Source organism: Pogonomyrmex barbatus, unplaced genomic scaffold, assembly GCF_055798465.1.
Source record: "Pogonomyrmex barbatus isolate J1 unplaced genomic scaffold, ASM5579846v1 scaffold20, whole genome shotgun sequence".
Lineage (NCBI taxonomy): Eukaryota > Metazoa > Arthropoda > Insecta > Hymenoptera > Formicidae > Pogonomyrmex > Pogonomyrmex barbatus.
Window position 1 is genome coordinate 58,515 of NW_028297117.1, and position 72,089 is coordinate 130,603.

Consider the following 72,089-nt stretch of genomic DNA (forward strand, 5'->3'; position numbering starts at 1 on the left):
CTCGGCGATAACGAAGAGCACTAGTCGACACGTGCGAAGCACCTCCGACTGTACCGCTGACGTAATTTAAACATCAAAATTTCGCGACGCCGCGAGGGAATGACTCGCGAAGAGATAAGCAACTGATGGCCGCAATTGTCGAATCTGCAACTCGCGCGAACGTGAGATATGTGCGAATACGGCGAAGCGTAAAAAAACCGCGAACGCGACAAGGCGAATTCGATCCTTCGCTCGGATAACTTGATCAGTTCTGCAGGATCGCGCCGATACATAAGAGCAATATGAGTGCGCCCCTTATCTACGAATACTGGCTGATAACGCGGTACAATCTTGTTGGAAAACGCTTGTTTGAACGGTTGCTTTGTATTTTGCATACAAAGCAAAAACAAGAAAGAGCAAAAGAGAAGAGTTCGAAAAAAAAAATGTGCACATTCCGAGCGTTAGATAAAATATAGAATTTTCTCTATTTTTAGGAGAGAATAACACGATTGCATTATTATTTTGAAATAAGATCGCGAGATTAATTCTTTGGAAATGTGTTTTGCACGTACGCCGTCGATTACGCGAATTCATACGAAGATTGCGGCAGATACAGGATGAAAAAATATCACGCGTCTGATCTGTTATCCATATCGATTGTTAATCAAAGGTGATGTTAAATAATTTTGTATCAGTTGGTACCAGTTTTATTAGCTTTTCCTGTGATTTATATATCGACTTGTGCTACCTATATGAAGTTGCACGTTCATTTTTTTACGGAACTCGTATGACTAATTACGTGGCGCAAAAATTATACATTAAACAACATTGTATATATATATATATATATTCGCTTAATTATGCATTCTGCATATATACTAATGCAATTTACATATCGCTTCCAGTATAGAATCGAAGCGTCATTTATTACAAATTATATGAACGGTGCGTGTTTAGAACTTAACTTTCGTAAAATCATCTCTATCTACAGATTAATGCCTCGTTATTACATCGTGTGAGTCTTGTTTAATTTATGCTGCACGTGGAAGATAGTTTTTATACATAGTGCACATATGTAGTACACTGAATGTGAAACGTGACGTAACGTGCTATAAACATAGCAATTGAGATAAAAAGTATATTAGTATTTGCTTTACTTGTGTGCTTAACAGTAACATTTTTTTATCTTATTAACATTTTATTTACAAGATTGTTATATTTGATAAATAAAAAATTCGGATAAACAGAATAGAATTTTATATAAATATAATTTATATTTAATTATAAGTTTTTCATATAAAGTTGATAAAAAGTTTGGATAAAAAGACTTCAATTTGATGTAAATTTGATATACACTTGATAAACGTACATTTTTTTTTATATTATAATATACATTTGAGAATTTTTATCTGCCTTAAACTATTTAACATAGTCCAAAGTGAATTGTGAGAACCATGAACTGCGATTAGATGTCACGGGACAAAAAACAAGTTGATCTAATTGCAGAGTGAATCCCGAGGAAGTGGACATCGCGTGGACAGAACTGACATTCGGTTGGATCGTAACGAAGCGTTTTCTGCACGGACTGTACGTTGCTAAGTCCGTCCGACTCCTACCAAGATTAAGGTAATGCTCGGCTGATATGATACAATAGTTATGTAGTCTTTTCAGTGCTCTATGGTGCTTCCACTGGATGGCCGCGACATTCACGAAGCTTTAGAATATTTCGCAGAGAAAGAAAGGTACGAGCCTATCATCTCTTGTCACATGATTCGCATGTGCTTAACATTACTCATTCAGATGAAGATTAGATTAAATATGTCATCTCCGAAAAAGTCAGATAGAAATGATGAAACTTAACATTTGTAACAATCAGAAATCTTAAGGAGCATAACTCGCTTTTGCATTAATCTATTTTTCCCAACAATTTCGTGTAGAAATTTTGCATAAAAAAATCTTAGGAAATTGAATTCATAAAAATTCTTTTACTATAATTGTAAAAGAACTAAGAAATTACTACATAATTTTTACAAAATAAATCCAACTCAAAACTCTCACCGTAGCGTAGGATGAAGTTTTTGGTTTCCACTATGGGAAACCACCACAATCATCAATGGAAAAAGTCAGGCACGGACTGAAATCATAAAAAAGTATATAATTAGTGTGTGAATGAAATTTTACAAAACTACATCTACTGATTTCAAACTCAAACTGATATTTGACCATGAGTTAAATTCCAATTAGATACACAATTCTTATATATGTATCATTCTTCATGTTTACATCATTTATTATTTATAAAATAGATAGCTATCTTTCATTCTTATATACGTCTTAATCTCTATTTGGCAAAAATCTCTTTGTTCAGATATACTTTTCTTTTCTATGAGAAACACTGTCAAAAGTGTCAAAAGTAAGAAAGAATTTTTGCAATGACAGAATCAATGTTACATAAATGATGACCAAATAGAAAATATACATAGTCATCGAATGATGTGTACGGTATAGAAATCCTGGAGAAAAAATAAAGCGAAGCGTAAAGCGGCAGAGAGGCGAAGAAGGGAGGGGAGAAAAGGGGAAGCTCGCGAAACGAAGGCTGCGACAGGCTGGAGTTTATCTCTTTTTTTAGGTTATAAGGATGTTATATCTCGAAGAGATACTCGGTGCAAAGTACAAGGTACGCGCGATTACAACCAGATACTTTAATTTCCCCGGGTACACCTGTACGCCCCTCCTCTCGCGGTTTATTACAGGCGGGTGCCACGGTAAAGCTTGCGAGCGATTCGGGCGATGATCAAAGGATTAGATCAGCTGTTGACGTCGCGAATCAACGACGCGCGTGCATCGGATCGTGATGCGACATGTCGCGGATGCGTGAACGACGAAGCGGAAAGCGTTTTCGCGCGAGCGAACGCTCGACGGGAGCCGCGCGAGTGCTCCTTTAGTGTATCGATTGAATATTCCCGCAGTAACCACAGGCGAGCTCGTACGGAATTAGGTTAAAGGACGGCGTTACGTCGCCGAGGACGGGACGGCGGATTCGATCGCTTACCGTGCGTCTGGCGCACATTCTCGCTCGGGAAAGAAATGCAGGGAGACACACGCAATCCCCGTGACACGTTCACGTTCACGTCACTGACATTTCTCCGTGAGGCACCGGGACACGACACGACACGACACCGCACCGCACCACACCGCACCGCACCGCACTTCCGCGCGTCGCGTTTCGCGAACAGGACCGTGGCGATCGACGTGAAGCGAGTCACGAGACGAACGGGATACGCGGGGGATACGCGCGCGGTCGAACGGACGAACGAACGAGCGAGCGAACAGACGGATGGGCAAACGAAACGAGCCGACAAACGCGAGGCCGTGGTCGTGTCACGGTGGACCGGAGTCGAAAGCACCACGTTAAATATAGGATACAAAATTGTGCGATCGACGGGATTCGCGAGCGCCTCGCGGGATGCGCACACGACCGAGCGGTACACTCGGCGCCGTTTATCGCCTCTCGCCTGAAGTTAGGCGCGTTGCGTTCGCGACGTGTCGAACCTAGCTACTCCGTACATCGTGACTCAAAGTACGCCGTCTCTCATAACTTTGATCTAACGGAGGCGTGCGAGTGCGAAAAGTCAAACGTAGAGAGATTCCAAGAGATTAATGATAATGTTAAATAAATAAACATATAAGAGGATAGTTTTAGGTTTCTTTTTTCAGCCATGATACACCATATATATAAATATATAAAAAATGCGTTCGACTCAGTAACTGCCTTACTTCAGACGTGAAAACGTAAATGAGGTGCGAATATCAACGTTTTATCATCGGGTATTAATTTTCACGGTGACCGCAATCGTGATATTCTTTTGGTTAACTTCACGCCGAACAATCATCACGCTCGAACAGATTGACGATCCTTTCTAACAAAATTTCCAACATAATTTTTTTCAGGATTCCTGGATTGTTATAACATATATATATAATCTATAATCAATAATCACATTTATATATATATATATTATATATATTATATATATTATATATATATATATATATATATATATATATATATAAATTATTTAAAATTGTTGAGTACACTATAATTGCACACTGCACAACAATTCGTCCTTTGTTTTCGATTTCACAATCTTACTCTGTATCAAAGTGATATTTTATAGGATATTATACTTCATTTGTTTTTATTATTATTCACCTTTGAATAAACACAGTCTAATCATATTAATCGAAAAAATAAATTACTGATAATACTACGAAATATGCTGATTAATTATGATTTTTATCTTTTAACGAAGTTTCAGCTATTTCAAGTTTATTATCCGATCAAATGTCTACATGCTTACTAATTTTTTTTAACAATTTTACTTTCTACTTAACTTTCACGAAATATATCAAGTGCTCGCTGATGCGCGCTCAACTTTCATAAATTTGTAAATATCCTTACACAAGTCTAACTTAATAGGCAAATATATATATATAAAACACTAGAAATTATTTATTTTGAATATTAAAAGCACTTTACTCAAAATAAACAATTAATCACTCAAAATAAACAATTAATTATTTTTTGGTATTAAATTTCTATAATAATAATATATATGCTTTTGACGATAAAAAAGATAAACACTATTTTTTTTAGCCGATGAAAGCGCTAATATTTTCTTTCTCTTGTCTCTCGATTATTGTTTTCGATTAAGTATCTGCCCGATATGCAATTCGCGTCGCATCAATCATTATATTCGATAACGAGCTTTTGTTTCCGCAACAGGGCGGCCATATTTTCCTATTGCACATATACCTGCAAATGGACATTCGTAATTACGCAACACGCATGCACGTGTGTACTCGCAGCGGGATCGAAGCAGCATTGTGTTGCATGTAGCTTATTATTTCCGAAAATTCGATACCCGTTTCGTCTCCACCATCAGTTTCGACAGCCGGCGCGAGGGCGCGCGCCGTTGACGGCGCATGCGCCGTTCAGCTTAAACGTTTAGCTCCAATATCTAGGAACAATTCGTTTCGAAGATGATGTAGTTTGCCGCTTGTGAATTTGAAACAAATATTAACATCGATACAATTTTTGATATAAATTTAATTTTTGATGCGTAACAAGAAAAGAAGCTGTTTCTGTTTCAGGTTTTTTGTGCAAAAAATCACTTTTGTTTAAACAACATTTTTCATCGAAATTATTTTTACTCTATCTTTATGTTTTCCAATCAAATATAAATTATTCGCGGCGCTATTTAACGGCAACTCATTCTAAAACATACTTCACTATTCGAATAAGTTTTAATCACATTTAAAAATGAGAGATTTTAAGAATTCGTTTAGTATACAATATTCTACATGAATCGCGTTCCATTTGATAACACTTGTAATCTGTAAACTTTCGCACTTCTTCGTAAGTATTCGAAAATTTCAGAAATCTAAATTGAGAAAAAGTTCAAAAAATTTAAACTTATTAAAACTTGTCAAATTTTATAAAAAAAAGTTTCACTCGAAACCATGCACAAGCCACGATTTTTCGCACGAGACATGATTTTTTTCACGAACGCGGATGTGGAATTCGTTTATGTAATAATAATCGCGAGTACCGAATCGTGCCGTTCGCTCGCGCTTTTCGCGAGGCGCGACTGCCGTTTGCCGCCTAGAGAATTTTTCTGCCCAACAGCTGGCAACCTGGATATCGATTGTCATTATTTATATCGTACGTTTCCTCTTCAGTCATCGATTCACTTTTTACATTTTACATTTTTACAGTAATGAGAGAGTTAAGTTTTTCCCACGGGCGTATGGTACTCTAAGTTAGCCCCCACATGTGTGATCATAGGTGTTGTTGAAGGGGAGTCGAGTGTGTGAAGAGAATGACGGATAGCCAGCAGCAGTTTTGCTTGCGGTGGAATAACTTTCAGGCGAACATCACGAGCCAGTTCGAGGCGCTGCGAGATGACGAGGACTTCGTCGACGTTACCTTCGCGTGCGACGGCAGGCGACTCCAGGCGCACAAGGTCGTCCTTTCCGCGTGCAGCCCTTACTTCAAGGAGTTGTTCAAGGTTAGAAAACCATTTTCTTTCCGCTCCCCACCTTAGACGTATCCCGCCCCTCTACCCCCGCCGCCCCACCCCCTCCTGCCTCTCCGTATCCCGTCATCCTTCTTCCCCCTTTCGTCCTCCGATGGCGGCGGTCGTTTCCCCTCGCTCTCCCCCATTTTGCCCCTCCCACCCTCCGTCCCGCCTGGCGTCTCATTGCCCCTCTCCATCTCCCGCTCCCTCCGCCTTTCCATCAAACAGGCGCTCATGTGCGTGTGTGTACGCGCGCGCGCGCGTGTGTGCAATATGTGCGAATGCGCGCACGTAACATGCATTTCCTTCGTCTCTCATCTCGCGATGAATAATTCCAAAATTACACAATACCTATTTACGTGACGACCTCTTACGCGTCTTATCTTTTTTGTCGAGCCTCGGGCTCATTTCGCAGCGAGGCGTATCCGTGCGTGTGGGTTACGTCACGACCGTGCATGTATTTTTCGCCCTCTGTCTCCCCCATCCCCTCCCGATCTTCCTCACCCGTCTCTGCCGCGGCCTTTTTCGCGACCGCGCCGAACAAAATTTATAATTGCTGTCCGGCAATTAACGCGCCGGTGAGGGGAGTCGATAAACGGCCGACGGCTCCGCTACGTACGTTTGTTCAATGAAGCAATATTGGCGCTTTCGGAGATAAAATTATGCAACTGTAATCCATTATTTTATCTCTTGTATATATATATATATATATAATTTTTTTTTTTTAAGATGACTGTAATTACTTAAATGACAGTAGAATGGAATTATAAAGGAGAAAATTGTAGAGATTATAGAATATATTTCAATGATATGTGCTAATCACAGATAATAAATATCTGGTGATTTAAGTTGCAAAAATTTCATTTAGAAATATATGGAATATGGAATGAAATATATGGATATATGGAATTTAATCAAGGATTCAACAATGCTAACGTTTTCCCTAAATTTTCTCCAATTTTACAATCATTTATGAAAAATATAATTACAAAGCTAATTTATGAACATTATATGAACATTATATAATAGTATGAACTTGGTATTTGGAAGAAAAGAAAGTAATGAGTTTTTCATGATTTACTTCTTATTTTATCAATTTTTTTTTCTTCTTTTTTGATAAAAATGTTTAACACATACAAGATTATTATAATATGATTAATAAGTGCATTGGATTTATTTTGCAGACAAATCCTTGTAAGCACCCAATAATTTTTATGCGGGATGTTGAATTTGAACATCTACAATCACTACTAGAATTTATGTACGCTGGAGAAGTAAATATCTCGCAGGCAGAGTTACCTACATTTTTACGTACTGCTGAATCTCTTCAAATTCGTGGCCTCACCGACTCCCAAAGTAATCAGCACAACAACGAAAAGGTGTGTTTAACATAAATTTGCACATTTGTGCCAGGATGTAATGTGTATCGTAATGTATAACTTTTTTTTTAATAATTTGCAGCATTTGAAGACAAATAACATCCATGCATCAAATGGCCGTGGCCTGATCTCACCAACCTTTGACGATGAACGCAGTAAAACTCCACCACCTTCGAGCCCTCCACCACTGAAAAGGCTGTGTAAAAGAAGTGATTCACCTCCAATTTCTAGTCCAACACCCTCTGTGCCGCCTTGTGCTACCATTGCACCACGTTCGCGCCCGCTTATCGAGCCTCAAGTTCAGCTCGATTGTTACAAAGATCTCGATATTGTTGAGGTATTCTATATATATATATATGTGTGTATTATGATTCATGTAATTTTTTATAATATTATTATTAACAGATCAAGAAAGATTCAAGAACTTTATCCATTTTATTGTTCTTAAAGTAGATTACGATTAATCTCTTACTTCTTATAAACTTTTAAATTTTCAATCAACTTTGTATTGAGTACGCATATAGAACAGAAGTTGGACTTGAATCAGAGATCTATGTGTCAACTATGTATTGACATACAGGTCGACTGTGTGTCAACTATTTTTATATGGAACCATTTATTATCCTAAATTTTAACTTAAATTATTTTATACTTAATTGTTGCATCTTTTTATATATCTTGTGTATAGATACATAATATCTCTTATTAACATATACCTTATATGTTTTCAGCCAAAAATAGAATTACCTGAATATGGCAGTGATGACGATTGCTCACCTAAACAGGAAGCTAATACATTGCCCAGTGGATTTCTTAGCTTGGATAGTGGTATGGAAGTATTACCATCTTATCCCTCATCTTATCAAGGTAATTAGTTTATAAGATATTTTATTAGAAATTAAATATTAGAAGTATTAGAAGTAAATATTTTTATTTTTCAAAAATTGAATTTTTTAGATGTACATTTTAATATTTTTTATATTTACTTAAAAATATAAAATCATTAAAATCCATTATTATTTTATTTTAGGAAACCAGAACGTAGAAGGAGGAATGCCAGGTCCATCACATGGAAGTACGGAATTAAATCAGGAGCAGCAAGGTGAGTCAAAATTTACTATTTCTTGGTAGTGCGAGCACCATTACAAACAGCAACAACCTAGCCATTACATCACAAATGTCAAATGTGAGTAGAAACAAAAGGAAGCAGAAAGGAATCTTGATGGTTTGAAATGGTAAGCTCGTGTGTAGCTCGGTAGGTCTTGGTAGGTGGTAGGAGACATTTGACACTCGGAGGCTGTAACAGGCCTGAGTCCACAGAGTGCAGTTTGCAGTTAAGCAGCTGTGTTGTATGAACGTTACCGAAATAGCCCGGAAACTTGAATCATTAACAATTAAGTCCTGCGTGTACATATTCAAAAACAATCCCATCCTATTATGCTTTATAATCTTTTGTTTTCCTGCTTCACGTGTATATTAATACGTATACATATATACATACATACATACATACATACATACATACACTAGAGTGCCCTGGTAAAATACAGAAGAAGAATAATCGCTTATTAAAAAGATAATGCTCAAATAGTGTTACCAACAAAAACTCTTAAAATCATATGCTTTCTCGTTTACTAATTATAAATGCCATATTTACATGTAACAAGTTTTTAAATTGGCTTGTACATATTGCTTTGGATCAAATCAATATGATATAATGAAATGATATGGTTAGTAGTATATAATTTTTATGTACATTACATTATAATTGCACATTAAATTAAAGGCTAATTATTGATGAGTAAATGAAAAATATAATACACAGGATTATATCTGTTATATACTTATGATTACTTCACTATTATATATATCTATTCACTATTATATATATCTTCACTATTATATATATCACTATTATATATATATCAGTACATTGTTTCCTTAATGATTTGAATACAACAATTTTGAATTGCTGACTCGTATTTCAGTTCTCGTTTTCTATGACAAAAACAAATATTAATAAGAATCTACATTACTAAACAATTTATAACTAATAATGGAGATTATGTTATCACATAAAATGAACTCTACTTCATCGAAATGAATTATAAATCTGCGTTTATATGTCTATAATAACATCTATTTTTCTATTTTGAAGTATTACATTTACATGTAGTGGAAAAAAGTGAATGTGCAGTACAATATGCAAAACAAGACTCACTAATTTACTGGTTCTCATTATTCATCGATTCATGCTTACCATTGTTTTCAAACTATATGTTTTTTCTTACTGCATTACCATTGTTTTGTCTGCCAAACATATTTGACTCATCGCATCCTTGCAAGTGATACTCTTGCGGGGGGACCCTTTTTGTACTGTACCGTGCAGGCAGCAAAAATTGGGTAGCGCTACATAGGGTTGTTTGCTGGTTGTTGCTGTCCTGTGGTGGGTGGTATCATTCTGATATTATACGTGGTGTGACAAGGCGTGGTGCTATGCTGTGGTAACGTGCAATGCTGTGGGCTGCTACCGGTTAGAGCAAGTTGTGTGTGTGTTGCAGCTGACCTGCGTAAACTGCACTCGCTGGACCCACGCCCCTGTCCTGTGTGCAACCGCATGTACAGTAACTTGTCCAACCTGCGGCAGCACATGCGCCTCATCCACAACCCTCAGAGTGTCACTTGCCCTCTATGTAACAAGCCATTCAAGACCAAGCTGTACCTGAAGCGTCACCTGGTCAGTTTCCACGAACTCAGTGTGGCAGACAGGCAACGTCAGGAAGAGATCTACCAACATCAAGTTAAGGTTCAGGTCCAGGGACAGGGACAAACGCAGGTTCAGGGAGGAGCACAAGCTCAGACCCAAACACAAGTTCAGGCTCAAACACAAGCTCAGATCCAAGCTCAGACTCAGGTGGATAATAAGGTGCTTTTAGCGACTCCTGTCCCACCTGCTCGGGGTACTACCGAGGAAGGTGGGGCTAGCGGTGGTGGGAGCACCACAGAACCAAAGCTCAGATCGTATCAGGCACAAGCTGGCGATAATGCTTACCCGATAGAGGTAGCGCAGATTGGTGATTCAAAGCATTTTGCTAGTGGGATGTTGCAATTTGATGCTACGTATCACTAATATGTGTACAGGATTTATTTATTTTTTAATCTATCGCCCAGTATCATTTTGTGATATAGTAACAAATCAAGTTTATCTTTATTGTTTAGTGAACTTGTGATTCAATAGGAAACGTATCTTCGTAGTTGACCGACAAGTAGGTAGAAATAACGTTACGACACAAGGCTGATTCCGTATTTAATAATCAGGTTCTGAGCACTCAAGTGCGCAGGTGCATAACTTATAATTTTTAATCTTTTAAAATGCGTATGGAATTCTTGTCGCACGTGTACGAGTGGAGGACAAGAAGTCAAATCCGATTGACGGTCGCGTACTTGATTGTTTTCGTCCGTAATAAGACGCCTATATAGATCATTCATACGAATGATTCATACGAAGGTCGACAGTGTATATAGGTTTGGGAGACTAGTTTACATATAAAAGTCCCGTGCCTATTCATCGTAAAGATGAACGCTGATGAGGGAGAGAACGACTAAAATGCCGATGGTGGAGCAGCCATCCCACCTCGTACTGATAATTCTGCAGCCGGATACTTGTTGTTTTATTTAATGCTATACAGTGTTATACAGACTACAGATATTTACTACAATATTATATTCTTACAGAGGATTATATTTACTTTATTATTGCAACGCAATGTGCAATGACATAGCTCGTACATGATATATTTTTCACATGCATACATTGCAATATACAGCCAATTGACAGCTCAACAGAGTAATAATATTTATTATTAACAGTTATCAACAAACCGTGATCGCAATAATGCAGCAGATTGAATTTAACAATATATAATAAGAAGGCAATGTCTCTGCTGGTTTCTTACTTCTAAGCGCGTCCATAGTAGGACTTGTTCTTTAAGTCTTAAATATTAAGTCTCTATATAGTATATTATGCATATTTATAGAAATAGTATAAAGATGCTTATTTCATTCTATTCCTGTAAAGGATCATAGACTATATTTTTAAATTATTTTTTTTTAGTTTATATTTAGTTTTTTACGTATTTTAATTTTTATTAGAGAAAAAACTTTTTAAATATTAAAGTAATATTTAGTATCAGAGGAAATTTCGGTTTCGCGTTAGGTTCATATAATAACAACAACTTTGCGAGAGAGACGGTATACCTTTGTAAGAAGGAAAAAAGTTTTTCTTAAAAATAGTTTTAATAGTCTTAAAGATTTTTTCAAAAATTTAGCATTATGCATATGCATATTTATTACAATTACGATAATTATTTTTATAATTATTTTTATTAGTTTCTATCTTCCTATTGCAACTCTGTTATCTTTAATGGTGGGTTTCAGTTTTAGCTTTCTATAAAAGTAAACCAGCATGGATATCTGCCACACAATTCCATAGCCATAGTACCACACAGTACAACTCAGGATCTTTTATATTATATTTTACAGATGACAATAGTTCCATAAGTACGATTTATAATAACGATTCTAGGAAATGGGGCACAGAGTATGTTCCCTAGAATCGTAACTTTTTAAGTCGTACCATTCATATGACAGGCTCCTTACCTCACATACAATCAAATTAAACAGATGCAGCTATATATTATTATAATATATTTACATACAACAATTTACAATAGTACTGGGAAGTTGCAACGACTGCAACCAACACAGATTGCCGATATTATACAAACGGTTTTTATTATCTGTTATTACATTGGTAAGTGATTGCAATGTTTTTTTACAAGTTAAATATACTACGGATATACATTCAAGATTTTTTGTTTATGATATGAATGGATGCCCAGCACAACTGACAATTAGTACCGAAATAAGATTAGATTATAAATGTTGCATATCATATTATAATATTGTTATACATTTGCCAAGCAGTGTTACATTCATCAACTCTCAGGCCTCGGATCATATATGAATTTTCTGTTTCTTATATATTTTTATTATACGATACTATATATAATATACATTATATGTAATATATAATACATATACTACAATATATTATATACGCATATATAATATATAATTATATGTAGAATATTATATATATAAAATATAATGTCATATTTAGACTTATATATATTATATATAACTAAACATCACAGACGGATGCGTGCTACACGAGCGCCTTTTGAGTTTTAATATCATGCGAAAAATAATTATACAAATCACACAATTACAATAATCTAACATTTATAATAAGCTGTTAAAACATGATGATATATGATCCACTGTGCTGATGGTTACTCTCATAATTTGAAGTGAATAAAACGAGAAAACCGGTATCGTGGAGATAACAATGAATTCAACAATCAGTTTAATACGGCTTTAAGAATGAAAGATGTGTATACTATTATTATGTTATATATAATATATATAATTAATTGGAAATATTCAGTTATTAATTTCTACAATACAATATGTAGAACAAATTATAGAACAAGAGAGAAAGGCATATTTATTTTACATTATGATTATGCATTTGATATTTTTATGTTTATTATTCTACTTAGCTTGTTTTTTGTGTTAGCAATAAGATCTACGATTGATATTATTTATAAAAGTATTATTTGTACTGTTAAGATCTTTTCTTTGATATTCGATTCATTTTAGTAGTACTACTCGATCCTTTGCCTGAGATCCATATACTGTGTATATCAGAGTGATGTGTTACAGAATGTCACATAATAGTAAGCATCATTTGACAGGCCGGACTTCGCTGGGCATTAAAAACCGGTTAACCTAGCTAATATCACAATACAATTTCGAACATTCACTGTTATAATTGCGATTATATTACGAATTCAAATGGTGTGCGAACATTCCGTAATCCGCAGCACGGAGACAGCAGAGAACAGAAAATAGGAGAAAAAAAATAAAAAAAAAAAAAGAAAAGAAAAGACAGAAGATGAAAAAGAAACGAAACGATGGTGTTATCGGTCGAACAAGCACACTTATAAGCTAATAGAAGAAAAACTCGCAAAGAACTCTGCATATTTTTTTGGATCTAACAATACAATTTACCGTATATTAACGAAAAGGATATTGACGACACACATCGTGTCGTAAGAAGTATCTTTTAGTGATGAAATACGAACAGTACTTGCCATTTTTTCCAAAAAAAACTCGATGAGTAGGTACAGCAAGCTCACTGGAAAAAAAAAAGTATCTTTTGTCTGCGATAATAAGTTTTAACTTTGTCCTACTGCGATTTAGCATTTGTATCATGCGTTGTTACGACTATTATTGCTATTACGATAACTACTACCGCTATTATTACCAATAATCATTACCACCACTATTACTACTATTACTATTACTACTACTACTACTACTACTACTACTACTATTACTACTACTACTACTGTCCTACTACAATTACTATTATTACTGTCGTTAATTCAGAATTTTGGATGTGTACTGTTTTGAAAATGTTTTATGTTCGAAAAAATGTATATTTGTTCCCTGCGTCGCACGTTACGGCATGCGTCGCTTTTCTCGATCATAAAAACCATTATCTTTTAGCGCATTTAATTATGTGTTGTATATATGTAAATTATTATGTAATTTGTATGCGCGTCAAAAAAAAAAAAAAGGTAACTCGTGTATTCGATCGCTAGTTGTTACTAATATAGCTGTAGCTATAAGAAATATTTCTTTGATGGAAGGTGGTAAAAGGTTTCTCTTTTGAATGATAGACGTCTTCCTATTTTTTTGTGCTGTTGCTATTGTAATATTGTGAAACATTTTCACAACACTGCAATTTGACTTATATTACTATTTATTCGATATTCGAAATGAAAAATTTAATTCTAGTCATCAAAACGATGTTTTTATTTGAGATTGCATTTGGTGAAATCTATATTATTTGAAATTGTGGTCAGTATTAATATTTTAGAATTAATGTTTGAATCGAAAGATTAATAGTAATAAAATATTATATTTGGGGAAACATTTTTTCAAAAATATTTTGTAATTGTCTGTTGTGTTTACATGTTTCTAATATATTTTCTAGGTATATTTTGAATTAATTATTAAATAATATATGTATATATTATTAGTTTAAGAAAATAAGCCCAGTATGCAAGAATATATGGTACTTAATATTTTTAATTATTATTTTATATATAACTAAAAGTCATATTAATAATTATTAAAAACAAATCTTCTATGTTGACATAGGAGATTGGTATAAATTCTTAAACAGACTTTATACATGAACGTGATAGTGATAACTCTTTATCTTTAAAATAAGACTACTCGAAAACAAAAGAGAATATTATTTTAAAATTGATAATATTAAAGGTGTAAATGTGTTAAGAAAAATACATTATGGTCTTCGTTCGAATGAGAAACCGCATTTTTTTAACGCAATATAGTCTACATAATTTTTTTATCTAAATTCTGTTCTCGGTCGAGATATCGATCTTTTACGAGTGTACTTTTTCAAAAATATTATAAGCTTAAGAGATAGAGTTAGATTTTAGTACGCTCGAGAGGCAAAACTGCGAAATTTTCGATGTAAATAGCGGCAATTTTTCCAATATGATCGTATCGAGGAAAATATTTCGCTTCTAAAGTAGTCACACGCTAATATTTAAGTATGATATTTATTCGAATCATGGCGTATCCGAAGTAAGTTATTCTCTAAAATAATTCTCTAAATAAGCGGGTAGGTCAATAGCGTCTTGTGCTATCCCACTTATATAATTATAACGGCAATCGCATTGCAAAAGTATACATACGACTGATTTTCGATGAGTGCGAATGTGAGTGTGCGGTATGTACTAAATTAAGGCGTATAAGAAAGATAAAAGAGGAAAGGAAAGTGAAGTACAGTGATTTGTACTTGGCGGAATTTCTGAACAGATAATTGATGAGAAAATTCGTATCGGCTTCCTCTTTGCCACGCGTGAAAGAAAAAATATCGCGTATGCGAAAAACGACCTGTCGAGATTTCCGATAGAAACTTCAAGATCATACATAAGGAAAATTGAATTTTGCTTATATTAGTAAACAAATGAGTTTTCTCTATTAATAAAATTTTTTGAAATTTAAAAAAAAATGAAATAATATTTCTTGATTTTTAAAGCTCTTGACCATTTATCACAGATATCTGGATGATGACGTCAAAAGCGACAAAGTATATAATACAAAATATATTAAAATTGATATATTTTTTGATAATATAATGTTTTTAACAATAGACAGAACAGATCAGTAAAATATACCAATAACTCTTCTTTTGCTTTGGTACTCATTATATTTAGAGATGAAGTGTACCTAATTAAAAAGCTACAATTCGATTCAATTCGAAAAATATTTTAATTTTTGCAAGAATCTTCATCACGTTTTTTCGTTTCTGACATCATAATTTAAGACATCATAATTTGGTTGCAATGAGTCAGCACAAGTCTGAATATTTAATAAGTGACATAATTAATTCTTGAATGAAACATACAAAATATTTTATTTTATAGACATTTTTTTTAAACGTCTGATTACATTAACGATATTTATTTAAATAAAATGAAAGTTTAATAGTTGAAAATACATTCTTGTTAGTTTCTATAGGGGCACTCGTTAGGTATTAGCAATTTTCTAGTGACAAAACTGATAGAATAAAAAAATCGATGAAGTGCTCTTTTTAGGCTGATCCTGATGGGTTCTACGAAAGTGACTTATTGGCTTAATATAAACGCGACGGAAGTTGGCGGAAGAAAGTGCAAATTCTCCGATTTACGCTTTAAGATATAGACCTTCTTGTTTTCAATAAGCAATTATCTGGACAGAATGAGCTCTGCATCAAAAAAGAACATAATGACAACATTTACCGAGAGATGTATATTTTACTTTCGGCTAACATTTCCGCTAAATATTTTCCCCATAAGATTTGATACGCCACGATAATTTATTTATCATAACTATGCGGCACTGCGTTTTATATTTAACTGACTAGCAGTCGGTGATGGGCGTAAAGTGGTTTGACAAAGTATTTGGATACATGTGCAGACATAAATATGAATGTTTGTATTACAAGATTAATACATTTTTATCGTGAGTTAATCGAAAAATTATCACATATTGTTTGATACAGAAATAAAATTGAGAAAATATTAAGACAATATCTATGTAACTTTTACTTCCAATAATGATAATTAATTTTACTTAATCAATTTTTGTAGATAAACGCGTCATAATAATTTTCAGAATTCTCTATATTTTCCTATAAATTTTTTTACTTACATCTTTTAATTTCACTTGTCAAGTATTACTCTGTTAAAAGTATTTAGAAATAATTATACATACGGAAATTGCATTCTTGCGCATGTATCCGAGGCCCAACACTACAAGTAGCTTAAGCATCGTTGAGCTTGCATCAAGTACGCTTGCAATTTACTGCACATACGCTGCACTTAATTTATCGGAGATTATCTGGAGCAAGACTTTGAATCTTTGTGCATAAGTGAGAAGTGATGAGCCACGAATGATAACGAGGGAAAATTCTTATGACTGTTCGATCATTGAACGAATGATGAAGTTGTACAGAGGCTACCTCCATTTCGTTATAAATAGCTCTTATGTTATTTAAGTTTTAACATTATATCATTCCAGGATTGCAAAAAAAAAATTTTTTAAGTATTCAGAAGGATTAGTGATATTTATGAAAATGAGTAGTATTATATGTTGCCGTCCATTTTGTTTATATGATAAAATGATTTAATTTATTTTAAACATCTTTACTGATGTTGATTATTTTTGCAATATCACAACATATGTATACCGATCCAATATGCATTGCTAATTTTAATATCTATACATATTAAAAGAGTCCTTAAAAAAATGATGATTGTGCATGCTGTATATCAAAAAGTTATAAAAGTTATAAAAGTTTATAAAAATTTATGGTGGGCGTTCAATTGTTTTTTTACTGGTATGTTAATTAATAGAATTACATAACCAATTTAGTTTTAAAGTAAAACAATTTTTAAGTATTCTATCTTTGATTTCTTATCTTTAAAAATGCATATATTGATTATGCAATCTTTATTCTTTTGTATCCATTTATTCGATTATTTGCGATAAATAATATATTTCATTAATTTAACATTATATATTTATTTCGTAAAAATATATTTCATTAATTTAACGTTATATATTTATTTCGTATCATACTAAAAATTTATTTTAGAAAAAGCACATATTGATTATGTGACCAATTTCACTATCTTAAATCTTTGTTGCTCGATTATTTGCGATAAAAAAAGATATTTATTTCGTATTCTGTATTAAAAATTTATTTTAAAAAATGCACAAATGTTTGATTCAAAGAAAGCTTGCGAAGGATCGCGCGACACTGTCGAGTCGCATCACGTATAAACCCTATACATGTATACAATGTGTGCGTTAATTTCGCTAGCGACAGGTGCATCAAGTAGCCATAGATTTGTAATCAAGTGTGCTTTCCACCTCACCCCTCGTTTTTTGCGACACGTAGTCAGCAACACGCAAGTCTCATTGTTTAATTGCAATATCGACGGGGGATATCCTCGTCGTATTCGATCGACGTGGGTCTTTCGCAGCTCTCGCAAATATACGACACTACATAATTCTATCATAATAGCGATGTTCCTATCTTACGTTCGTGTTTTTGTACGTGTTTCGATCACGAAAAAAAAAAAAAAAGAAGAAAAGAAGAAATTATCGCGGATCTTTCCGGCTATGAAAATAAATTTTCGTTAAATAACCGCGATAACTCTCCGTCTGGCTTAGCGCAATATCCCGTCGTAGCGACTCGTTCTGTACCCGAAATTTTGTCAAACGAATACATTTGAATAAAGTAATTCACATTTGTACGGAATATGTATTACGTTATTTTTATGAGATTACTAAAAAAAAAAAAAAAAAAAAAAAGAAAGAAATAACATATGTTGCACTTTTAAGTTAATCTTGAATCAATCACATTGCTTTACATACAGAGTATTTCTATATCTTTTCTTAAATATATGTTATTACAGTATATTTTTTACTTAAATTGACAAGTTTGAAATGGTGCAACTATATTGAGAAATGGTGAGTCCCAGAGAAAATGATATTGTAAGGTATCCTAAGTGAAACTTCAATTTAAGGAATTTGAGGTCCAGGCATCACCTCAAGATATTGCGATAATTGTCTGACGATCGGGGAATCGGGCTTAGAGAGACTGCGAGAGTCTCCGATCTTAGCGGCAATCGGCGGGAAACGAGAGACGAAGATGTGAGGGAGATCGGAGAGATAGAGAGAGAGAGAGAGAGAGAAAAGATAGATGAATAGAGGAGGCGGAGGGTGATTGTTGATGGACGGCGACACGGATGGACGGAAGGAACTAATCTAGATTGGTCGGCTGGTGTGTTGCAGCCACCGGTTTCAATACGGAGACAGCGGGACCACCGTCGACGGCATCGATAGTAATATCGAGTGTTACCGGCGCCGTGGAACCGGTCTGCACCTGGGATACCCCGCGGCCCTGTCCGCGCTGCGGCCGCTTCTACAGCAACAACAGTAATCTGCGGAGACATCTCAGATCGGCCCACGCGACCGCCCCCGATCTCCTCGAGCTGACGTCACTGCAACGGAGAACCGTGGTGTTGCCGCCGTCGAACCTGATCCCCGCCGCCTCCTCTTCCTTCGTCGGAGGACCGTAGCGATCGTCGAGTAGTCGTCGTCGTCAGATTGGTCGAATTGGAACGCCCCGCGACAACGTCTCCACCAAGAGACGTTGCCACAACAGCGTTCTCTTGGAGTGTAACATTAAACGGACTAGTCAGCCGATAAGTTCCTCCGACGCCGAAGATAAATGTGGACGATTGTTATGGATTGATTAGATATCAGCGCAAGCACAATATTTAACTACTATTCTTGATGTTAAATTAATTCATAGTGTGAGAGTTATTACGAGACAAGATTTTTTTTAGAGTTGGACTCTGATGATTCAATTATCGATGGAAAATTTATATTATTTATACTTTGATTCCTCTCTTCATCTGATCATCGATAGATTTATCAGTTAAAAGATCATTACAGTGACGATATGTTTGTAATAATAATACTGATATTCTCATTCATAAACAAACATATTTTATTATTTTAATAGCGATGAAAGTTAAGTGAAAGTAATTTATTTTGCCTGCAGAAACATTCCTATAACTCTTTGAAGTGTCATATAATTATATTAAGTTTCTACTTCTATATTTTTGGAAATATTATACAATTTAAAGTATTATGTTCAATTAGACAAGATAAGAAGATAAAGTGTCATTTTTTTACATAAAAGAAATAAAGATATTCTCTCGGAGAACAAGATGAGTGTATTTAGTTAATCCAAGAGATTTTATCAGCCAACATTTATTCTGCATTTCTTATTAATCCTAATTAGAGGTTATTTCTTTTACGACTTATCATTAAATGTTACTATAAAAAAAATTCTGAATTTCTTTTTCATAAAAGGTAAACATAAAATTGCTTCTTCATAACAGTAATTATCGAGTTTGACCTGTGGCGTGTGTTGCAAAGATAATTGCACATAATAACAAATAAAGCCACCTGGCTTTTTTTTCTGCAAGGTTTATACAACGCTTAAAAATCACAAAATTAAACGCGCGTTTTTTCACAATTGATGATTGCAGCGCGAAGAGTACGTCGCGGTAGGCCACGGCTCGGAACCAGAGGTGGCAAACACTCGTCGCCGTCCGTTCACAGAAACTCACCCTCCAGGAGCGACTGGCTACCCTTGGACATGAGAACGACCCCGCCGGCCGCGATGCCTGCCTATCGTGGATTCGAGGAGCCCTCGTCGGATGGAGTGGTCAGTATCGAATGAATTTGATATCACGTCACGTTATGAATGCACACAGATATATATTTTCAAAGATATTCTTGGCTTTCTCTCTCAACCTACCTTTGTATATTTAATTCTTCTCCATATTTTCACAAAAATAATATCGCAAGTTTATGAAATGTTAATGTTTCTTTTTGTAGGTCCATTTGGGTGAGGGTATAGCTGTTTGCGAGGAGCAACTGAGGGCCGTCAAGTGGAGTGATTACCGCAAGTTGACACGTGGATTAGCCGCGATATTGTTTAGCCCAACAGAATTGGCAACGTGTTCAGTTACCGGTCAACGTTGGAGTCGTGCCGGCACGGCTACCGAACGCCCTGTGAAACCTGCCCTTGACAAGGCTAAAGTTCAAGCCATTATTTGTAAGTGCATAATAAGAAAGGAAAACAATACGTTAAGGAGTACGCGTTAGAAGATGTTTCTTGAACACGCGGAGAATTCTCTAAATCTGTTTCTCGAGTACCAAGTTAGTTTACATCTTCGCTGTTGCAGCTTACGTAACGTCGAGATTTCCGTCAGTGGACGTTAGTAGCGTGAAACAGGTTCTGGCGTACAAGTGCAAGGAGAATTCTACCGCCCTCAAGATGAAGTCTATACGATACATATGGTAAGTCTAGGCAATTCTTTCGCCTTAGTTTAGTAAAAGCGAGATTTCTTTGTACGGTCGCGCGCGAAGATCAAAGGTCCCGTCTTCGTATTTCTTTCATATCTAATTGCAGCGATAGACAGGATACAGATACGTCACCGCGAGGTGAATCCGAGGACAAGTGAGAGGGGGTCCAGGGTGCGTGCAGGGTGCAGCCCGCCCCTCAATTTCGTCGCGTCCTCCCGCACCCTCCATCCGATACGATCCACTTGTCGCAGTGCTCCCGGATCCATCGAGGCCACGGCGATTACTGTAACAATAATAGTAACAAGCAGTACGTCGACGGACACCTAAGACGCAAGCACGAGGAAGGGCACAGAAGCGACTCGTCTCCTATGTCATCTACGCAGGCAGGTCTCGAAAAGTTGATGCCTCTGCACACGCTTCACGGCGTATTTCATTCCACCCTACGAACGGCGACGGCCTCGTATATTTAATCGCTGCTTCAGCAAACTACATCGATCGAGATCTAATCCTAAAAGGATAGGATGGAAAAGGAACGGAAATATTTCTGATCGTTTGGACGATACCCAACGTTCGTTAACTTTCTTTATCTCTTGTTTTTTATCATGAAAATTTCCATTTTCGTGGTAGGGACGATCGTACTTTTTTACGTTCAACACGTTCAACAAAGAAAGAGATTAACATGCTTAAATATAAAAGATACACCGGAAACGCGATTTGTAAAGCACAAGCACGATAGATGAATATAAAGAGTAGAATGTTTGATAAGCTCGCGTAAAATAATACGCGTTGTTTTGAGGATAGAAAAATTCAGAAAGGTGAAAATGAACGTTGTTAGATTATATTGCAGCAAGATTAGTCGTGTTATATGGGATCTTAAAATATCGGTACTTCGAGTATACGCGTCATTTTTGGAAGCTGCTGGTTGCCTCGTAGTGATTCAAATTATTCGTATATACCAATCATGGCTAACAGCTTCGAAAAGTTTAATATACTTCGAGTAGAATTAAAAACAAATGGGCTTTATATTTAGGAGGTTTGTTCAAATGTCCGTATCGTGAATTAATCGGGACGAAACAATATTCCTATCGTGAACTTTCTTTTCAGTTTCCACTTTTATTTTAATGACAATGTCATCGCGCGCCATGCTTTTTATCCGTTTTCTTTTTTGCACTCATTAACGTAATCAGGAGAATGTAAGTATTGAAAGAGCAGCGCAGATGGAGAGAAGTTCATTTTATATATGGGCATTCATCTGATTCACAATACGGACATCCGATAGTTTAAATGAAGAATTTTAATGAAACGCGATGAGGGATTATTACGTAACTGCTTGTCTGAGAAGAAATCATTCCTTCGTATACGCGCGTTTCTCTTGTTAAAAGGTAAGTCTGTCTGGCGCATAATACGTTTCTTTTCTCGTAATAATATATAGATTCTTCATGCGACACGTAAAAAAAAAAGAAAGGAAAGAACGTAGATGTAAGGATTACGATTTACAAAATACGTTGCGAAGGGACGATTCTGCGCAAGAATATACGTACTTTAGGAGGATTTATTTGGTTTTGGCTGTGAGTTGCGACCACACATGCGAAGGAGGAGATCCGTGTGGCTCTAATGAAAGAGAACGCACCCTTCCAGAGTGAAGGCGAGTGATAAATAGTGAGAAGGCAATATTATAAAGAAAAAAAAAGAATAAGAAATGTTATTAAAAAATAGCATGGTCGGACGGACCAGTCCGATCCTACCGGGATACAAGGGTAGACTTTCACATAGAGTATGCCTAATATATAAATACATAGTATAAATGTATAAATACAAAATAATATATTATAAATATATTATAGTAATATATACACATATATATTACTATATTTAATATATATTATTAACGAAATAGATGAACTTATATATTATTTGTTGGGAGAGCATATTACATATATTACACATATTTAATATATTTAGGATATTTATTTGTTGATTTGATGAGATATATATATATATATATATATATATATATATATATATATATATGATTTTTATAAAGATTCGTGCGCGCGGCATGGAGAAGCCGGCCTATAAAAGCGTTTCAAAAAATGAAAAAAAAAGGATTACAGCGAAGAAAATGGGTGCATGCAGATTTTAATGATGATATGTATGACATGAAATACATAATTAAAGTGTTCTCGCACGATTGCAGCTTTCGTCGATCTGGTCGTTATACGTATATCGAAACAGTTCGATAACAAGCGTGATCGTGCAAAAACTGTCTTCTAAGGCACAGAGGTTTTAACGATTTTTTCATCTAGCGGGACAGTTATTCGTGATTTGCCGAGTTACGAAATTAGCCGACTGATTAAGCCCGGTTCAGACAGTCTGTTTTCGTCATTAGCGGCGAAAGCAGTGGGATGCGTTTTTAAAACAACCGCATGAAAAGTAACAGCAACGAGAAAAAAGTTACCGAGTTTAATAACTGCTATCTCACCGCGATCAAATTTTTTAATGAATGGTATTAAAAATTTTATTAAATAGGGGAATTGAATATAATATGGTATACACTGTGATTTGTTACTGGCTCGCTTAACGATATAACTAATCGAATAGCCTAAGATAAGAGCAATCCTTTTATCGCTGGCCTATTGTTACTTATAATCTAAGAGGTCCAATCGATATTGCTTTCTCTTTTTATCGTTAAGTCTATTAAGGAATTTATGTTTTGTTTATGGTTTAGTTTCTTTTTTTTTTTTTTTTCTTATTTTATCATATACGGGTTAGAAAATGGAAAGAGTATTTAATTTAATTATAAATATATATTTTATTTTAGATGTTACAAGAGAAAAGAAATATCATTCACAGAGAGAAGTAGGCGAAAAATACTGAATCGGCCTTAATTACGATACTCACTACAGTCTATTGCAGAAACGCTCGAAGTGACGACGCGTATGTATATATGTATGTATGTATGTATGTATGTATGTATGTGTGTGTGTGTATATATATATATATATATATATATATATATATATATATATACATATATATATACATATATATATATATATATATATATATATATATATATATATATATATACATACACATACATATATCCATGTATGCACATCGCATACATATTCCCATGTCCATATACACTCAGTCACGCAGCAACCTCTCGTGTTTGCAAATCTGCGCATTGATGAGACATTGGAATAAATATTCTTTTTTCTTTTTTTTTTTTTATGAAAATAAAATTTTTGCGTGAATAAAAAAAGTGCAGCGAAAGGGTTCTTGTTTACGAAAATAAATTTATTTCTGAAATTGGTGATCGTTAAGGATAAATTTCGATGAAACTAATTGAAAATTTTCTTAAGAAGTGATACATTGATCGCGCTATTATTGTTTATATTTTGTATTATTCAAACTGTCTTGATAACGCGGAAGACATTAAGATGAAAGGAAGTGATGCCGATGTGAAGAAAGACATGCATCCGTTGTTTTAATTATCATACTTTACTTCATACTTGAATGAAGTTTGATATTATCTCTTCGCCGATGTCGTAATAATTTGTCTTATTTTCCGAAACTTCTACCCTTTTAGACATTTTTCATGAGAACGATATATTCTTTTGTTCGATTTCACGACCGGCGTCATCGCGAGTTTGCATCTTCTCATGCTTACACGTGTGTTATATTACGGAGCATGCGGTAGAGAGTACGTCGTAGCGTTTTTGACTCTTCGATCGTTCACATAATTGCTCCAGAGTAGATAAACGAGCTTGTAAATAGTCACCGAATGTTATACGATTACAAAGATAACGAGATAATTACGACACCGCGATGGGGGGGGGGGTTCCTTTCCGGAGCCCCCTTGTGTTACCAAGCGCCTACGATTATACGATTATCGTGCTGCTCTGAACGGAGAATGGACCTCGATTTTGAAAAGCGAGATATATAGAACCCTGGCCAAAAGACACACAGAGCACCTTCGGCGAATCGTAAAATGCAGACAAGAGTGCCAATACGAGGCGTACGAAATTTCCGAGTCCACTTCTCTTTTCGGCTCACGGGGAGAATGCGTATTTACCTGTGTACTAAGCATACCATAAAAACACAAAAACTAGTTTCCAACGAAGAATATTAAAGGAACGAGATCGTTACGACATTTACGCGTAATAGATAGATCGCGAGGTAGGTAGGTTTAAAAACAAAAAGGGTATCGAACGATGGAGTTAAATGAGACGAGCGAGAGAGAGAGAGAGAGAGAGAGAGAGAGAGAGAGAGAGAGAGAGAGAGAGAGAGAGTGAGCGAGAGTGAAAATGTGAAAGAGAAAGGGAGAAGGGAAAGTATGGAAGTTTGACTGGACAAGTAACATACTCCATGCCTTATAATAATAGGTAAAAAGTATGCGTAAGCAGATCTATTTAATTAGCGATTTAAGAATTATAGAGAGATCATATTATATACCGACGCACCTGGCGATGGGAACTAGATCGTGAAGACGAAGCAGAAAATTTTTATTCACCGTAACAGTATTTGCAAATAAAAGTCGAGAGATTGATAAATTATCGAGTGGCGTCGTGAATTCCCAGCGCTCCGTGCGCGCCTTCGTAGATGACAAGTGAACACTAATCGAAATATTTACTCAAACAAAAGTGCACGACGATCGAAACGGATGAGAACATTCTTACAAATTCTATTCCATTTATATTTCTCTGATCCATTATATACTTTTATACTAATCGCGGGATAATATCGAGCGACACATTTTTAAACAACTGTATAATAATTGACAATGTCGGCACAGTCTAGAAAAATCTGAAAAATGAATAAAAATGGAGGAAAACGGAAAGAATGAAAATTGACGATATCCGGAGATTTTACTCATCGTGCGCTTTCGTTTCTCTCAATTGTAGTGAATAGTGAGTATCCCTAAACGTAGTAGGGAAAGTGATGCCACTAAATCGAACGATGCTGCGTGATTTGGTGTAGTTTTTAATCGCTTTACTACGGGCCGAGATGAGATAACTGCGAGGGATTGGATTGGGTTAGACTTGCGTATCGCAGTTTTTGGCTTGTATGTTTTCATCATTTTTCGCAGTTCCCGTTTTGTTTCGATCGCTAAATTGTTCGTCAGTCATTTGCGTTTGGATCGCATACGACATTTCTTCATTAGAAATTAGATTTTAGCATGGGTGATATTAGTATTTCCAATCAAAATTTCCGCGACGCTCTTGGAACTTAGAAATTGTGCTTGCAGTGCAAATGTTTCTGATCGCCATTGTAATCCGTGAAATACGAAATTTAGGAATCAGCGACGAATGTTACTACTAGTGGGTATTATGATTTCTCCTGTATACACGCGCAACATAAATTACGTGTAATTTGCCCAAAGATAATCGCATCTCTTATGGTTACCGTGTAATAGAACACATCGAGCGCTTTATCCCGTAGGTAATGCGTAGTCTCTAAAAAGCTGTGAAAAAAAAAAAAAAAACGATAGCGAGACAAAATCGATCGTTAATATTTATTTAGATGCGCGATTCATAATAGGTGGTAAGTCATCCTCGAGATGATGTTTTTTTTTTGTCGGACCCTTATTCGTTGAATATTATCCCATAAATGATATGATTTACTTACAGAGTGTAAGAAAGACTGGCAGACCTTGCATACGGTAACAATGGATTTATATTTATGCAAATGAAATCTCTCGCGTTATTCATTTGGACATTGTAAGTTTTGCTCATGTATCTTTGTTATATATATATATATATATATATATACATGTATATTAATGCTTAACGAACATACAGAAATATAAACATTATTTGGTAAAAATTGCTTTTTAAATGGATATTTTATTTTATAAATAATAAGGTCTGATCAGAATCTTCTTACATTGTTTAGAATTAAAGCCCTCATTAGATTATTTCATACTCATAACATCGGCGAATAAGTTTCTGGAAACTCTGTAAGAAACTGCAACAGCCATAATATACGATTGTTATTGGAAGGTTTCTTTTAAAGGATTTATCGGGAAACTTTGTGCGCGACTTGAACAGTTTCTAAAGAGACATTTCCACAGAAACTATTCGTCAGGAAAAGTAGCGTCACGTGGTAATACTTTTAATTCGCGCTAGATATTCATCTTCATCAATTTGATTTAATAGATTAACAGAAAACAGTATTGCAAGTTGCAATAAGTTGAAATAATTACATTGTTAAAATCGAATTGTTAAAGTAATTATAAACTATTTACAAAAACGGTTAAACCAGCTAAATCTTTATTTTTTTTAAATCGTTCTAGTATTGTTTCCGACGTTTGAAGGAATCCCTAGAAAAAACATTACGAGCATCACTTTTCGATATTTCCAGGAATTAATGCGAGAGACATTATTCGTCGTTCTGATTGAAATTACGTAACGTTTATTTCATTTTCAAGATTTTTTTCAGGGATTGCTCTAGTTAGATAAGTGGTGGAAGATGAATGTAATTTATATTTGCTTTATAATTCTTAGACGATAGATACTACGATGAAAAATACACCGCTGTGCGGCTAGGTGAAACATATTTATGCAATAATAGGATAATAAGTAGGAAAAATGTATAAGAGAATATTCACACGTGAGTATTCTCGAAAGTGTTATTCTGTCGGTGATCAAAAATTGTTGATCCACGTGACGCGAAACTTTCCTTTGGCAACCGTTGGCAATATCGTCGAGGGAACTTGGAGGCTCGAGATCGAGAGATGGATGTGGATTCGATCTTCGAGCAACAGTCCCGCGATTGTGATACGCTGTAATAATCGTCAGACGTCTTAATCCGTTAGCGCGGCTTATTGTTCTGATTTGTTGTGTCATTTCGAACTTCTGTGTTATTTTTAATAAATCCATGGATTATTTTGTTTCTACGCCTATCTTTATTTCCGTTCGATCCTGGATGTTCAGTTCCTCCACATTCATTTTCTTTTTTTTAGCTTTCGTAGCTTATGAGAGTAAAGTAGTTATAAAGTAAGAGCCGGCTGTCTCTCATTAAATAGACGATAGATGAAGGGAAGAGGAAAAAGTTTTGTAATCGTAAAGACAATACCTAGGTTCGTGATAGATTCTTTTCTTTTCTTTTCTTTTTTTTTTTTTAACAATGTACTTATAAATTAATATATAGCTTTAATTTATATTTGATGTTTTATGGTTTTTGTCGGTTCTATGGATTATCTCGACACGCAGCTTGGTTCGCTTTCAGGCGTCACCTTCAAGTCAATGCACGGAACAGCAGCAATAAGCGATACTGTTAATTAATTAGATATATAACGTTTGTCGAAAAGCGCCAAGAAAGTGATCCAAGACGAACATTAGACATTGCGCTTGCCGATCGGGCGCCTGCGATTCGGCAGAGTCACAAATACGGGAACTTTGATACCGATGCGTCGATTGCTATGTATGCGAAAAAAAATATTTAAAGCAATAACAAAAACAGATTCGAATAAAAACAACGAGGAAAATGTTTATGGATGTTAATATTATATGACCACAAAAGATGCTTCTCGTAATGCAATACAAGTTATCTCGGAAGAAGATTATATATGAAGATGATAGAGATATTATTAATAAGATGTATTCTTCAAGAAATTTACGATCGAGGAAGGTTTGTCCTTAACGAAAATTAACTATTGGTTATTTCTGTTTTTTTTTTTAACGTAAATTAGCCAAATTTGTCATTTTTCTATTTTCGTAATGTAAATAAGTTAGTAGTTTGTTATTTCTCTGCTTTTTAATATTAACCGTCTATATTCAGATTATTCAGATTAAAACTTAATTAAATCAACTTGAAATAATTTCTTTATTTAAAGTTAGTATAAAACTTACAATGTTAAAATTAATTATAAATAAAAGTTCTATTATTCATTCTTGTATTTAAAGTTAAAGAATTCGATATCTAACAACGTTTCATTGAAAATGCTGGGATAAAATTTTTGCTAAGGACAATCGTGGGTTAATTTCGTGAGGGATAACATGCACCTAGACATGTATGCAGATAATTATCTTCGATAATTATTCTCGTACAGAGACAAACGGATCATCAAAGTGTACCGGCAAAGTTCGACCGGCGCTCTAACGGCTTTAAATAATAATACCGTAATTGTGATAAAAATAGTTAATTAGTAGATATACGTTACATATACGATGTAACGATCGTTGACGCGATTACAACGACGATTCACGGTAGATAAGAGACAGATTATCGCGAATAAAATAAATGCATACAGGGATGATAAAGATATTACGTAAGGGATAAAAATCATTATTGCGTATAATCGATATTAAGCGATCAGATAGTTTGTAACAGACCCGTAGACCAGTGATAGGTAGAGAAATATATATAAAACATATTAACGAATATCGGACTACCACTGCGACATAAACGAGTAAACGATGTACTTATACATATACATTAGTCAATGTTCAATGTTGAGATATTTATCTGAAATAAAATACATATACGTTGTTTACACCACATCGTCTGCGTAAAAGTGTAATTTTCCTGCTATGGCTAAGGATACCCTTTATTTTAATGCGCATTTTAAATAATTTGTATATTTGCATCAAATTTCGTAATAGAATTCTATTTCTAATTTTATGTGTCCTAACATATTTCGACATAAGTAAATTTTTGATATTTTTTTAAATGTTAAATATGTCACGTTACATGACACAAAATTGAAAGAATCTATTTTTTTAGAATTCTATAAATTCATTTACAGATCCTCCATTAAGTATAAAATCCATATTTAAAATGTTCTATAATCTGCTTCAAATCTTATGATAAAACTTTATCCATAATATTATATGCGTATAATATAAAAAATACTTGAACAGTTAATACATACATGAATACATTTAATATATACAAAATATGTATTAAAATATCCATATACATAGTTAATATGGATAATATACACGATTAATATACACGGTTAATAAACACGTGTGTGTAAAATTACAAATAGAATTTCATCTGGAATTATGATGTGTGATGTGAATTATAAATTATTATTCAGCTTAAAACAAAATCTATATAATAACTCTTGTTTCCCATGCCAAATCTATTCATTTGATTCAAATAGTATTTAATGATTGATCTGATATAATATTGATATAATATTTAATAATAGATATATCTGCTAAACTTAATTAAATATTTACACTCTCAATCTTTTTTTGTTAATTTGAAATAAAAAGTATTTTGCTTTTTGTAATTTAATATTGAATTTGCTTTTTTACAACCGGTATGGTTTGTATGATTTACGAACTACTTAGATAACATTTAAAAAAATTAGTTATTTGTTTTTATATCATAAGATAAATCGCTAATTAAAAAAAATTAATAACATACATTATTTATTGATAACCTTCTTTATAATGATTAATTGTGATCTTGTTACTTTCCAAAAATAAAAATGGTTCTAAATGATATTTCAAATAATAAAAATAAATCATAAATCTAAGATATTTTATATAGTTTAGATACATAAAAGTGTTTTTTCCTAATAAATAATTATAAACAGCATATCTGTCAATAAATTTAATGCAGAAATATAATTTATCTGTTCTCATCAATTATGTTCAATTTTGACACAATTAAATATTAATATTTATCTTAAAACATTTTGAAATAACCACATAAAAGAGCGTGGAAAGTTTAACCGTTTTATGATGATCCATGAATTTATCAACAAAGCTCTCTGAAACTTTTCGTGAAAACTTACTCCTTTATGCTTTTAACTTATCCCACTTGACATGATTTACGAGCTAATGCCAGTTCTGATTTATATATATTTTCACATATACATTCATGCTACTCGAGTTACAAAGCAAAAGGACAAATAGAAACATGTGTCGAGCTTTTAGAATGTTTATTTATCGAAAAGCGAGATAGTTTTTCAATATTTGATGAAGGGTCATGTTGATAAGTGTTACTCTTATATTTTAACCGATTAAATATTGCAAGTATTTTGTTTTACATATGAAATGTTTTCAAAACAAATAAAAATCATCAAAATAAATGACGAAAATATTAATATTCATTTTAAATATGTTATATGTTATAACATATATGTTATAACATTTTGAAAGCAAATAAATTGTATGATAAACCATGTATATGTGTTCTTATATTTTCGTTATTCCATTTTTTTATATTAACAAAAATAACGAAGAAAAAAATACTATCAATAATACTACAAAAACTAATGCAATAAACTATTGTATTTACAATTTATATAACTACTTGCAATTGTTGCGTATTCGAATCAAAACTTACGCGATCGTTTCCGAGAAGGAAAAATATAAATATATACCTGAAGTAAAGCTAATATTAAATTCCGAATGGAAAATGAGATATATCAATCGCTAAAACATATTTGTATACATTATACAATGTCACGTACTTTTCCGGCAAAATTCCCGATCTTGTGTTATCCAAATACGAGACTATTATGCGTCGGGCCGATATTCATGCGAACGTATGCGTGATATGCATTTGATAAGTGCAAAGAAATGGGAAAAACGCAGGGAGGGGGGGGGGGTACTCGGAGTTTCAGGAAAAGGAAAAGTTGTCAGTGATACAGAAAACTTTCGGCAGCTTGAAAACTTTTCTAAACCGCAAGGGACTTTTTTCAGATCCTCAAAGTCCGAGAATCTTTGATTCTCGGGGATTTGATTTCTTCTGAAAGCCGGTCGCGCGCCCTGAACGTTTCCTAAATCACAAGCTAAACCTTACATCGCGCGAAATCTCTTAGAATTTATATGGCCGCCGACAATGAAATATATTGCTGAACGAAGGTGGAAAACTTTTGGAGAGTTTCGTCGACTTTTTGTCGGCACGTTGGCGGAGGTTTGCCGGCCAAACGATTACTTTTATAAGAACGAATACTCGTAAGAACGGAGGTTGGAGCTTTGGAGCCAGTGGAGTTATGAGAGAAAAGTGTTTAGTGCGATCCGCAGTTTAGGATTTAGAGTGAATCCTTTTTTCCTCTCTCTAGCCTTTTCTCGGCTCTCGGATGGCTTTTGGCAAAAATCTTCAATATGGTATTTATGAGAAATCTGTGCGTGAGCTTACATCTTAATCTGATTCTTTCATTTTTAATTAATTTATTAATTTATAATTATTAATTTCTCTTTGTAATCAATACTAAAATATGTTTACAATACAAGTAACTGAAAAATTTTGTTGCTTTTTATATTATATAAATGCGGCAATTTTAAAAGATTGGTATACACATCAGATATATGTGTATTATTAATTACTTAATATATAATTAAATCAAGTTACTCATTTTTAATGTCTGATGAAAAAGTAGTTATTGCTCCTTAATACATTTACACATAAAAAGAACAGTTTTGCTAAAAAATTTAATCAGATTTGAAAATAATTTTGTTCCTTGGACCTTCCAAATTATTATATAGAATGCTTAAACATAACAATAATATCGCAAAAATTTTTGACCTTGTAGCAACCAATTTGGACATCCAAAGTTCTGGCCAAAGATATTTTTATCAGCAAAACTGTTCTTTTCGTGATTGGTTTTGAAAAATTATCACATTTATTTCCGCGCCGGAAATTGTTTCAATTCAAATTTCCGAGCGAGCTTTATTCATGTAAGCATCACTTTATTTAGATGCATGCAGAGAAGAAAAATAGCTGGACAAGTTCAGTTTCTGTCATTTCCGAGTTAACAATATGGAAGATGCCGAGTATATCCTATCTTCGCGCGTCTCGCGCGTCCAGATGGTACTGGTCGATGGTGGGTTTCTGTAGGGTGACGGTGACGGTTTCGAGTGACGGCCCGTAGGACGGAGGGCGCCGAACGGAGGAGGGTTAAAGGGTGTTCGTGCCGGTGGTAGGTGGCGAGTGGGGCGGTGGGGTCGAACGCCGGTGTGCGGCGGGATTCTCTCTCTCACCCCGGTTGGGGATGCTGGATCCGCCGCCGGTAGAAACTTCAGTACGCGACCAGCCACCGACGTGTATTTACGGTCCGAGGCTCCGGCGGAAGCGGCGAGAGAGTTGTTTGCTTCGGGGGTGAGAATATCTTTGTAACTTTTGTTCCTAACGCCGCCGTCGTCGTCGTCGTCATCATCATCATCTGCATTATCATCATCATTACCACCAGCTTCGAGTAGGAATCATCGAGTAGGATCACTCGCGTGTTATCACGTAAGAAATAGATCGGCAATTTTCGGGATCGTTTTCGCGATCGCGAGATTTCATTCGAAACGACCGAGGACCGAGGACCGCGAAAAGCGACTTTTCTATGTCGTCTCATGAGGAATAGAATAGAATTTTGCTGTAATTAATTATAAAGATTATAGACGTAGCAACGAATCGGAAAAATCTTGAGACACTTCTTTAAATTAAAAATTTTGTATTCGAAACACCAACACGTATTTTAGAGACATCAAGTTACATTGTTTTTGACATCCGTATGAGAATTGTATCATTTAAAATTCTTAATTAATGTAATAACTAAAAATAAGAAGTTTTTATTAATGAAATGATTGCCTTAATTGTAATTGTATATTTTAATTTACGTAAATTAAGATATACAATTGTCTGAAGTTGATTTTTATTCAACTATATAATTGATTAGTCTCAAAAATAAGTCCATTTGCTTGTTACCCACTGGTGCATTTACATTTTTATATGCTCGTCAGATGTCTCATCGTGACTGACGCTTCTATAAATGTTCAAAGTTTGTTTCTGCCGTTGGAGTATAAGTAACGTTTAACGAAGGAAGCGCGAACCAAAACAGTTTGCGAGCTGAAATAGTCAAAGTTTCGTTCGTCACCTTAATTGGATACATTCTCTTCGTTCCGGAATAACGTATGGAAATTTCGCAAACTTATCCACAAGTTACCGAAGTTTCGTGTTGTTTCAGTGTCAAGGACCGTAGTATGCGCGTTGACCTTAAAGCCGTCGGGATAACCGGAAGCGACGCCGAGCGAGCGACGGTAATGTTTTTGATCGATTTTCGTAAGAGCCAAGAAAGTTTAATCACACTTACGTTTTATGCGTCAGTCGACAAACTTGTAAAACAGACGTACACTTTTGTCGCATTCGTACCATTTAACAATCCGCCGCGATAAGAAGATACACCGATGAAAACTTTTACGGAGATATTTTAATTAATTAATTTTTTAAATTATCTTTGTATATCTTGAAGATTAAATTAAAAATCTTGAAGATTAAGCAAGATTGAAAATAATGAACGCTAATATTATATTTTCATCACGAATTTTTTTTTAATTATATTTCTAAAGAAACGAGAATTGTTACATTATATATACGTTTTCTAAACATTATTTATGAAATTAAAGCGATTGCTTTACCATTATCGCTTCTACAAATATCAAATCCATTATCAAAATTAAGAGCTGATTTCCTACCTCGCCCTGGAAGGGAAGCTTCTAATTAGCGTGAATTTTGGTTGAACATGGGAAATAACCTCAAGCTATTAACGTGCTTGCTGTCGTGATTGCGATAATTGAGATAAATGATGTCCACGATTTATTTGTTCGTATAGTGTACTTGATCTGATAAAAACAATTGCTATTTTGATGTAAAATTATTTGGAATGTTGGTAGAACGATGACATGAATTACTTTGGTAACAACGAGAGAAAACGAGGTAACTGTTTTATTATTTAAATGATATTCAATTAGAAGATTTTTATAGAAGTTAGATTGTCGGAGAAACCACACAGAATCCGAGAAATAATAATATCCAGAATAAGGTTTTCAAATTTTATTTGGACTAAATTTTAAATCTTATTTGGAGTGAATATCTTAAAATAATCAGAATATATATGCAAAATTATAATAAGGAAAACATTCAGAAATAAATTTTATTTATCGTATATAATACCTTTAATTTACAAAAGTCCCCGACTTCCCATAACATTTTAATATTAAATTGAAAAATATGAGGTAAAGTTGGAAAAAAAAGGGGAAGAAAAATAAAAGAAAAGTGGGGATTCTCTCATGTACCAACTTTGTATACTCGGGATCAACCACCCCAATCGACAATACACAAGTAATCTTCGAACGCGCGTCATCCAGTTAGGATGTTCTTAGGCATTCGACAGTCCGAATTTCGTTGAATCCGTTCAGCATTTCCGACATAACAACCCCCCCGGTTAGAAATCGACAATATCGGGGGTAGTCGCAACGACGCGACGCGGCATTCGCGTTGGTGCTCTCAATGTCAAGGCGTGCGGCGGTAGAAGTGCGTCGGTTAAAAGGGCGCGCGTCTATCGGGGGTATCTGAAGCCTTTCGCGTAAGAACGCCAGGAACGCGATGCTCGGCGCGCCGCGATGCCAGCACCGGTACCTGGTTTGTGGTAGGACGCGTAACCGACGTTGGTGCACCGAGGGCGGCAGTGCCGGCGGTGGTGGTGGTGATGGTGGTGGTGGTGGTAGTGATCTCGTGCTACTGCTGCTGATGGTGGTGGTGGTAGTGGTGATGGTGGTGGTGGTGGTGATGGTGGTGGTAGTGATAGTGGTGGTGGTGGTGGTGGTGGTGGTGGTGGTGGTGGTGGTGGTGGTGGTGGTGGTGGTGGTGATGGTGATGGTGGTGATGGTGGTGGTGATGGCGGTGGCGTTGGCGATGTGTAAAAGTGGTAGTGACGTAGCAGAACGAGGGTAGTGGTCGGGCGTAGTGGTGATAGCGATAATACTAGCGGAGGACGTAGTACACAACGTAGCGCCGGCTACGACGCTATGGCCGCCTCCGAGTTCATGAATGAATGACCATTTCGTTCTCGCACGAGCGCTAATGGGCTCCCTTTCTCGCGCGGCGAACCGTTTACGTATTTTTGTCGATGCGACGTAATTCTCGCGGTTGAGAGCGCCGCCGATTATTGCGCCCAGGGTTAATTGCGCCTTTCATTTGATTTACAATACGAGAAACGCAACGGTCTATGCGGATTAGCAAGCTTTAAGGCATCCCTCGTGCGATCGATACCGAATCAAATGTATCGGCGAGTTGGCTATCCCCGAGATTATACGCGGAAAGAACTTTTGCCGACGAAAAAGTCGGCAAAAAGATCTTTTTGTTGGACCTTCAAAATGTATGACGTTGGTTGCTAGAAAATAACAAATTTTTGCAGTATTATTATTATTATATTATCTACATAATGATTTTGATGGTTCAAAATTATTTTAAGATTTGCATCTGGATTTTTTTTAGATTTATCAGCAAAACTATCCTTTCCCGTGTAGAGAAGACTTTTTTGGTTTAAAATAAAAAAAAAATGGTGAGATATAAAAGATTATATCGTTTCATATATTGTATGTTAATCCAACGTTCTCTGAAAAATCTGACATATCGATAAAGAAGCCAGTAGAAAGTACTTGTAGTACGTAAAACAATTTCATTTCTTTAATGGGATTTTTGTAAAGAAAGATCAATCGACGATTAAGTACACGATTTTAGGAGCGTCCTCATAAAAGTTGCGTTACGCCAATTCTAGTTTTCTAGTTCTGATGGCAATATGGTAGCAAACGCGCGATCTTCTATAAGGATCAAGCTGCGAGCACAATCATATATACGTTATTTCTTTCCGGAACTTCCCGCCGGCAGAACTTTTATCATGATCAAGGATGTTGACCTTTTTCTAAAGTCTGGATAGAGAAAGACGACTACGTTTCTTGCAGCGCTCCTCGCGAAACCGCGACATAACCAACTTCGCTATTATTATCCGTTGTTGTCCACACTTCCGCCCACTATATCTATTTCCAAGTGTGCCCGGAACGTTACTAATTTCTAAAAACTGGAACATTGCCAACATCGGAATCTTCTATACTTTTAAGGAGAATTTATTTTCTTTATACGCACGACAACGTTTTTTAATTACGAGCGCATCGTTGCCAACGGATAAAAGAGAGCGGAGAGTGAAATAAAATTCTTTTATATAACATGTTTTATAAATGGAACATTATATCATTTGAATTATATTTGGGGCAATATGTCAACGTATAACATGATTATATAACAAATATACTTGAGTGAATTACACGGTAAAATTTATTTTATACGCGTTTGTATTATATTCATCACGTACATTATTCACATACAGTATAATTATTTCTCTAGTCTATAAATATATCACAATTTATAATATTTCATGGCGTAATGGAAGCTTGAAATAATTGTGGAGAATCTTTCAAAATTACTATGAAATATTAAACGTTTAAAAAGTTATGATGCAATAATATGCAGATAGAATATATCGATTGGCAAATAATTCAATTGAGAAAATGGATTAAAGGATTAAAAAGATATGTTTTTTAAGTATTGGTAAAATAATAAATAGGAAATATGAAAAAAGGCTTTTTACATTTTTTAGAATAATCAAACTGGTGTACAAAGAAAGTTTTTTCAATTTGACTTCATCTCATTAAATATTAAATAGACAATTAGTTTCTTTAGAATCCGATAGAAAAGAGAATCAAATTAATGTATCGTAAAAATACTTTATAAACGGAAAATTATCCTCCGATTTTGGAAATGTAGTCATTTATATTGCAAAAAACAAAGTTACTATTGCGAAAGTACATATTTATAAATTTATAATATTAACTTAATACTTAATCTTCTCTCTCCTTCTCTCTTTCTCTCTTTTTCTCTGTTTAAATAAGTTAGTATCATAATATGTGCAGAAATACATACTAAAATTATTTTTAAAATTATGCAACTTTTCCAAGAGACAAAGAGAGAGATCGTCAAGGGACTATTTTTTAAAATTATTGTAAATTTTTTATAAATTTCTGAATCAATCTCTTCTATCTATATAAATCTAGGAGATTCTAAATGAAAAACAATTCTATTATTTTGATATTCATAGATAAAATGTATAAGATAACAAATTAATAGTTTTCTCTTTCTTTCTATCTTCTCTTTCTCATTTTTCCTCTTAACTAATAAAACAAAATTATTATTTTTTATTAAAATTATTTTTTATCAAAATCTGCAAGTTAATCCACATTTATAAATAATCTGTAGGTTAAATAATGAGGTTAAATAATGAGACTTCATAATTATAAAATACAATACATACACGTATGCATGATTAGAATTCTTATTTCAGAAGAATTACGCTTATCTGTCCCTTTTTAATACACACAAGTAAGTTTGTTTTTCATTTACAATTATTACAAAAATATTCATATTTGTGCATCACATTTGTACTAGAATTATTTAATTATTAATGCACCACTGTTTTCGGTATTTTTCAAAGCTGAAACATGGAAATAGAAAAAACAATCCCTTCATATTATTAAATTATATCAAGTCATATCAAGAGAATATTTTGCAGTTATGCATACATTTATAATATTCCATTTGGCATATCTAAAGTCTTTAAATATGCTGCTTTTCGTAAAAGTTTATGATGAAGATACGAGATGTGACATACTTATGAATAAACAGGATGGCTCCACGAGCGTCGACAATGCCAAATGTTAAATTTGCGCTAACGAGATATGTTATCACAGTAATAATGACGAGTACATTAAATTAACCTCTGCGTACGGTTAATTTCGCTTTATCATCTAGAATCGTGGTCCATCATGTCTCATTTTAACGATCGCGTAATACTGTTTTATCAATAAGTCTTGCCAGCGAGGAAATAGTATAATTCCGCAGAGGACATCTATAGTCCTGGTGGAATAATTAATTTCTCAGCATATGAATTAATGTAAGAGTCCACGATCGTATATCACGAAAGCGGCGAAAGCTCCTTTCAATGGTCTTCGGACAAGAAAAGTTAGCAGTTCCACAGTTAAATGAAACTTTGAGCGTTGCATGAGTCTAGTCCTATAATATTGTAAATACACAACTTTAATAGCCGTTTAAGTGTGAAAGTTAATATTATTTTTATGCACGTTACAAATGACTGATAAATTTAATTTTATTACCGGAGCGAAACTGTTGTCTTAGATAAAAATTTAAAAATTTTAATTATCGCAAATGCTCATTTTAAATATAATATTTATAATTTTTAATTTTACAGCAGCTTGAAATAATGTATAAGTTTTGTTACTTATTTTCTGGCTATAAATTACATTTATAACAGAAGCGGGGCAAAAAGTGGCCCGCCAGAAAAAGCCACTATACATACATTTACGACTATATGAATCAATTCAACCCCCTCGCACCTCACACCTCCCGGCGCAGTCGTACGTAGTATTCGTATTAAGGGCACGTATATATCGAGGAATTATGTAAATTCTTCTTGCAAGATTATATCTAAATGAATACATCGCCATATGACTCTTTCAATATCCATTTCAATGTTCTCATGCAAATAAGCAACTATATCGAGGCTATATCGGAAAACTCGAGACTTAATTGAAGCATATCTAATTTGAGAAGCTACGCTGCGTGATCTCTCGTCGATTGTTTGTCGAAGCAAAAATCGACTTTGAACTCGTTAGAGAATCTCCAGTCCGGGAGAGACGCATCCGGCGATACGCTGTATCGACAAGTGTATTCGAGAGGCTACAAAGGCCATCTAAAATATACGATCCCGCACTACCCTGCGGGATCACGTTCAACCGTATATTCATTTACGAACGTCAAATAACACTACTCGCGAATAAAGTAAGAGGAGCGGGAACAAGAGTGTTTGAAGCCCGACCGGGACAAAGCTCGCGGGTATTCGCCTTTTCGAAAACGGCGTATCCGTCTGTATGTGTCGTACCTACATCTCCTCCATCTTCTTTTCTCCCTCATCATTCCCTCGCCGTCGATAGATCTCACTGAGGGAAGTCCTGAATCCTCTCCTGAGGCTCTCCCGCCGTTGAGCTACTCTCTTTCTCGAGAATCCTCGACTGATCGAACACACTCGAACTACGGTACTTCGCTTCGCTTCGCTTCGCATCGCATCGCATCGCATCGCATCGTATCGCGACGCGTCGCCGTTGGAGAGGGCGAAGCGGCGCCATTGGGGGTGAAAAAAAAAGTCGCCATCGGCGATGCCGTCCTCGACGCCATCTGCTTCCGCGACCGTTGAAGCTCCATTGGAACCGCGCTGGGTCGGAGCGAACTCGTTTCAACGGGCTTATTAGAATTTTTCGTTTGAGATATCCACTTAATTGACGCCAGAGTCGAGGGGACGGAACAAAGGGTGGAAGATGGCCGAAGAGAGGCTAGCGAGTACGGCGCGAGCGAGGGTGCGCGCGAAGGGGCGCATAGGCAAAGGAAGAGGAGAGACACAGAGAGAATGAGAGAAACAGAGAGAGAAAGGGAGAGAGAGATAGAGAGACGGAGGGTCGATGTGGGAAGAGGGATTTGAGAGGGAGAGGCGCTCCATTATCGTAATTAATACCATTACAATTAACGCGCCGGAGACGGCGGTGGGCTCGCGGGAATCAGCCTGGATTCCTTTTACGCCGCTTTTATCGCGGCCGAGCTTTTCCGGTTATATAACGACCAATGGAAACTCGCTCTTCGGCAAATTCTTCGGATTTTTCCTGTCGCGCCCGCCCGCGCGTTTCACCTTCGTTTCGTCTCGTTTCGCGGACGTCTACCGGTTTTGTCATCGAGCGCATCGCGCGTGCTCCAACCGCGCCGCACACCATCGGGAATACCGATGTTCGCTGTTATTTGCGATAGACAATACGGATTCATCTACACGCCCCACTAGCTCGTTGTTCGCTATCGCTTTTTTTTCTCGGCTTGTTTGCGATTTTTGCGTGGCACCGCATGCCTATGACCAACAAATATCCGCTGCCGCGGATTGATTTTACACGAATATCCTGGAAAAACAAAGAAAATCGAGTTGGGCTGTTTTCCGAATGACCGTGATTAGAATTAGAATACATATACGTTAGAATACATATACTTTTTTAAATTTATTCCTATGCAGTGGGTTGGAAAGAAATTGAAATTCGATTCGGGCATGAATAATTGCGTGTTCTTATTTTTTTTATCTTCGAATTTTCTATCTAAAAGAAAAAGTAATACTAATGTATGCAATTTTTATGGTATCGTATTAGAAATTCGAATGTTTTATGGAAAACTTTGCGCAACATATTTTTAATATTTTTTAATATTTTTATGGTCGTCAATAATCAATGTGATGACAGAGATAATGCCGTTGAATATTTCATACAAATGTAAAATCCTGAAAGCATTGCTGACTAAAACTGTTTTGCAATAAATACTTTATTAGTTTATTTGAGAGAGAGAGGATCACAGATAAATATATTTCACTCAAACAAGGTTTTTCATCAAAAATTTTTTTTTTACGAGAGAGATGAAATTTTTTTTGTTACAGCTGAACGATTAATAACCAATATAAAAAATCCGAATTCATTCGGATTGTCCTCTACATATCTATCATGATTGCAGCATGGGAAGTGCGTTTCCTTTTTTTCTTTACATAACGGAATGACGCATATCGCAGGAAGGCGTTGAAAGTAGATAGAAGCTTTACGAGAAAGTTCGCTGCCGCGGTACTTTGACATCGTATAGAGACACCATCTAGAAAAGCCGGTCACATATCCTCCGGAAAACCTAATTCCCGTCATCCATTCCGCGTTCTTTCCTCTTCGCGTCGTCGTCTCGCGAGACCAAAGTCGGGGCGGCACGCGCCTTGACGAGATGAAGAAACGTGTAAATATTTCAACGGCGATACATTCGATGTTTCTGCGACTTGAAATAATTTAGGAAACACATCAAATCGGAATTGCCTGTTTAGAATGCCTTTTTATCGTCAAGCGTTTATATTAACCTAGATAATGGTTTAGATTCTAGGGGTTTTCGATAACGCTTTGAATAATTTCCGTCTGGAAACTTTTGGAGAACATTAATTTATGTAACGAGTGGTCGAGAGTTATGTAAAGTTGAATAAAGGAATAAGACGTGAAAATAAAAGATAATAAATGTTTTCGTACGTTTTCGACCATTAATCGCGTGTATTACTCGGTTCATCGAACGCTGACTTGTGTTACTTCGGCCGACTACGCACTGACTTGTATTACTTCGACTGATAGTGCATCGACCTGCATTACTTCAGTTGATCACACATTGGTTTCTATTATTTCGGTTGATCGCGCATTGATTTAGATAACTACTCGGTCATTTATATTATCTCTAAATCATACAGCGAATTTTATCACCTAATCGGATTCCAATCAGATTTCCGATAGCATTAGGAAATGTTAAAAGTTAATTTTCATATTTAGCTTTTAATAAGCCAGAAAACCCTTTGGCGTTAAATTCACCGGTAAATTTTGTTTATCTTGTGTAATACATTTCGCATCATGCGGTTTCATAGTAGCGTTTGTCGTACCATTGGTGTGTCATTAACGCGTTTGATCAAAGCGTAACACACCGTTCGACACCCGCCATTATTGCACACCCTTTGGCGAAGTGTTTAACGTTGTTGCAGAATTATTAGTAACTTTGATAGAAGATCGTGACGTAATCGTCTCAATAACGTTACAATTAAGTAACTCGATAATGAAGTTAATTCAAATAATTAAAATGGAAGTGGAAATTAATGCGGCAGACAATAATGGAAACACTTGTTGCTTCTTCAAATTCTTCCCATTGACTGGTCATGATATTCGTTTTTAAAATTCTTCCGATGATAATATAACTCGTACAATGCGTTCTCTTTAAATCTACCGAATCTCCGCTGATTTTTTCCTCGGCTTTAGATTTGGAAACTCTGGAAATCTAATTTTATCGTATTTGCACGAATTATCTTGCGAAAATTTCCGGTGAAAGCTTTGCACAGCCAGTTCTCGTTTCTAAAGGACCGAATTAAAGAAGACCGATAATCCACTTTGTCGTACGTACGATCGACTTAATACTTCCGGACCATTTAACGGAGTAATCGCCGATATGCCTCTCGTTCTTATTCGAGTGTTCTCGCGCAGAAGAAACTCGAGTTCAGAATTATCTTTGAACGTGCATCACCAGCTGTTTTAATCTACGACAAATAATGTCGCGAAGTTCTTTTCTACTTCGAAGAATTGTATCTAATTGAGTCCTAGGTGAACAAACTGGAAAATTTATAATTTGGTAACGATAACCGCGTTAAAATTCACAGAGTTCGTTTTCATGGAAATTTGAAATACCATTCCGAATTTTTATTACAAATTGAAATTTATTTTGCGACCTCGCTGATTAATCGAATATCCACCGTATCGCTAATTAATGTATCGGCAATATCGTATTACACGCGGATATTAAAAATATGACAGATATTCGGCATCATGTAAACAAACGGTTACAATGGTTACAATGACGCGATGCGTTTTATGGATTCGATCGAGTGGTGTTAATTGAAAATTAAATATCTTTATACATATGTAATTATCCGCAAGATACATGTAGTACGATCATGTATCATAGGCGTGTCATTTCCAGGATTCGCATGTGTGGATAGCAGCCCGTATTACGTAATTCAAACCTCACAAACAGGTCACGTGAGTTACAGTTCCGTGAGTATCGGGTCGGCGTAACTAAACAGCCCGTGCTAATTACAAGGCAAATGCGTGCATAATTAAACTCGCGACATAAGCACTGAGCACGTTCGTTAATGTATTTATGGGCGTTAAGATGGCTTCGACGTGGATATCGTACACGCATTTATGTGCAATCGTATCGTTGAATGTTGGCAGTTAGTTGTTCGTAAATGCCGTAAACACTCGAGAAGTAGGACCTCCGCAATTTAATACAAAAATCTATCTTATCATATGGTATAGCTCCGATTATAAATAATTTGTTCTTAGCAATCATTATTAACATCATTTTAGACCTCGTTTTAACAAAATGCTCGATTTGCATTTTAACGCTTAATAAAAATATGCTTTTGCATTTCACATTTCACATTTTATATTTCTCAATATCACAAACTTCCCCTAACGAAAGCTTTTATACAAAGGCAGATGAGAAAGAGGGAGATGATGGCGTTTATTGTGAAATTGAGGTTTAGGAAGCGAATGTCAATTCCCGGCTCGTTCTCCATCGCCCTCGTATATTTCGTATTATCCCTATCAGCGTGTCTGCAGTTATCCGCAATGCGTGTGACGCGTCCGCACAGTGAAAGCAATCAGCTATAATCAGGCGGTTTGTAACGAGATGCACGTGCACGGGAGCGAAACGCTCATAATCATCCGGATCGAAACGAGGTAAGCGTACCGTTAACTCCGCCGCCCGTCGATTCAGATCGGAGCTTGTCGACTACGACAAACGGCGAATGGTCGCGCACATAATTCCGTCGGGATGAACATCGAGGCCATTGCAATCCTCGAGGAGAACGTCGAGGAAGTCGAGTCGATTCGCGGCAATAATCTCTGTCGCGTGAAATTGACGATTTTAAAGCGCTCATCGGGCCGGCGCAGCGCTCGGGAAGTTAACATGTAGTTATAAACGATTACGATCAGGAATTACGGACGGCGCACGGATGTAGTACTGTATGCTAAGCGAGTTAAGTAACAGTGTCCGAACGCTCGTCCCAACAAACTCGATTAATATTACGACACGACGACATTAATCCGAAGATGACGAGCAACGCGAAGTGTATTCTCCCACATACTTTTTAATTTATTCATCTCAATAAAACTTATACTCAATAATACTTAATAAACACGCACTCGAACATTTAATAAATTTTTTTCCTCAACGCGAGTTGCAACAATGAGAAATTTGATTTTCGAACAGAAGCGAGAAATTCTGAAATAAGTATCTTAAATAACCTCAATTATCATTATTGCGATTAATAAAGATTCCGTGTACGTTAAATTTTCATTTTTAAAATCTCGGTTATTCTTTCATCTTTCAGTTTTCCGATTTTCAACACATTTTTATGACATTTTTTTTCTTAATTTATTGACCGTCAACGCGTCCGGAAATCGATAAAGTATTCTCGACTGTGTTTCTGCGATCATGTCCTAAGAAAGTCGGTAGGCTTGACCGACCACGCGAAACAATTCTACTGGCACCGAAAATAGGATCGTGCTCGTCTAGAATACAAATACGAGCCGCCGAGCGCACTTTATTGCCGCACAACGACCGATGTTTCCCTCCGTGCTTTTCTAGCAAGCAGCCCACCACCCTCTTTCACGCTGTAAAATATGTCAATGATACATAACTTTCCCGGCCTCGTAACGTGCAGTAATACGATTTTACAACTTGCGATTCGCGAAAGATGCGAAAGAGGATGACGACGGAATATTCGAGAGAACAGGAAGAAGAACCGACAGGGTTGAAAGACGTGGCTGAAAATACACAAAGAAACAAAGATTGCGAGACTCAATTTCGAACTCCAGAGATGACTGATATAACAATAAACAAAATATTAAAATTTATAACTTTTTCGATATTATTATTATTTTACGATTCCATACACACACACACACACACACACACACACACACACACACACACACACACACACACCACACATACGCCACACACGCCACACACACGCACACACACACACACACACACACACACACACACACACACACACACAGAGTTTATATTAATTTGGACAAAAACGCTATTTCTTTCCGCGATATGTGAAAATCGCGAGGACGGTTCTGAAATCCACTAAAAAAAAAAATATCGCGACTGTTCTGGTCACGACAGTAAATAGTAAGTAATTAGAGCGGAAATTAACGTGTGCAATGCGTTTCTCGTAAATTACTTCAGCGACGCTGTACAACCAAAGATACCGTGTACCAGCCAAAGCGCATCTCTAAATGCATTTTTTTTCTAGCTACGAACCGAGCGAGCATACCTACTTATCTATCCCCCTTATACTTATCCTTACTCATCCTATTCCTCTCCTTAGTCGAGATAAACAACGGCGGCAGAGCTCGACGGGAGGCGTTGGCAAAGGCAGACGGAGAGAGACGAACGGACGAAGATCGTAAGACGATTATCCGTGAGGAATATCGATAACCGCGACGACGACTCTGATCCCAATGGTGGTTGAAAGAAACGAGTCTAGTGGCGGAAGCCGCCGCTCAGGGGACCAGCTAACGTATCGTGGCGGCACCGAGCGATTTAGAGAGAGAAACGAGCGAGCGCAGACTAGGTTAAAAATGTTTCCACAGCGGTGAAAAGCAGTTTATTTTCAGAAGCTGTTGGCTTGGGTTAGGGGTGACTTCTATATACGTGTGCGTGTCGTGTATGTGTGTGCATGATGCGTGTGCGTGTATGTGTGTACGTGTATGTGTGTGTGTGTGTGTGCGTGTGTTGTGTGTGTGGGGGGACCTGTGTGGGGTGTGTGTGTGTGGGGGGGGGGGGTGTGATGTATGCGTGTGTGCACGAATGTGAGATACCAGGAGACGTTCGAAATCGCGGATCTGTTGGAAGCTTTCGCGTATATGGGGTGTTCTACTGAACTGGATTGATCTTCAAGTTACTCGATTTAAAATTAGAGTTTAGTGTGTGATGTTCTTTATTGTTCGTTCATGTTGTTACACACTAATAATTACTTTATTGGGAAAACGACTGTGCTTCTGATAGAGCTAATAAAGCAAATCTATTTTATAGAACTTAATTCAATTGTAGATGATTCATTTTAAAATTTAAAATGTAACCCTAGTTATAACTTTATGTATTTAAAATATAAAACATTTAAATAATAATATATATGTATTAATAGAATTTTCCATTTTGAATTCTGACAGAAATTATAAATTATTTAAAGAGAGCTTGAGACGTGAAATTAATAACAGTTTCGATTGCGGTGAATTTTTGTCATCAATCTTTGGCTCAAATTTCTATTTATGACCTAGAGCGACTTATTTTTACATCTGACACTGCTTTATGTTATATCAGTGATACAAATGCAATATGTAGCGCACGTGTGAAAGAATTTCGATATACATTTATGATTCCAATAAAGAAAAAAAATTTATCAAAAATACGAATGATAGAAATATGAAAGCAAAATATAGCTCTTGAAATAGAGTCTCGAATTATAAGATATGAATTACCGAGTACTATACTTTGTGAAACAGCATTAAAAATTGTTAAATAAAGATGTAGAATCACACAGGCAATTATATAAATGAAATACAAATGTAAACAAAGTCTTAAAAAATTTTCATTAATTCGCGATTCTTTTTCACTTTTTATCAATATGAATGTATCGTTAGAATGTACTACCATTAGGATGATTGCAAAAAAGGATTATTTGATAATAACGGGACACCGTATATAGACGCGCAGTGCGGAAGAATGCCGGATCTCTGTGCAAAGCGTAAAATCGCCCAGCGTTGCATTTTTACGCTGCCGCTATGATTTCCTGTACGAAGACTGCAGCCATTTATGGCTGGTCTTTCCTCTTCCGTTGAAAATTGTGTTAACCCATTGCATAATCTCACATGGGTGACTTTTGTTTAAATTAACATTTTTCATTTTGAACTGCGTATTCATAATATATAATAAAACTTATTCAAACATCAAAAAAGTCCATTTTTTTCTTGTCATTCTATTATAAATAAAAAAAGATATATACGTTTCACGCTTATTTGAATTCTGTTCATAAACTGCGATTTATATTTACGATTACACTAATGCGTTTTATGATGTCCGCTTGAAATTTATTAAAGTTTCTAGATTTGCTTTTTGTTATTCTTGGATTAATATATCAAGCTGCAAGAGAGACAAAAAAAATCAGCGCTGCAAAGAAATGTAAATTGATTGTTTTTCCATTTTTAATCTCATGACAAATATTGATCTTAAAATCAACGTAAAAGTTGAACTTTAAGCAGACAAATCATTCTGCAAAATTCGCAGAAAGATCCGCAATTGAGCAAAATCTTCGATTGTAACATCTATGTACTATTGGGACTTGGGGAACGCATTGTTAAACTTGTTACAAGCTAATCTATATCACTGCCACGAGAGTTGGAGTATTCGCGCTTAACGAGCTACTTCCATCGCTGTCGTTCATGCGGCAATACTTGCGCTACTTGCTACTTGAATTTTCCATGATTACTTCCTTCCTGTCGGATACCGATCCTCCTCGTGTGAGCACACCGCGCGCGATGGATGGCACTTCATTTGAGACGCGAGAAGGCCGAAGCGGGTCAAAAATCTTTGCCGGCCGTGTTGCCTCCATTGTGAATACAACGATACAAAGGACGAAGAGAGGACGAAGAGGTAGGAACGCAGGCGAGACGAAGGCGGGAACAAAGACGACGGCGGAGATGACGAACGGTCGAGTGTCGCGTGTCTGTTCAAACGCACTTGACCCTCCCCCTCATACTTGTCAGCGTCACCCTTCTCACCCTTGTGTTCCCCCTTTTTTTTTTCGCGCGTATACAAGCACGAGCCTCGCGAGTTTTTTGACTTCATCGCGCGATACGCAACATTCGTTTTACCAGATGATAAAAGTCAGACAAATGAGAAAGGCGTAGCAGCCAGATATAACTTACCCTTTGACGCGACAAGGATTGTTATTTATATCCCTTTGAAATGCTACTACGTTCTTCGTTTCATTATTAATGCCAACAGCAAAAATGATCAGAATAAATCTTTGTTTCAAAATTTTATTCGTACAACTCGAGTAGTTAGAATAAGCTTTCGAGAGTTCTATTATTATTATAGATTTATAAATTTATTGTGTTATTCCAAAACTGCATTTTAGAGTGAATAAAACTACCGAAATATCTATTTCAGTATTGTCTTTTTTTTCATGGAAAGTAGAAATTTATTCATAATATCCGAAAAATATCTGACAAATAATAAAACGTGGAAAGAAATTATTATGAGAATAAGCACTACATATTTTTAATGTAAAGCTTCTAAAATTTTTCACGCTCCAGTCTGCAATTGCGAGATAAAAGAATAAATCATCTATTCAACTCATTAGTATTCATCCGTGATGTGAAAAACGATTCAATTTCCATTATATCTTTTCTTTCGTTATTAATAATCTTCAGATATTTGCTGCGCCAGACATTCAATAATCTCGTCAATAATAAGATACCGCCAACAAATATTGACACAAAGCTTCTTTAACATTCCCTTCTATTTTTCTCGCTCTCGGCAACTGACTCATCCTTCTTACTTCTTATATACAAGAGAAGTTTATCATTTGATATAGCTACTATTCTACGAAGTGGAAGAAAGACTTCCCCGCCCCCCTCCCGCTCCCTCCCTCGATCCCGCTCAAGAAGTTTACAGGGTCGCATTTCGTTTTGCGAGAGAAATCGTTTCTCATCGATCCGTTCGATGAGCGCTGTGCACTTGACCATTTTGTTTGACCGCAAATTCGATTCTTCGGAATACAATTTCAGTTGCTGGTAATCGCATTACATTCAGCTTGCCGGATGCGCGCTTCAACCTCTCCTCCTCCACCCTCCCCCACCTCTCTCCCCGCTCTTCCGTAGCCTGCATTTCTAATTGAATTTTGTTTTTCGCTTACTTCGGCGTCTTCATCCGGTATTGATCCGGCATCGCGACCGCATCGATTTTCATTTCGCGGAAAGAAGAAAAAGGAAGAGAGAGAGAGAGAGAGAGAGAGATATTATCGCAGCTAATCTGGATTTAGCACCTGTCTTGTATGAATCTCGCATAAATAATTTATGTGAAAAACACCTGGTGTCACGTGTCACTTGAAATTTATGCTCGCCCAGAATTTTGTGCGAATTCGGAACGTGCACGGTTATAAATCTCTCGTCCGAACTTTCCCTCTACACCTTATTAAAATAAAGGTAACTCTCTCTTTCGCGAGATGCGCGAAAATTCCTCTTTTTTTTTTCAAGATAAAAATTTTCAGGTCGAATCCAATTTGGGCGGGAGTAAAGCACGTCTCTCATTGTCGGCGCATCACAAAGCCATGCCGAGCATATCGAGGTTTATCGAACTGTGTTATTTATATATATATATATATATCAACGAATATTGGTCGAGCAAAAAGAAAAAAATCACAAGATTCAATACTGTGTTTTACTGCACTGTCAATTTGTTATGCTTTAATTATTTTACGATGCGCAATCGCGATCGGGCGGAGAACGTTCCGGAAATAGGGATAATTTGTAGCGAGCGTGGCGGTAACGAGACTTTATTGAAATATAGAATACCCTCTTTTTCACGTATGTTTCACTCTCATTGCTGGAAAAAACAAACTCGTATCCCGACTTTAAGCCGAAGGACGTGCTTTAATTGGAGGGACTCGTTGAAAGCAACATGGAACAATACCTCATTGCTATCTATTACCCTTTGTCGCGCTATTGTTTGTCGCCTATCAAACTTGCGGTCCGAAATATTCGCGTTAAGATTGTTCTACAATTGGCGGAAATGCATTGTCACGTCGGATTTTTTATGCTTTAACGTACATTATAATCACGACATTACGTATTTAGTTTAATATCTTATTATCAGAAATTATTAGAAATATTTTAATGAAGAGAAAAAGAGAAAAATGCTATTTAGTTATTAAATTGATATTCGGATATTGTTTACAAATAATATTATATTATACAATTGTAAAACTTAGATACTGTTGTTGTTAATTATATAATTAGTATTATTTTAAAATAAATATAATTTAACATAGGTTAATATAAAAAGTTTGTTATATTTCTTCATTTAAATTGATAGTGACATTTTAATAAAATTGAGGCAAAATTGCCGCCACGGATTCGGTATATTCTTAGTTTCTTCAGGATGAAATTTTGTGCTTTAATTAAAAAAAAAAATCGAGCTTTGTATAAATTATTTATTTTTTTTTTATTATTTAAGACATAACTCGACAGAAAAATGGCAGATTCGACCCAATAATTGTCTTTTGTAATCATTACAAGATTACAGTTTCCTTGATATTTTATGTATTCTATTGTCAATTATCCTGGTGTTCCCTTTCGGGATTCAATCAGCCTTCGTGATGCGGAGTCACGAAGAGGTCGCGATCGTAATTTCGGTTGAGACAAGATCGTGAGAATCCCTTAGGTTGGATCTAATCCGAGCGGGAGGAAGATTAATGGAGGTGACGTTACTTGTAGTTCGCGTTTGCCCGTTTGTTCCTTCGAAAACTAAATGTCGACCTCAAGACAGAAACAAGAATAAGGCGGAAGAGAATCTTGAGAACCTTTGATAGTTTCTTTATCACTCCATATATTAATTCTAGTACTTCTTTTCGCAAATAATGCAAAAGAATTTGATACGGCATAGGGATGTTCGTGAAAAAAATTGATAATTCAATTCCGAAAACTCGAGATAAAAATCATATAATAATTTAACTGTTGAAACATCATATACGTGATTATTGGCATATTGCCAATTATAAATGGCCAATTTTATCGTATCGCAATAGGCACGTTTTACGAGAGGCAGTTTCGTAGAATGTCAGAAACGTAGTAAAGCATTTCCGTTGCCGGTGAAATATTGACGTTGAGTTTTACAAAGACATACTACGGAGCCGTATCACCGAATTTCTTACGCGCCGTTGCACGAAGGCGAAACTTCATTTTATATCTCGAAAAATGTTCCCCGTCGCCAGCAGATAGGAAACGTCCCCTTTGATTACGTGGTTTACGTTCCGAATGTAATTAAGGTAACGAGTATCGCGCGGGATAGCGCGCGAGTTTCGTCGTCTCGGTCGGTTTTTGCTTACGCTCAAATGTCACCTCCTTAACACCATAAAGGTCTCCTCAAGAAGGAGTGCCGGAAGAAGGAAGAGAGAGAGAGAGAGAGAGAGAGAGAGAGGAGGAGGAAAAGAGAATCGAAGTTCCCGACGGCACTCTGCGGGGCCCTCAGGGCCGCGCTTAATTGGATCGAATCGAGTCGAGGCAACGACGAGGAAGAGTCACCGCCCGTACGCTCGTTTCGCGTCTTAAATTTCAATTATTTCGAGCCCCGATCAGAGACCCTTGGGTCAAAACGTCGGTCTATTTGTCGTTGATAAAACAACGCGGACGCTTGCCGCGAGAAAACTGAGATTAATTGGAAAAACTTAAAGGTTTGAGCGCTGGCGTAAATAACCGGGCAACGCCGGTCGGTGTCTCTTGAAAGAGCATACTCTTGGAAAGTATCTTTAATCTAGTCTAATTCTCTTTAGCTATCTTTGAATGGGGACAGCAAAATTTCAAACAAATAAAGCTAATTGGAAAGATACATTTTGAAGAAGTAGTTTGCAAAGTTAGTTTCTGTACAAGTAAGAAAATGTGAAAGATATATATAAACCTGAGGAATAACAATGTCGCGTTGTTAATACTAATTAAATATCGTCGTCGTGTTATTCTTTAATACTGGATATTTTCCCCTTTGCGCACCACTGAGTAAAAACTGAGATGGAAAAGTGTGTTATTGTTTGAAATTTATGCGTGATAATAAAATTAAATAATTTGTAATTGAAAATTGGTAGAAGAATTGTTCAAGTTTGAAACAATTCTGTAGTAAAAATATTGGATTCATTGGATCTAGATTAAGCGCAGAATGATACATAAAATTCATATGAGAATACAAGGCTTGCGGTAAAAAGGAGAAAATGCATATATAATCAAGATGTAAAGTGACTAATATATTACTCAGTTATCATCTATGTAATTATACGACCTGTAATTTCATGAAATGGGATTTGGCGGTCGTTTGCAATTTCGTAAATATTTAACTTTGTTCTCGAACAGAGTAGAGTCTCTCATATTCTCTCATAATCGTAACTCGTAAAGTGTTTATAGCCCGTCGCACATTTCTAGTGATCCGTTACAAGCACTTTTATAAAAAACCAGTATTAACTAATAACTCCTCTGTACGAATCTTGCAAACATTCTTGTAAGAATTTTATGAATATTGTGATAGAAGAAGGAAGAGAGAGAGAGAGAGAGAGAGAGAGAGAGAGAGAGAGAGAGAGAGATGCTCGTAAGCATCTTTCAAAGTAATTTTGGATTCTGCGATGACAAGGACTTTATTATTTTTTGATTGATCCTGGTTAATCGGGAACAAGCAACTTAGACGACTGTATCATCGTGTCTTATCGTTTCTTACTGCGAAAAGGAAGGTTTACGGGCGCTTTATAGCGAGTTTTAAGCCGCGCGCATAAAACACCTCTAAATGGAGGGTAACAAAGCTCTCACTTTACGCTCGCGGTAAAATGAGATTGATACAATGTTCTCCGGTGCGTTTATTCCAAAGCATAATGGCTCTAGAGACATTATATATCCGTAATATTCATAGATCCACTTACTTTTGGAATTAAAATAAAAAAGTTTCGACACTAAAATATCAATGCGCCAACAACAAAGTTATTTACGTGTTGACTTACATAAACAATATGAATATATTTGAATTATAGCAATACCTAAATAGTTATTTATTCATTTATTTTTTATCTATTGACTTATTATTTTTTCACTTTTCGCGCATCAAATTTTTTATTTTTCAAAAAATATATAATTAGTAAATTATGTGAGTTTTTCTTTCTTTCGTATTCATTTTTTTCTCATTTTTATGTAGAAAATGTATTATTCAAAGAGGCGGCCAAATTAAATGAGAATAAATAATTAATTACGCAAATAGTAAATAAATAGATGATAAATACACTTACTTTATCTCGTTCCACCATTGTTCGATCTCCTAAGTCTCATCTCTCGTCTTTCTTCATTTGTTTTGTGCTTGTTTCGTGACACTCGACACTCACTCGCGAAAATGCGGTTATAAATGATTAATGAAACAAAATCAATTTTAAGAAAAAACGCGATTAATCAATGCATGACACTTGCTTAATCGTGTGCCACGCGCGTCTCGTTACATTATGACGGAAAAATATTGCGAGAAAAGTACGGTCTCATGAAGCGCGAATTCGCTCAACACCCACCATGTCTCTCGGATTAACACAAAGGGAAATTCCGTAGGAATTCGAAGATTGCACAGCAAATTTCACGCCATTCCCTGCGACGACGCATTATTTTCAGCTGCAAAAAGCTCCGCGTATTTTCCGCGCTCTAAAGAAAGAATAGCGTGCATTCGTGTTTCAGGATTCAATTATTTGCTCGTATTGTAATATAAATAAATACATATGCGAATGAAAGTTAAACATCCATGGAATGTAATATCCGAAAATTTCCGACGCATTTTTTAATTTCATTTGATCATATGATCAATTTTTTAATAAATCTTGCATCATACGTTTTAATAAGTCGTCAATGGCACGAGTGCTGAAATCTGTATCACAGGACTATCTAATATTAAAATGCAAGATTGATAACGACAGCGCTTACTAATTGAAATTAAATTGGGATACTATTCGACCAACGGTTAGAGTTAATATCGTTATCATGACGACGTCTTAATGATCGAACATTTCTAGAATGATGTCAGCAACTTCATGTCGGCGATGTGATTAAATAAATTTGTTAATGGCTATCTAAGACGATAGATCGTTTAAAAATATATAAATTAATATTTACTTAAAATATATAAATCAATATGTTTCGAACCTAAATCTCGCGAAAGACATATTCTAAATGGTCGATATATCGCAATTTCTAATTTCTTGCATCATCTGATCCTTTGCATATTAAATATTGCATCGCGCTTAATATGAAAATATCGAATAAATTGCATGTCAGCGAAATTATTGCATGTCAATGAAACAATTAAGATGCGCTGACATATTTGGAATGCAAAATAATTAACGCGCTAAATGCAGCGAGAGAGCAATAGTTTAATCAATAATTTTTCCCATCTTTTATTTTTGGTTTTGGTCTATATAAATATATTTTCTACATATTTTCGAAAAAACAAATAGCATATGATATTTGCCTTGATGAAATATTCATCGTCTTAGTATTTCCCCGAGATATATCAGTCGTGAAAGTTAATCGCAATTTCTTTGTATGTAACTTTAGTATGAGGAATTATCATGTTTTGAGAAAAAATGTGATAATACACGTTGCTTTCCATTCGAGCGTTGTCTTGCGAATCATAATGTGAGTCTGCATAAATACATTGCAAAAACAAGACTATGTGTTAGCTGAAATATTGTTTACTAAAATAGACGGTACGATATTTTTATTGTAACGTAAAACATACCTAATATTTTTTGTAATGTAACAATAATTTATAATTTCTATCTTCCGTAATATCGATTTCTATCTTTCGGACGAATAAATATCTGCCTCTTCACGTTACAAGTCTCTTTACAAATCGTTAATCACAAAAGTCGATTAATCGCTCGAGTTTGATAATTATTAATTCTTTACAGGAAATAATTGCGTTTCGCGAGATAATAAAATGTACGTTGAATATTATGTTCTATTTAATATTAATTTCGATGCGCGTCATTATCGCGCATATCTCGTGCTTTGTTCAATCGACTTGCTACCGTACCGACTTGTTTTTGACTAATGTAAGAATGATTCAAATATAAATTGCATAGGCGGTTAATTATAGGAAATTAATTATCGAATCGTGAGAAACAAAATACAGAATGTCAAAACGTATTACAGAAGACAAAACTCAGAGTTGCAAATATAGATTCTGAGTTTCGATTGGGAATTAAAGTAACATGAAATTAAGTCATCTCTCAAGATTTATTTAATCATGTCACGTCTGAAAATTCAACTTAACTGAAAGCTCCAGCAATCACGTGATTATAAATATAGATCTTAGATGTTAGATATTTATCAGATTAAGTCAGCATGAATTTTATCATAGTCACAATCAATCTATCGATTTCGCTAGATGTTTATATAGTCTCTTGTTTTAAACCAAAGATAACAAACTTAAAAGGTGATTTGATGTTGCTTCGGCCGATAGATCTCGCGGATAAGTTTAACCGATCGTTACTTTTTGGCTTCTTTGCATACGTAATTGCCCTCCATTGAGGGAGGTGGTAAGGGGCGAGACGAAAGAAATGGCGTCTCGTATTACGAAGGGCGTAGCGTGAAACAGGGAAAGGCAAAAAAATTGGATCGCAACCCGCCCTCGCGTTTACGGGCTGCTGCGATATAAACGAGGGTCGTTAAATCCTCTCGCCTAGTCACGCAGAATTTTCTCCAGTGGTCTTTACAGCATCCGATAGATCGATATCTCGGCGCAAGAGGATTGTAACTCAAAAAAAAAAAAAAAGAAGAAAGATTATCTTTGAGTTATCTTCTCCGAAATATATCGTGTTTTTTAAAATCGCATGCTAAGGATACATTGCTTGCTCGTGATAACAAAAATGATTGAAAAGCAATATAATTTCGCTGTACCTTCGGAGGAGAACACTACAATTTAAAAGTTCCTATTAAAAACTGACCGTATTTAAAGTTCGATAAGTGTTTTGAAAGGACGGATTACAGATTTGTGAATTGTGGAAAAAAAAAACGTATCAAACCTCGCCACTTATTCAGCGTGATGTGTAAACGTATATTGTTAAGAATGTGTATTGATACGGCACCCTTACACGTATCTGGAAGAATGTAAACTTATATCGCCGCTCAAGTGTGAGGTAAGTGGCATGAAGACGTAAATATACGGGTTACCTTGGCTACGTTTTCGTACGAGGTACACTTGAGGATCCGAAGAATTGAATTCGAGGAAGGATAGACTCGGGTAACTCGATGGAAATCGATTTGAGATACACGTGCACAAGGAAATACTCATTTATGGGGAGTTGGCTAGTGGGCTGGGTTAGGTCGCTTTTAATGAAACTTTGTTGATTCTAGGGGAGTTCGAGATACTTCATTAGGTGCCGCTCGGCGAGCTTTACGAGATGTAATACCTGATTTTAAATTTTCGGACAATAGTCTGCTTGTAGCGATTAGCTAGAGGAACTTGGGAATTATTAGCTCAAAGAACGACGCTGAATTATTAATAATCTCTTTTGCAATAATGTACGTATTACACATTTTTTTTACAAGTTATTTATAAGATTAGACATCAATTTCTTCAATCTTGAATCGATTTCAAATAAAATAAATTTGAGGGCATAAGAAATTATAAGAGTTAAAGACCTTATATGAAAATAAATCAGAATATGAACATCAAAATGTAAAGGACTATTAAAGCTAAAATTAAAATGATAATGCTAAAATAATGCTTTAATACATTTATATATATTTCAATATTAAACATTAAACAAATATTTAACATTTATATATATTTAAATATTAAATATTAAACAAGTATTTAACATTTACAAAATTTCAAACGCAACGCAAACGTTTTGACGTGGTCCACTTCTCAGTGTGAAAATAATTAATAAAAACCATTTAATAAAATATTAACACATATCAAATTCGCATAACACATAATAAAATTTAAAGCGAGGTACAGATACAGTTGTGCAGATAAAAATCGTAAATGAAAGAGGAGTTATGAGTTATTGAGTTTCAAATCGAGCCGAAATGAAAAAAATTTGTTTTAAGCAATTGAATCAGATGTGGCCGTATGAAAATCATGTCTGATAAACTAATAAACTGATAAATTCAAGATAAATTCAACAAACAGAAAGTATATTACGTCAGAAGTAGTGTGTGGTGTGTGTGTGTGTGTGTGTGTGTGTGTGTGTGTAAAGTTCTTCCTGAACTTGAGATGGATGTAAAACTTAATAAGGAATTAACATTTAAGAGAAAAACAATTAAAATTCAAATTCGAAAAAATTAATAATATGCATATATTCACAGAGCATTAATTAAAAAGTTCGGTTGGCTTGACTTGGCGCCCGTCAGTAAATATGTCAGTATTATATTTTACAGAACGATGCGTACGTTCCTGTTTACAGGCGAATCGCTCAAGCGAGGATGAAAAAAATTAATATTCCCTCGCTAAGAATCGCGCAGGACGACGCGCGTGAAACTGCCCAACTCCGCGTATCCTGTCCATATTTCCTTACTCGCTTAATCGGGGTTTAACAAGCGTGAAGGTATGAGCAAAGAGAGCCGGGCTCATCGACGTTTGCGATTGCCGCTCGGTAACTCGGTGCCGGGATAATTGCGATCGCAGCTTTGAAAAGAGAACGAGAAAGAGAGAACCGGAGAGGAATGCCGTGCGTCGCGTCCGGCACGAGCTTTCTTTTTCGTCATTACGCGAGGCTGTCTCCGGGCACTAATTGAAGCACCTTAAATGCAAATGTAATCGTGATACTCAAGAAATGGAAATCCACCGGCGGTGCCAACAGCTCGTTCGGTCGTCGTCCCGCTCTCACGGCCGGTCGTTAAGCATAAAACAGCAAATTGCTTATAGATATTTACTGCGGCGGGAGAAGATTAAAGTTTATGGCCTCGCTTTTGTGAGAATCACGAGTCATTACATTCGCAACTTATTTGCCTCGTCATTCTAAGTAATTGTTAATAATGCCGGCATTTCCATTTGATTCTCCCAACTCTCGTATAATATCTCTCTTACATCTAGGTTTAATTTATCGTTGTGAACATTCGTTGCGACTCCTTTCTTTGTCTTTTCGGATCTTTATTTTTCGGAAACGATAGAATTTGCGACTCGTTAAATTTTCGAACGAATCGAAGTGATAGCTGGCGGAAATGGGGTCGTGCATTTTTTATGGCCGAGGCTCGTTTCCTTGACATCGTGATCACGAGAAATAACTGCGAACTGTCCAAACTTCGGTACAATTATATTCATCGCTGCGGCCCTTCCTCTCTCCTGCAGGGCATTATAAAGTTATTGAAAATGCCGGCGCGAGAGAGAATCACGGTGCCGGCCATAGCTGAAAACTTTTAAAAGGCGAAGAACGAACTCGGCGGTTTGCTTGAAACTGAGCGAGATGGTTTGCCCCGAGTCTGGCATTTCTGTGACTAACGGAAATCGCTTTAACCCTTTGCGGTCTGGTATAAGCGCATATCCGTCCGCAAACTTGTTTTGGTCGAACCTCGGGAAGTAGCTTGGTCTCACTATTATCTGCGATACAGATTTCGTTGAAACAGCAGCAATATCATTTTGCGAAGTGAGTCTGAAGGTGAAGTTCTTGATCCGTAATTTCACCCGCAGCGAATCGATGCGCGTTCGAAAAAATTTCGTGATAACGTATAGATCCGTTGTAGATCTAACGTTAATTCCCGAACTTAGAAAAAACAAGAAGTTTTTGATTTTCGTAATAATAATTTCTGAGTTTCGTAATCATTTCTTTTTACGTATCGTATTGCAAAATTAATCAAAGAGTCGTTCGAGTCATTCTATATTCTGACGTATTTAATATAATATATTTAATATATTTAATATAAGTAAAATGTACTGCAACAATGCGATAAGCAAAGTAAAAAAGTAATTTGCGAAATTACTTTTTGTGAATGTATGTAACGCGCAAGATTGCATTTTGTTTTGATGAAACATAAATTACACAGGTAACACATTGAAACAAATTAAAAAATTATGAAAAAGGTTTAATTAGAAAATGAATTCCGTGAATCGTGTTGTCAGACGGATATCCGCCATCTTGAATGACCTTTGTGACAGACAGTTGGAAGCTCAGAGAAGCTGGGGGAGACGGCTGTCGTCGTATAAAATTAAATTTTTAACGAGCTCGTCGCTCGTCCTTCCATTTGGTTCTCTCGCTCCTAGGTAGTTTACGAAGTAAATATCTGCACATCGGTAATTAAATTCGATTCGGTAGTTCGTGGTGGCTGTAGGTTTCGGATAAGGGAAAATCTCGAGAGGATGAAATGGCAATATATCGGGTGAGTCATTTAAAATTGCCCTACCTTTTGTACCGTTATCGCGTGCACTTGAGAAATCTTGAAAATCTATACAGGTAGCTCCGTTTCAAACATCGAATACGCCAATATTAGATTCTATCAAACTCGTTGAATAAATCTACGACATAAATGGTTCTATCTCGAAATTTTTATTCGAAAAAGCAAAAACATTTTTTTTTCCATTCATCTCAGAAAGAGTTTGATGGGTAGCGCACAAATTTCGGAATTGCACCAGTTATTCGGTATACGCCGCATATGTATCTCTCGTCGTGATCAAATTAATTTAACAGAATCCCGATAAAATGTAAACACGTGTTAGTATAAAACGTAATGGAAAAACCGGAGGAAAAAAAAAATATATATCGTAAGGGCGGACGGGCGGGCCTGAAATTTGTTTGCTCGAGGCGGCGAGAGAACCGGATTCTGTTCCGCACGTACACGTGCGCCCGTAATGGTACACCACGAAGAAAAACGTCTACTACCGACGACCACTGCGAGTACATCTTCTAGAGAAGCGAACTTTCCGCTCGTTATTTACCGCGAAACTATTTTGCAATTTAATGCCGTTGCCTCGCCTCTCTCCCCCCCTCCCCGCCCCCTCCCTCTCGTCTCATTCCGCACTTTCGTCACTTCTGCTCTCGCTCATTCGCGCGCGCGGCAAATGACGTTTACTCTCGCGTACACACTCGGAGATCCTAATGTCCCTCTTTTCCGTGCCGTGAACAAATTTGAAAAGTAGCGACGTCGTAGCCGACAACATTGTAACGTTGAAGCGAGATAAACCATTGCAATTAATTCGTACGCAGCGCGCGTATCATAAAAGTCGACGTTACGAAAAACATTTCCGAAAGTGTATTTAATTATCACATATTATATTATTATACAAATATCCGAATAGATATGTTTTTCTTGATTTAATTACATTACGTTAGGTTATGGTTTCTCTCCTGCGGTATTTGTACAATTTTTCTTAACTAAATATAATTTTTCATTGATTTACAATTTAAAGATTTATCATATGTATCTTTAACTATAAATTTATTTTCGTTCGACGCTTCCTCAAATTTATATTTTAATTATATTAAATATATTTTTATTATAATATATATTTTATATATATATATATATATATATATATATATATATATATATAATCTCAAAATAAACTTAAATTAAGAAGAAGAGGTTGGAAGCGTTTTGGAAGAGGTACAATGGAGAGGTAAAATGCAATCTCCAAGAATCATCTGTCTATAAACAGACAAAGTTTCGTCATGACGGCAAGTATTTCAGTCATCGAAATAAAAATTCATTCCTCGTATATACGCGTATATATGCGCATCGTAGCTGCGTTATTGATTCGTGCTACTCGTCGATAAATATAGTGCGTTCTCCGGGGAATGAATTTTTTTTCGAACAAAATTGATCCTGGGTCGCCGCCGCGCGTCTCCGAAAAATATTCATTCCAGCGTTGCGAGCCATCGGACGTTATTATCGTCGAGCTCGTTATTCGAACCGGAATATTCGAGCTGAGCGCCGGTAATAGAACAGTGGTATCCTCCCTCGGCTATGCCATTGCGATCTTATTTTTAATACGGTAACATCTCCATTCGCGTTTATTTTACGGTCGATCATCTTCTTAATGCCGTTGACATTACCGTCGAATACCTAAACGCTTGCAAAAAACGTTTCGTTCTACGAATGTTTTAACGGAAGATATCGATTTAGCGCTTCTCCGCGCCGCGGCGAAGTGGAACGGAAAGTAGAGAGGAATACTATTCTCGGATGATCCGTGCACGCATTTCGCAATGGCGATGTCTCCCCATTGAACGGCGAGAGAATATTTCAACGAGAACGTTGAGCGCGAAAATCTTTCGGTAATACAGGGCTTTCTGTAAATACAAGAATCTTAGGCTCCATTAGATGCTGGTTTGACAGGAGAAAGGAACAAAGAGTCGTCGCCTATGGCGAAATAAGATGGCTGGAGCCGCAGCCGTTGTCAAAAGTCGGGGGTGATTCGTGATGACCGATCAGAATCCTCTCCGCTTGATTTTACGTTGTCGGCTCGTGTAAAATCTGTTTCAGACATACGACATGAATAATAATAAATAAATTTCATTAATTTCGCAAGTAAATTTAACATGGTAAAAATATTAAGTGACAATTTTTTCTTTAATCCAGAAAAATACATACCAGCTGTAATACGAAGTAATACGAGGATTACATTGCCGGATTATGTTGATCCAAGATTATATCTCATTTCCTTTAATTGCAAAATGTTGTATCCTCATGAAATTTATTCCGCTAAAATATAACATCGTAATAAAAAAAAAAAAAAGAAAAGGAGAAAAACGTGATTCGCAAATCTGCAAATCTAAAAGTGGAAAATCCTCATTCTCTTAACAAGTGAAATTTATTCAGCTCGGGAGTTAATCTGAGACCGAATTAATTTTAATTTACACTCATAAATTTCTAGAACCAACCTTACATAAGGTATTTCTTTTCAACGTTATTTTACATATTATTTTCATTATTATTTTCATTATTATTTTCGTCGATTAACCAGCTTTACTTCGGCTATTTGCGGGTATTCACCAAAAGTTCGAGGAGAGCCCAAAAACAAGACAAATTACGAGAGAGAGCTAGTTTCACACAAATGGAATGAAATAAAAAGGTCGGACTCATTCGCGCGACATCGATCTATCTCTAGCCGTGACATGCGCAGCGACACGGCCGCTTAAAGCGTGTGCGCGATTTGTAATTTGCTAATCGCAATTTATTAAACAAATAGAACCACACATCGGGATATATGGCGGCAACGTAGTCAGACAAATATTCCAAGAGCGGCAACGATGATTACCGGTGATGATAAAGTCTACCCTCGCGAGTGAGAAAGAGGAAGAAGAGGGGGGAGAGGGGGAAAGAGAGAGAGAGAGAGAGAGAGAGAGAGAGAGAGAGAGAGAGAGAGAGAGACCATATGCTGGACCACGGTATCGCACGCGGTACACCTGGATAATAGATTTTGTACACGAGTGCGCCACCACCGGCGCGAGTAAAATACCGGTTGCGCTACTAATTGTCGTTAATTGCCTACTCTATACGGCCAGTTTTCAAATGAGGTTTTGTCGTTCGCCCCGCGCGGGTAAAAGTAATTGCGATTCATCGCGTTACCGTTGTCTCGTCCCACCGCAACCACGTATTACCCAAATCGAACGTTTTTACACAATGCTCGGTGGTGTGTCTCTGGGCGAAAGGTACAGTCCTGCACCCGCTCATTTTTCCCTCCCCCCTCATCTTTTTCCGCTTGTCGCTTTCACTCGTCGCGTATCTTCATCTCCATCCCGTTTCTCTCCTTTCTCGTCTGTCTGTGTTTTCACTTCTTGTTGGTTTTTTTCTCCCCGGTTTTGCCCGGGCCGTCTTGTTTGTCTCTTACTACTATCGCTTTTTGCATCCCTACTTCATTCTTGTCATACTTTATTACCCCTTATCGTTCTCTACTCGTGCCCCGTGTCTGAACTTACGTTTCTCCTTATCGTCTCCTTCTCCATGTCCAGTCCTTTATTCAACTTATTTTTCGTTCTTTTTTTTCCTTTTCTTCTTTTTTTTTTCTTTTTTTATCATCGAACAGCATGAGTAACTACGCGCCGAGAAAAAACGCAGGATGACGGACTAGAGAATCAGACCGGAGAATTTCGTTTTAGTCGCGGCCAGCGGACGGAATTTTCGTCGGGTCTGTTAAGCCTCTAAGCGGCTTAGGATTTCGTTGTACGCTCCATGAAAAGAGCGAAAGAGAACGCGACGTTAGAGTGGGACAAAGAAAAAAAAAGAAAACAATGTAGTTCCGAAACGCGAGGAGGGATAGAGAGAATTTCTGTCCGTTCCTGCGAACGCAATGTACTACAGGAAGTGTCGGTATTCAGACATAATCACGCGATTTCGCCAGCTCCGGCTTCTCCATTTCCGTTCGCATTTCTAATTTATTTCACTATTTGATCCTTTACCGTATTCTCCCCTTTCTCTCTACGCTCCGCTTGCATAATCCGATATTAGAGCTTAAAGTATCAACTGACAATTATTTTCTGCCATTATTGCGTTAGATAGCACCGCGAAGAATATAAATCCTTCTTGTTTAAAGTCTTGAGAGAAGCTACATGGCTGAATTGCGATTATTTTTCAACAATACTTCTCGAGATCGATCGTATCGATTTGTTGTAATATTATATTAATAACGCTAGAAGTTGAATTGAATTTTTTTTTATAAGATTAGCGTCACGTTAAAGAGAAGTCTACGATACGATTCGTCCAGGAATTAAAATCCTTTACTAGAGTATGAATTATATTGTTCATGCGAGTAACATGAATCATTGTACCGGAGGCTATGGTCTCGCGATCTAGAATGGACGAGGACTCAAACATGGGTTGGTCGGATTCAAATCCCAAATGGCGTTCCTACGTTTATCTAAATGATATGTACACTGTGGCTTCCCCAGTGGTTTGGTACCCATCTTATGACACTTAACCAACACGCGCACAGGAACAGAGAAAGAGAGAGAGAGAGAGAGAGAGAGAGAGAGAGAGAGAGAGATCTTCCATTTTCCGGACCACGCCGCTGTATACACCATACATATAAACATTGAATTTAGTATCGGTCGCTCTATCAATTATTAAACGTTCTGTTTAATCACGATATAAATTATGTAATAAACAGGATTTTTGAATAATATGCGATTGTGTACGGAAATAAAAGAAGGAGGATGTAGCAACAAATTGTGAAACTTTAAATAAAGCTTTAATAAAAGACAAGTTTAAAATATAATTTATTATCGCAAACGAACAGACATCGCGACCTACGCTACGTAATTTTCAAATAATTGAAATATTTCACGAGCAGTGATGAAAATATAAAATTATTGTAACATGAGTAAAATAGTCTCCGCGTTTGGTGGTGAGAATCCAAAAAAAAAAAAACAATTTCAACGCGGAGAGATTGTTAATTAAAATATATTGCACGCTCGCGAAATCAATATTTCTTTGAAATCGCACGCGGTCGGGTCGATTCGTATCGCACACATCGTGTGTTGTTTTTTTTCCCTTTTTTTGAGGGGGGGGAGAACGTCCATCGCGTAGTACGTGAGTACTTGTGACGAGCGTCAGCGGGTAATAACGGGTACGGTCGGACAATTTCTAGTGCCTTCGCATACGCTCGATGTAGCGTGTATTTGATCATTGGAGAATGGTCCATGCCGCAAGATATCTACGATCCGTTCGCGTAACATCGTACGCCCGCACACGAACCGTGTGTCACGTGCGACCGATGGCGCGACACAAGAGCGATACACCGCGCATAAGGGGTGAGAGAGAGAGAGAGAGAGAGAGAGAGAGAGAGAGAGAGAGAGGGAGGGAGTGAGGGAGAGAGAGGGGGAGGAAGGAGAGACCAGTGTCCCCGGATGGTGCAGAATGATCAGGTGCTTACGTACACTCTTGTACATACGCGCGCGCGCACACATACGTATACGTTCGTATGTACAGGGGCTAATAACGACGAAAGCGAGGTCAAAAGCCGAGGCTACTAAAGGCTGACGGGACACCCCTATCCGTTCAGTTTCAAGGCGCTTCATCATTAGTGCGACAACGTTTGATCTACGTGATGCGTCGTCGCGCACGGTAGATTTACCTCCCTCTCCCCCCCCCATCGCCATAATTATAGCTAATGCGCCAAAGCCGCGCGGCCATGGAACTCGCGAGTCGCCCGGTAATCCCTTCGATACGTTTAGATTTATTGACCGGACGAACGAGCGCGCCGTAGGCGGCTGTGGTAGCTGCTACCAGTGAATGACCGGTCACCAGTGAGTAATTACATAATCCGTATTTAGTTCATTATGGATCATGGTGACTTTTTTTCGGACGGAATTATATCCTCGACCGCATTACATCTCAAATCGTTATTTATACCTTCGGATGCATAAAATACATCCGTGTAATTTTCCGTGTAAAATTCTGACGATTCTTTTCAGCGTTACGTGCAAAAGTATCCATGATTATTAGTCGTAGTCGTTGTCTATTAATGAGAAAGAAATGTCATGGCTGTAAAAGCTGTTGGATTTTTCCCGATGAGAAAATTTCAAATGAATTCTCGATAAAGATTATTAAAAATATTATCTCTCGACAGATATGGATATTTGAAAATTAAAATGGGATTAATTATCGAAATACGATGATTCGTCAGTGATTTCGTCGTGATCATTTTGACTCACCAATAATGCTTTCCATGGGCATCATGCGGGCTCTTCTGGTGCATTAGCGCATCGTCGAGCTAATTCGAAAGCGATCTTTCGAATTAGTGCGTTCGCGGCCGCGGTTTCCGCGGCAATGTGCCTATATCGGCACGATCGATGAAACGCGAGCTGATTTCGAAGCCGCTTTTGTCTCCACCTGAAAGGTCCTCTCAGGTCAAATACTCCGCCATGAATGTTCCGCACTCGATTTGATTGCACATATGCGCGCTACACAAGGGAAAGAACAAAAGGCAATCCGCACCACCCGCTCCACTCCGATCGAGCATTGCTAAAGATACTTTCCACCTTTTATTCACCTTTTTACCTCAGTTTAACGGCAATATACTCCAAGTTTGAAAAGTACAATTAAAACGTTTTAGCATTACAATTGAAACGTTTTGCCACGTGTACGCCGCCGTTGTACACCAGTTCGCGTCTTTAACGATAAATTGTGACGAGAGCTGTATTTGTATTGACAAATATTCCACGTTCTACCGCTCGTCCGCCGATGGCGCGAAAAAGATTTCGGACAAATTCAATGTTGTACCAGCGTATCGATACGACAGAATAGAATTGTCACCCGCGACGGTCGAAGGATTCGCCTAGAAATATCCTTTATCCGATCATCGGGTTCGCCTCGGTCCCTATATTATTCTTTTCGCTCGACGAGTTCGCCGAGTTGGAGTTCACCCCGTAGTTTATATTCCACCGGTGCCAGCATCTTTATCGAAGATCGGAAAACCCTAATTCCCCCGAGGAATTTCGCACTAAGAATTTATGCTACGGAAACAATTTCCGATGCTCGCTCGTCTGAAAAACTCCTCGATACCCTTCGTTTTTTAGATGGATTTAGGGACGACGGAATGCGAACGCGACAGGTGCGAGAAGAGAGCGAATTACCTTTCCCCTATGCGCATGGATGAGCAATATCAACATGTCATTTCGTTTAAAATTTCACACGGTCAGATGAGAAATAGTCCCCATCTGAATTTTATCAAGACTTTCGTGCATTACTTACACGTAACGTTTGCTAAACTACGAAATTCTCAATTGTTTAAAACCATCGTCCTTGCCTGCGATTAACTTTCGAGGCATAATTATAAGAGTATTCGAAAGTTATAAGGTGTCGCATTGTGTATAATTACCCGATGATAATTAACAAGTCAAAAACATGCGCTATTCAGACTAATTATCATGGTAAACTAGATGTAACAATCAGCATAGTGGCAACTAACGGTATAATGTAACAGGTAACTAAAGCAAAGCACGATTGTAACACCGTATGTTGTTGAGAAGATACATCCCGCATTGTGCCTTGTTTTTAACAGCACACGGTAACAACATAATAAATTCAACGGTATTAAATTGCGCTATGATCATAGGTGCGACGTGTTGTTAAAGATCACGAGGATGTGGGACACTGACGTATCCAGGATTTCCTTTCAGAGAGAGGGGAATTTATCAATTCTGTTAACATATAAATAGCAATTTTTTGCATTAATAAATTAATAAAGTGTTAATTAATAAATTGCTTTTTTTTAGAATATTTAGAATATTTTCTCGTTTCTGATTTTGAATGAGAAAAACATTGAGTTTTGTAAATCATAACTTTAACTTTAACTTTTTTTCTAAATCAAAAGTATAAACAAAGGATTTTTCGAAGCTAGATGACAATAGAAGCCAAGTATATTTTAATAAATATTAATGTTTACAAAAATTCGATCAACGCAACGCAAACGTTTCGACTTTCAATATGATTGTCTTTAGTGCAGAAACAATTAATAAAAACAATTAAAATGTTATTTCTAATCGTCAAGTTCGATTAATAAAAATTTGAGGCGCCTTACAGTTGTCTAAAATATAAAATTTATAGAGATCATTCATAATACTTCGTCTCAAATCAAGTTGAAATGAAAAAATTGTTTTTAACGATTAGATCAGATGTGACGAGATACGAAAAAACATGTCTGATAAAAAAAAAGATAAGAATACAAAATTAATAAGTTACCAATTAATAAGTTAAAAGATAAAACTAAGTATTTATAATAATAAATAGTAAAAATTGTAAAAAATTTAATAAAAACTGTAAAACGGTCGTACCTAATGAAATCATCATTTTTTTTTTAAATTTTGAATTCCTCAATCCCTTGCCTGAAGTCCACAACACGAATATAAAATATTCCAGCCGTGAAATAAGATAAATAATGGAATCGTGATCCGCTCTCTGGCCAGTACGCTACCAGTTCATCGTGACGTGCAACGTGACACGCGAAATGTGAGAAATTAATCGATTCAATATTCCATATTCGCGCGATCAAGATCACCCCTTACCACGGGCGGGTTGATAACGGAGGCGCGGAGTGCCGTCTGTATTTACTATCTCGGTAAACGGTCGTTTATTACTCCCGCATATATCCAGCAGCACTCGCGTCGCTAAATCACTGTTTCAACGGGATTACGCTGTGTACAAAGATAAGCGTCTAAACCTCCTCGTCCTGTCCCTCCAACCCTCACGGTCGCACGATCGCAATTGTGCGCGTGGTCTCGACGATTAGCCCCCGGCAATCGCGTTGCGTAACGTAATGCAATATAAACACCTTATGATTGCCCTTAGGGGACCGGGCAGGCGCAGCGTAACGGTAAACCCATCTATTTACAAGGGTGGCGGTTGGAGAGGTGAAACGGTTGGAGGATCACGCCCATGACTCACGTTTAAACGACCGCGGGGGAGGCGCGGGATCGAAAGTATTTCATTGTGCAAACGTTTGAGAGCCAATGGCCTGGCAATCGGCTCCGGTGCCGACTCTCGTATTACGCACGACAAAATGTTGGCCCTTTGTACTCTTTAATAGCTGAATGGGAATTATTCGGTCTCTCACAACGGTCGAACAACCACCAACACGCGTCCCTCACGCAATCAGCGGTATATCATTTGTCGATTATCATTATTGGTCTCGCGTTACATTTCCATCAACGGCGGCGGGGGATGGGGGGAGGGGGGAATCGCTACGGTGGAAAATCGTAATTTCTAATTCAGGTTGCGAGTTTTAATGTAAACAATTTTACCGTTGGGTATCAGAGAGGAGCAGTCACATTCCACCGTGTGCAAAATAATTTAAGCTTCAGCATCTCGTTTTATCCTTTGTATTCCAGTTGAATTCTATATTTCATCCTTCTCCCCACTCATCCTTCTCTCTCTTTCTCTTTTTTCCCAATATTTAATTACATAATGTATCATTTTTAATGCAAAAGAATGTAACATAGTGCGGTTACAAAGAATAGATCTTACAGAGGATACCTTAGGCGGGAATAATTTTGCGGCTTGATTATATTTGCATGCAATTACGAGTCGGAATGTTGTAAAAGGAAATATCGCTCGGCACGTAGTGCCGAATACGAATATTCGCGTTAACATTGTAACAATCGATTAGCGCGGTTTCTGGTTAGCACAATAATACCCTGTTAAATTGCTCTTTATATAAAATGAACGCGCAGATGGAATCGCACGAATGTATCGAAATATCGCGACGCGAAAAAAATTCTCTATCGCATTATTGATCCTTCAGCAGGATCGAATTCCTGCATGCACATGCCGTATCGCTTCCTTTCCCCTCTACCTTACCCCTCTCGTATATATTTGTACGCTGCAACGTAGCCAAAATGCAGAGATACGTATTCTGTGGCTTTCTTCGCCATCGAATTGTTCCTGTGCTCGTTACACAGAGTTACATTTCCATCTACCGCGAATGTAACTTTGTGTCTCGACGTAGTCGACAGATCTTCCTCGACGTTTACGGGACGAGCGACGATACATCAGCGTCATCCCTAAAGATTTCATTCTCCTATGGCTCGGCCATCAGTCCAAATGTCGAGCAACACCGGCTGCCTGAGATATGAACTTACATTTCGAGATTAGAGTGAAATTCGGTGGATTTATCTCGTGGAAATTGATCGCAATTAATACGGAACCAAGAAGCTAATATACATATGTGAACAAATTTATCTCTATGAGTTCGAATAAACGTGGAAATCGATTATTTACTCCTCTAATGAATAAGGGATGAGACACGTTACACGAGACGCAAAGCAAAAACAGAGTATATAAGCGGGAAACGCGTGCAAACATTTTCCGTTTGTAAGTATTTAAATATTTGTTCTTCATTTTCTACCCTTTCTTCGCCTCGCCCGAACTCGTCTACATTTGTCATAGAGTTTTTACGGTAGCACTATTTCATCCTTGTCAGGCTTTTAGCCATCAGAGGTCGAAGTTAAGCTTAACGCTAATGGTATACGGTTTACGAGCGAGCGACTTTGCAAATCTCAATAAACTTGGTGTAACCAAACACCTCTTTTCCCGAGCTCGAAAAGATTGCCGCTAATATGGTGCGCTAAGAACTCGGGGGTAGGGGCGCGACATTATCGATTTCTCGCTATCGGGTGATCCGATACTTCGATAACGAACACGTTCGCCGGCGAGATGGGAGAACTTTTGACGCGCGTTAAAAGTTCCCCAACATGACTGGCGAAGCTTCCACGGGCATCTATCTTTCCCAAACAGATCATCGATGCTCGCAGTTTCCGCAAGGTTCGCGCTTTGACGAGTTCATCGAATCGGTTTTTATCGCCGGTTTAATTAAACCGGCTAATTGTCGCTGCATTAAAGCGACGTCGCGAAGAAAGTTAAGGCGAATAAATAGCGCGGCCGCGCGGCAAAATGGCGATGCCAAAGGATGAAATGAACGTCAGGGGAACGTCAGAATACGCGGTGGAATAAGTCATGACGAAATAAAAGTAAAGCTACAGATGGCACAAGAGTGCTGACAGAATAAGCCGGATGGGGTCAGAGTTCGTACGATGAAAGCAGAATAAGCTGCGGTACGTCAGACCTCTTTTTTTTCCCTCCTTTTCCCCCTTCCCTTTCTTTTTTTATGTATGTCGTGTATGTAAGCGACATCTTTTGCGAGAATTCATCTTTTTCAGTGCGCGCTCTGAAAAAAATTAAAAGGGACGGTAAATACGAGCCATTACTCTCGCAAGTCGTCAAGAGTCAAAGGATCCTTTTCCGCACGTTTGACTCTGAATAACGACGTCAAAATTCGAGCGTAATTCAAAACAATTACATCCGCCCATGCACATTTTCAAATTAACACTTTCATTTGCAAAATCGCGCTGTTCAGTGCGCTCGGTAAAATTAAGCCAATCGAGGGGCGAGGTATTCGCGGGAATAACGTGATTATTGCCAGCGAATACTTCTCGCCTGTCGAAATGCGCGTTGAATTTCGCGAAATTCCGCGATTCACGAGTGCGTTAGACCTCGTATTTCAAGATATGAATTTTTTCAGCGAGCAAGTTAGATAAGGCCGTAACGCGATGCTCCCAAGCGTGGACCCGCCCGCGTATAGTTAGGCGACGAGAAATCACCGGTCCGGAATACCACCGGCGGCGATGGGGGGGTGAGGGGGCGGGGGGGGGAGAGAGGTGTGCTCTCGGTGCACACTTCCATCGTAATTCAGCGAGAATGGCCATGCCATCAAATGCGACGATACCGCAGCGCAACCTCGAATGCCCGTATACATACATACGAGCGGGCGCGTGCATTCACAGGTCCTGTATTAAGGTGAATTTGCAATATTCGTGCGATAGCACGACGAGCGGAGCCCGATCGAATAGTGTTGTACGTTTACGCTTAAATATTCGATCTGGACGCCTTTCGTCTCCCCCGTCCGAGGCTTGTCTGTGCCCCGGCCGAAAACGCAAATATCCTGACTTAAATATACGGCTTCGTGCGACAGTCGTGACCCGCGCACCATTTGTTCCTATTCCGGTAATGCAAATAGTTTCTCCCGACACACTGACACGACATAATCGAATACTCGCTGCACGATTTAGTTACCGAGTTAGCCGGGAGAAATGGCCCGCGGATTAACAAATTAATACCAACAAGATCAACCGGAGGCTACTAGATAATCTAAATTTTATTGAATCGTGTTTATTATGCTGATCATTTTCCTGATTGATGCAATGAGCAAATTCTCTACAAAAATATAATGTCTACTCGATCTAGATTATTCAATGAAAAAAAAAAAAATCGGTTTATTCTGAGCCATAGATTGTTAA

At 36.8% G+C, this 72,089-nt stretch overlaps 3 protein-coding genes and 1 pseudogene across 12 annotated transcripts in view; 2 read left to right on the forward strand and 2 right to left on the reverse strand.

The window, feature by feature from the left end:
* Nucleotides 1-137, reverse strand: part of milt (trafficking kinesin-binding protein milt) — a 48,363-nt gene extending 48,226 nt beyond the window's left edge. The window contains exon 1 of the mRNA XM_011631702.3: nt 1-137. This exon is cut by the window's left edge and continues 323 nt beyond it. The gene's annotated coding sequence lies outside the window, so the exon portion shown is untranslated.
* Nucleotides 138-4,557: 4,420 nt separating this feature from the next.
* On the reverse strand, nt 4,558-5,725 carry LOC148936511 (uncharacterized; annotated as a pseudogene).
* Nucleotides 5,671-27,937, forward strand: LOC105422361 (uncharacterized). 4 transcript variants are annotated; one of them, XM_011631709.3, is made up of 9 exons: nt 5,674-6,050; nt 7,244-7,438; nt 7,521-7,775; nt 8,170-8,305; nt 8,469-8,540; nt 20,215-20,393; nt 20,567-20,786; nt 20,917-21,031; nt 21,144-27,937. In XM_011631709.3, exons 1-9 carry the CDS (start codon nt 5,862-5,864, stop codon nt 21,193-21,195), a joined length of 1,413 nt encoding a protein of 470 aa, XP_011630011.1. In that variant the 5' UTR covers nt 5,674-5,861; the 3' UTR covers nt 21,196-27,937. The 4 variants fall into 4 exon arrangements, with proteins under 4 accessions (XP_011630010.1, XP_011630013.2, XP_011630011.1 ...); XM_011631710.3 differs by having other exon boundaries at nt 21,150-27,937; XM_011631708.3 differs by lacking the exons at nt 20,215-20,393; nt 20,567-20,786; nt 20,917-21,031; nt 21,144-27,937 and adding an exon at nt 10,000-18,410 and having other exon boundaries at nt 5,671-6,050.
* Nucleotides 27,938-32,921: 4,984 nt separating this feature from the next.
* The window catches only part of Dscam3 (Down syndrome cell adhesion molecule 3), a 106,943-nt gene continuing 67,775 nt past the window's right edge, over nt 32,922-72,089 (forward strand). For 2 of the 7 annotated variants that reach the window (XR_016139432.1, XM_089077722.1), the window contains exon 1: nt 32,923-33,109. The gene's annotated coding sequence lies outside the window, so the exon portion shown is untranslated. Of the gene's footprint in view, nt 33,110-34,003; nt 34,039-42,463; nt 44,233-72,089 lie in introns of those variants that run through there. The other 5 variants (XM_089077724.1, XM_089077718.1, XM_089077723.1 and 2 more) reach the window with 5 other exon arrangements.

Excerpts from the sequence above, each read along its gene's own strand:
- LOC105422361 (XM_011631708.3), top strand. The coding sequence starts at position 5,862 with ATGACGGATAGCCAGCAGCAGTTTTGCTTGCGGTGGAATAACTTTCAG. Across the intron at positions 7,439-7,520 it reads ATCAGCACAACAACGAAAAG|CATTTGAAGACAAATAACAT; the intron begins GTGTGTTTAACA and ends AATAATTTGCAG. Across the intron at positions 8,306-8,468 it reads TTATCCCTCATCTTATCAAG|GAAACCAGAACGTAGAAGGA; the intron begins GTAATTAGTTTA and ends ATTTTATTTTAG.